At 36.9% G+C, this 70,691-nt stretch overlaps 6 protein-coding genes and 1 pseudogene across 19 annotated transcripts in view; 3 read left to right on the plus strand and 4 right to left on the minus strand.

Annotated features, from left to right (window-relative positions):
• Positions 1-7,893, minus strand: part of LOC103963120 (phosphatidylinositol 4-kinase alpha 1) — a 20,649-nt gene extending 12,756 nt beyond the window's left edge. The window contains exons 1-11 of the mRNA XM_048581130.1: positions 6,644-7,893; positions 6,198-6,539; positions 5,936-6,097; positions 5,367-5,537; positions 5,049-5,207; positions 4,844-4,971; positions 4,355-4,661; positions 1,834-2,002; positions 1,443-1,660; positions 1,155-1,313; positions 870-1,052 (exon numbers count right to left, since the gene is read on the minus strand). Coding sequence (XP_048437087.1) covers positions 870-1,052; positions 1,155-1,313; positions 1,443-1,660; positions 1,834-2,002; positions 4,355-4,661; positions 4,844-4,971; positions 5,049-5,207; positions 5,367-5,537; positions 5,936-6,097; positions 6,198-6,539; positions 6,644-7,621 — 2,976 coding nt within the window. The 5' untranslated portion in view covers positions 7,622-7,893. The remainder of the gene's footprint in view (positions 1-869; positions 1,053-1,154; positions 1,314-1,442; positions 1,661-1,833; positions 2,003-4,354; positions 4,662-4,843; positions 4,972-5,048; positions 5,208-5,366; positions 5,538-5,935; positions 6,098-6,197; positions 6,540-6,643) is intronic.
• Positions 7,894-20,985: 13,092 nt separating this feature from the next.
• Positions 20,986-22,403, plus strand: LOC103963140. Its single transcript, XM_009375918.2, has one exon. The coding sequence runs from the start codon at positions 21,444-21,446 to the stop codon at positions 22,401-22,403; it is 960 nt and encodes a 319-aa protein (XP_009374193.2). The 5' UTR covers positions 20,986-21,443.
• A 3,971-nt stretch (positions 22,404-26,374) lies between these two features.
• Positions 26,375-28,573, minus strand: LOC103963118 (DNA-directed RNA polymerases I and III subunit RPAC2). Of its 4 annotated transcripts, none has more exons than XM_048581143.1 (5): positions 28,432-28,521; positions 28,133-28,179; positions 27,870-27,983; positions 27,439-27,515; positions 26,375-26,703 (listed from the first exon to the last, which is right to left on the minus strand). In XM_048581143.1, the coding sequence occupies exons 3-5, from the start codon at positions 27,968-27,970 to the stop codon at positions 26,558-26,560; spliced, it is 324 nt and encodes a 107-aa protein (XP_048437100.1). In that variant the 5' UTR covers positions 27,971-27,983; positions 28,133-28,179; positions 28,432-28,521; the 3' UTR covers positions 26,375-26,557. The 4 variants fall into 4 exon arrangements, with proteins under 4 accessions (XP_048437100.1, XP_048437099.1, XP_009374168.1 ...); XM_048581142.1 differs by having other exon boundaries at positions 27,870-27,986; positions 28,432-28,501; XM_009375893.3 differs by lacking the exon at positions 28,133-28,179 and having other exon boundaries at positions 27,870-27,986; positions 28,432-28,573.
• Positions 28,574-28,582: 9 nt separating this feature from the next.
• On the plus strand, positions 28,583-43,705 carry LOC103964605 (adenylate kinase isoenzyme 6 homolog). Of its 6 annotated transcripts, none has more exons than XM_048581131.1 (9): positions 28,613-28,731; positions 40,693-40,744; positions 41,030-41,300; positions 41,413-41,474; positions 41,619-41,627; positions 41,821-42,013; positions 42,108-42,204; positions 43,171-43,253; positions 43,488-43,705. In XM_048581131.1, exons 1-9 carry the CDS (start codon positions 28,628-28,630, stop codon positions 43,493-43,495), a joined length of 879 nt encoding a protein of 292 aa, XP_048437088.1. In that variant the 5' UTR covers positions 28,613-28,627; the 3' UTR covers positions 43,496-43,705. The 6 variants fall into 6 exon arrangements, with proteins under 6 accessions (XP_009374170.2, XP_048437091.1, XP_048437088.1 ...); XM_048581133.1 differs by lacking the exon at positions 28,613-28,731 and adding an exon at positions 39,820-40,053; XM_048581132.1 differs by lacking the exon at positions 41,619-41,627.
• Positions 32,624-36,089, plus strand: LOC103964602 (mediator of RNA polymerase II transcription subunit 32-like). Of its 6 annotated transcripts, XM_048581136.1 has the most exons (4): positions 32,624-32,804; positions 33,829-33,922; positions 34,048-34,102; positions 34,450-35,403. In XM_048581136.1, exon 4 carries the CDS (start codon positions 34,467-34,469, stop codon positions 34,899-34,901), a length of 435 nt encoding a protein of 144 aa, XP_048437093.1. In that variant the 5' UTR covers positions 32,624-32,804; positions 33,829-33,922; positions 34,048-34,102; positions 34,450-34,466; the 3' UTR covers positions 34,902-35,403. The 6 variants fall into 6 exon arrangements, with proteins under 6 accessions (XP_048437093.1, XP_048437097.1, XP_048437096.1 ...); XM_048581140.1 differs by lacking the exons at positions 33,829-33,922; positions 34,048-34,102 and adding an exon at positions 35,566-36,089 and having other exon boundaries at positions 34,450-34,909; XM_048581139.1 differs by lacking the exons at positions 33,829-33,922; positions 34,048-34,102 and adding an exon at positions 35,624-36,089 and having other exon boundaries at positions 34,450-34,909.
• A 361-nt stretch (positions 43,706-44,066) lies between the features above and the next one.
• On the minus strand, positions 44,067-47,046 carry LOC103964606 (putative polyol transporter 1). Its single transcript, XM_009377547.3, has 3 exons — positions 46,646-47,046; positions 46,192-46,538; positions 44,067-46,096 (listed from the first exon to the last, which is right to left on the minus strand). Exons 1-3 carry the CDS (start codon positions 46,794-46,796, stop codon positions 45,032-45,034), a joined length of 1,563 nt encoding a protein of 520 aa, XP_009375822.2. The 5' UTR covers positions 46,797-47,046; the 3' UTR covers positions 44,067-45,031.
• Positions 47,047-61,761: 14,715 nt separating this feature from the next.
• Positions 61,762-64,989, minus strand: LOC103964607 (annotated as a pseudogene).
• Positions 64,990-70,691: the final 5,702 nt, after the last annotated feature.

The following is a 70,691-nucleotide window of genomic DNA, read 5'->3' on the forward strand; positions in this document are numbered from 1 at the left end:
TCTTAATACTTGGAGATATGTCATCACATGGTGTCATATCATCGTACATATTCATAAACATGGCCCTCAACCTAATAATTTAACTAAAAGAAATCTCATGTTGCTCAGCTACCAGCCTCAGTGTACATATCTTATACACCTCCACCTAAACATTGACCAATTAAACTTCATGGGTTGGATTTTAATTTGTTGTTTATTCACCAAATATAAAAGAAAATGAAATAAAAATGAATTAAGATTTCAAAAGTTTAATCATCACTCATCAAACAGGTTTGAATATACTTATTTCAGAATAAAAAACAACAGAAGTACAACGCAGTGGCCTAGAAGTCCAACACTATAAGTTTCAAATTGAGCATATTCAGCGCTTGTTTTCGGTTATAAGATGTGAGTATGTATGATTCAGTGATAAGTCTTCAGTACTTTATTTTAGTTTCAACAAACAGCACCTAAAACTGTGTATATACATTAACTGAACTTACAACTAAAACATGTACAAGTTGTATATTAACACAATTAAAAAAGGTATAACATCTTAAAAGCATAATACCCTAAAGGGTAAAAGATTTCTTGTAATAAGTAAGACCATAAGGTCATGATAACTGATATTGGGAGTCTGCAAATAAAAATACTCCGGAATATCATACTTAAAGATCCATTGATGTAAGTTAATGTCAGAAAAGACAAAAAAAAATGACTACCCAAAATCCAGAACCTTAAAGAAAAACCAATTGTCGTCAAGAGGAGGTTCTCGCTGTTTAAAATTATATTATTTACCACTATTGGACAGGCATACCACATGAATGCTCATAGATTAGATAATAAGAATGAACTTATACTGTACATAAATAGAAAGTATAGTAATCAACCTGGAGAAGACCCTGGCTAGAGCAAGGAGCATGTGAAAGTGATTTAACGATCCACTCTCGAACAATCTTTTGGTACAAAGAACGAACTGTCAGCACCCAAGCAGGATCATTGACAACAGTAGTAGGCGAATCATTATAAATTGAAAATAGCAGGGAATCAACACAAGAGGAATTCCACAAGACCTGCATCCATGTAGTTATGTTTCAACTTTACTAGGCAAGATTGATGACAATGAGAACTGGGAAATAATAGATATTAGAGTAACTTTACTGGTATAATCTTACCTGTGGAAACCTATCTTTAAGCTGACTCAGCAAGTTCACAGAAACTTCCCGGATATGTTCCTCTCTCTGTGACATGCTTTTTATCAGAAAGCAAGCATGGGTAGAAAGTGTTGATTCCCTAACCTCAGCTTCATTGCCTGTTTCGGATATTCGATCTTCCTGAAAAGCAATAAGAGCAGCAGACATGAGCACAAATGCACACACAAAAAAAGAGCACAGATTAAGTCAAGCCGATATAAAGGGGAAAAAGCATTATTTTAGAAGCTTTATGAAAGAACAAAACCATACCAGCCACGTCACTGCTGTTTCAAAAGCCCTATGCACGGTTGCCGTCAAGCATTGGAAGACAGCGGGCACAAGATTTGGAGTTTTTAGGTATTCAAAAACACAACTGAATGCACTTCTAGAAGAAGCTGAACTAGTGACACCATTGAGGATGCCACCATTGCTGCTGAATCGTATGATTTCCAAGAATGCTACCGCAAGAAGATAGGTAGCTTTCACACCTGCAAAGCAGTACTTTAATTTTTGTGAAAAGAGTAACTATTAACAAAATCCAAGGAGCCTATTTTTTCTAATACAAAAATCAAAGATCAAAATTGTAGACAGTTAACGAATACAGAGAATACATCTTTACATTAGCAGTAAATAAGCACTAAGGAGTAAGAAATATAATAACCTGATATAGTGTTCATTGCTGCAACCTCAACTCGCCCTCCTAGAGCAGTAGAAAGAGCAGCTCTTTGGGCTAGAGCAACTTTCTCATTCCCACTCCCTTGACGACTGCCAGGATTTTGAAGAGCATTAAGTTCCAATTCATCTTCAAGCCATTTCACTGAGCTAACAACCTGAAAGAGACATTATCATGTAAAATTTCTCAAACAATCAGTTTCAAGCACATAAATATTTTCACTCATCCTGAGTTGAACAGAAGTTGAGTTCAATAACTCAGTGCGAAGGAAACTAGTAAAGACTAGAGGTAAACAGCCCCAGCAGACACAGATTCACATGGAGTTATAGCTGTTTAAACACCCTAACGTATTTTTTACAGCAGAAATGAGATAAGATGCAAGAAGGAAGTATTTATTTGGTTGAGGTGAATTCCCCGGTACATTGAAGAGAGAATGTGTTGATTAGGAGTTAATACGTTGTATATACATTTAGAGATACAGAGATGTTGATTAAGAGCTAAAAGGATATTGTTGTGTGTGTGTGTGTGTCCCTCAAACAAAATCTTCAAAGATTTTATTGCAAAAAAATTATCCTTGCGAAGATCATCCTTGTAGGAACGGTCTAGTTTTTAGATCTTCCTGCAAAGACCATCCTCGCAAAAAATCACTAAAGCCTAAAACCATTTAAACACTCAAATAAATGGTTTTCATTTTGGCGTTTTCTTGCAATACCGTGTTCGTCTATTTTCTTCGCTACAATTTGATGTTTAATGATTTCCAACATGTCCAACTTTTTGTAAGGATGATCTCTGAACAATGGATTTAATAATATATAGTTCAGATCATTGATATAAAACGCGGATCGGTTCCCACAAGGTGTCCCTCAAATAAAGTTATTTGAGAAACTTCGCAATAGAAGGGGAATATATTTGCCTCGGTTGTGTTGTGTGTGGTTGGAACCATTCAAAAGAGTGATTTATGCATAGAGCATAAGGCATAAACAACATGAAGAGAAATGATTCACTATTTTACATTGTGTAGCATACTTCTTGGGTTTTGTAACTCCAGAATAGTAATTTGAAAAAGAAAAACTAAAATTTGGGAACATATCCTTGCAAAACTCCAAATCAAAGCAAGAAGAAAGGAAAAAATTGAAGTAACTATGTTTCCTCACAAACCAGATTGCATTCCCCCCAAACTAAGTGTCCACGTTAAAGAGACAACAGGGGAACATTCAATTTTAAATACATACACAGTACCAGCATCATCGACAAATAAGTTCCTGTTTACAACAGAATCAGACAACTAAGAAGCAAGGCAGTGCATGTGTAACAGAGAAAGAGAGATTACTTTTGTACTATCATCCCAACAACAGAAAAAGGAAGGATCGATGGCACCATATTTTGGGACACCAGTTTGAACACAAATTTTAGACCATTAGATTGACCCACAATCGATGGTTAAGATTTAGTCCGAAAGCTAATTACTTATTACAAATTTCCCTTCACAAGAAATTATTATTACCTTTTTTAATTATATACAAAACAACAATTAAATGCACAGTAATCAATTGAGCCTTGTACACTGTGCCAGTTTCAGTGTTCAATCAAATAAAGAAAAACTCTCAACGGCTCCCCATCCTCTTTCGTTCACCATTGCAGGCCAAGGATTCATGCATTTTTCTGCAACCAACACAGAAAGCGTATGCTCTCCTCCACGCAGGCACTCTGTCCTATTAGATTTTCAATTTGATCCGGGATTTTTCCTTTTCTTCACATATGGTGAAACAAAACCAATAATTTCTTTCATTTAAAAAAAAATTGATTATCTCCACAATCCAATAGATTCATTACTTCTTTGTTTCAGTTGTAATTTGTGTAAACTAATAGGGTTCCACTCTTTCAACACGAGTATCACGTTTTGAAACCCATACATGGTGTGCAGATCTTTTCAGTCTACTAAGACACAAAAACTGCAGAAAAAATTGCAACAAGAAGATGAAAACAAACCAGCAGCTAATGCTGCAGTAAACCAAAATATAAGAATACAAAAGGACCCAAAGAGGAAAAAAAAGCCTCCAAGAAATCACGAAGAGCTAGCAGGAATCTGGGTTTTCTTTCAAACTCAAGTGTGTTACAACATTGATTGGTCAGTGTGCTTTAATGGTCTGGGTGGAGAAATGGAGAAAGACTGTATTGTTTAAAGTCTTAATCCTTAATGCTCACTTAGATTGGTCAGTGTGCAATTAATTATTAATTGGTAATAATAATAATATTTTTTTGATAAAATTGATTGAAGAAAGTAATAACAATCAATTAGGTGCCAGATTAACTCCTAACCGTTGCTTGTGGGCTAATCTAATGGTTTAAAAATTTGTGTCTAAACTTGTGTCTAAAATATGGTGCCATAGATCCTTCCCCACATAAAAATTAAATAAATATAACATGTGACACTACAGATAGCAAGCCCATAGTCATTTTTACAGCACAAATCAAAAGAGAATGCAAAAATACTTCATTAAAATCTTACAAGTGGAGGTGTTCCTTGAGCAATTTGCTGGACAGCTGAAGACCACTGTGCACTCCACATGTATGGGCCACCCACAGCTTGAAGTGGAATAGTACCCATGCTTCCTACACTATTGAGTGACATGGAAAGTGGCTTTGCAGGTTGCTGAGCATTCTGTATGGGAGGTGCTAAGCCAAAAAGAGCAACATAGAACCACAGGTTGCGAAATAACTTTAAAAGTGAAGGCTCCACATCTACTGTAGGATCAAAATCAGAACATATCTCAGCTACAGCAGGAAGTAGTGGTCCCAAAAAATCTCCCCCACTCCTGCAATAGTTAGATATTAGAAAAAAATTTGAAACACAGGCAATGAGAAATGGAAATATTTTGAAAAAGTACAAGAAAACCAAAACCTGTGAGGTGCACAAGTTGTCATGAATTAAATGAGAATTATATGGAAAACACTACGGCATGCAATCAGCAGATATATTATTTGAAAGGAACTCTACCTTCCGCTTTTGGATTCAGCAGTGAGGCCTACATCTGAGCATAAAGACAGTAGACGGTGACGATAGTCTGAACGTAATTTAGCATTTGTAAGATCACTAGCAATCAGAAGAAATCCTGCAGGAAGAGTCTAGATTGTGATTGAACCAGTGAGAATCGGTTTATAGTATCAATCAAGCAATCAACAGTTTGCTTTAGTATACAGACCTCAAGGCGCTCTGTTGTGGCTTCTGGTGGCACAGTTTTGCTTTCAGCAGATCCTAAACTTGAAAGTTTACTTAAGTAACTCCTTGTCATTAGAACAACAGTCTCCCGGTAGGACTTCTCAAAACCTAAACTTGCCATGCGTGATACAGCATCAAGGAGCTGTTGTACGGTATGGTAAGGAAGTGAGAAACCAAATATTTAAGCACTATCTTACATTTTTACTGGATAATATTAAATTTAATCAAAGTCACTTGATAAAAATGTTTAAAGAAAAATCTATATCATAAAATACATGCCATAAAGACACAGATACCATACCTGGAGTCGCAATAAACTAGGACTCGAAGCATCGCCCTCTTCTAAGCTTTCAATAAATAGAGGTAATATCATGTCCACAACTTCAGACTTCTTCACAGCAACATTCAGATCGGCTAGCAAGCGTATAACATTAAGCTGCACAACAGGAAGTGCCTCTTTGTTTTTATCAACCTGAAATTAGCAAGATAATATAAGAATTAGATTAAGTCGAGATAGATAAACAGAAAAAAAAAATTGAAGATATTCATTACTTATATGGCATCACAGTTTGGTAGATAAGAAATGGCTTAGTGTGCCACTCTTTTGAATAGAACCGAAAACTTTGCATTAAGCAAAATTCTTTCTTGCAGGAAGTACATACAAGAAAGGAAGAAACAATAAATTTTGTTGAAAAGTATGTAGTACAAGCATAATCACAAACACAAAAGCATGTGTAAATCTAGCATGTAGAGAATCTAGAAATATAAATTAAAAGAAAGACAAAACAATACAGTCAGATGCAAGTAACTGTTCACATATGCATTACACGTGTAAATCTATTAATTAGTATCTTGTATTCAACAACAAACCTGTTCCTCATAGTCATTTCGTTCACGAATACTTGTCGCTAATCCCATTATGAATGTGTCAACCGGCGCACGCTCCTTAGTCCAACAAGATTCGATTATCTCACAACTCGTCTTCATCACACTCTCAAACATTGGTGCCTGGCTGGTTGCCCAAGTATCAGCCTGAAAAATCACATTGTAGAAAAGCAAAAGTAAATAAAGTAAAATTCCGTTCCACACTTCAGAATGATATCTGAAATTTAGCACCACTTAAAATATGTACCTGTGCGCATACAGTTAACACAACAGGTTTGAGGCGGATGAGCAAAATACGTAATGCCTGGCCCCCACGCTTGACAGCAATTTGAGCAAGCCCAGATAGCAAAGAAGCAAAGAGCTCTTCACAAACTCTCATTTTCCGCCACACGGAGAGTAAACAGGCTTCAGAAGCATCCATCAACAATGCCAGACTCTCATGTGCCAACTTCTTTGCTGATTTCACGTCAGTATCATAGCAAGCCAGGCAACTAAGAGTCAACTTGGCAGCAGCTTGATAAACTGACAGTTTCGTATTGATTCTTGCTTTCAAAAGTGCCCCATGTTCAGTCCAATCCCGCTTTCTAATCTGCCCACATGTAACAAATGACAAAAACAACAAACTCAATTCTAGGCTTTCAAATGAACAGCACTCTAAACCAGTAACTTTTCAAATAAACAATAAGACCTTACCTTCAGAAACACTGACGTAGACTGTAGCTGCCTCTTTGCGATTAATCTGACCCGATCCAAAAGCGCAGAATCGATACTGACTTTATCCAAAATATGAGCTACCAATTTGAAAGCAATCTCTTGCTTCTCCAAATTCTCAACAGACTCTTCCTCAAATGAAGAAACTTGCTGCCTAAGCATCACAGCTCCGCCTCCCTCACCAAGACCGAAATTCACACCCAGTTGATCAACACCACTCTTCCACACAATGCTGCTCCCATTCATCATCACCGACCCCCTTGACGATATACTACCCGATGAACCCGACACATTGCTCGCCTCATTTCTGGGGCTGGAGCTCTCATTCGCTTGGTAATGGTTTCCATTCATTGGCGAGCTCTGCGCAGACGAGGTCTCTGAGTTGGCCCCAATTCGTCTTGGCGTAATCGGGGACTGAACCACCGGTCCCGAAGCCGCAAACTGGTCAATAAGCATTGTAATCAACTTCTCCGCATCCGAAGGCAAAATTGGAAGGAAATGTTCTGATAGGGCCATGAGGAAAGCCCGACAAATACCTAAATCTTCACCGCCACTGGTAATTGCCAAAACTACGACCTCACCAGTGAACCCAGCAATCTCTGTAGCAAAATCGGGAGACAATTCGGTAGCTTTACACACGCACCCCAAAAAATCCGAGAAGAAAGAAGCAATCGAGTCGTTTCCAAACGATTGGGGCCAAAAGGACCGATTGAACGACGCGGGAACCGAGCGTAGGAACTCGAGAACCACCGATTTCGGGCGGAGATCAGCAGAATCGGGGCATTTGGAGATGAAGCGCGCGACGGCGAGGACAGCATTGAGCTGAATCCGCGAAACCCTAGGTGATCCGCCCAGAAAAAACTCGGGAGGCGGACACCGGCCACAAATCCACGAAAGCTTCTCGGTGAATTGCGCCGGGTGGTCCGCAATCAGGTCGCAGAGCTCCATCAACGCCTCCATTGCGAACGAATCCGATAACAAAAACCAAAATCCGAAGAAACTCAAACTCGGTGTCGATTTCGATTCCGCTTGAACAATGCGAAAAGCTCCTCAGGTTTCCCGCCTTGGAGCTGGATTGTAAGGTTCCATGGGCGTACAATGCAGGAGAGTGAAAGAGGAAATTAGGGTTTTTTGGCAGAAGAAAACAACATTTTTGTTGCAGTCGTCTTTGTCTTTGTCAACGTCTCCGGAAATGTCCACTTTTTTTGGCAATTGTGCTTCCCCGTTTTTGCTTTCTGTTTTTTTTCTGTAAATTCAAATCCTTTATTTTTCTTCAGATTATGTTTTTTGTTTCTTTTGGGGCTCGTCTCTCTCAAAATTTATCTCCGTCGTCACCAAAACTTAGGTCATCTCCAACCTTTGAACAGTATACGATTATATTTGCTTTCATCTCTAACAAAAAACAAAGGGTTACACGGCTCGCTCTAACCTTATCATAAAAAATTATCTTCAACTAAGGATCATAGAACCAAACTTAATTTATTATTTAAATTTAAAAATTACAACAACTTAAATTTAAAAACAATAATAACTTAAATTTAAAAACTACAACTTATATTTAAAAACTACAACTTAAATTTAAAAACGACAAATTAAATTTAAAAACAACATTAACTTAAATTTAAAAACTACAACAACTTAAATTTAATATCCATAATCAACATCATCTTCATCATCCGCCATTGTAGGAGTATAGTCAAAGGTAAACAACTGTCGTCAAGCCATAATTTCTTTTCTTTTTTTTCTTATCAAAATAGGTCTTACTCATTGGAGTGTAATTCGAAGTGTTCATTTTCATATTATTATCATCCATCTTTTGTTGTATTTGTTTGGCCCGTTCTTCATGTCTATGATTCCTTTCTTCCACCTCAAGGGCAGTTTGCTCCGCCATTAATCGCAATGAGGCCACCACTTCATGTTGAGCGGCGTAATCATCATTTGCCTTGTCCTTTTCCTTCAACCTTCGTGTCTTGTTTCGTCCCATATCCCTAGGTATGGAACCTTCACCCGAGGACAAATTTTCTACCTTTCTTTGTTGAATCATAGGAGATCCATCTTCATTCATATCTGCAGCTACGGGTGCAGTTTCGAACACCAGAGTAGGACCTACTCTATGTTGAGGTGGATCTTCAAATAACACCCACCCTTTACAAATTTCCCAACAACTGTGAAACTGAAAGGGTTTCGAGCTACCCTCCATATACAATTTCTGCTTGGCGTACCTAGAAAATATAATAACAAAAATTAAAGGAATTAATTTATGAAATTAAATGTACTATAAGTAAATGTATTTACAAAAATTAAAGGAAAGTAATTCGTGAAATTAAATGTAATATAATTAAATATTTAAAATAAATTGTGAAAACACTTATTTCGTCGTAGTAGTTAGCGCTGCTTCCATGTCTACTTGCGGTTGCTAACAATGATTGATGTTATTTGTTCAAACTTGGGTGAAGATGTTTCTTCCATCTTGAAGAACAACTCACGTGGTTTCGAACATTCAGTGGAGTGGTGTCTTCATAGAACCCTAAGTATTTTTTAGACACATGAGTCCAAACACCTTCACTTGTTTGAGAACTCCCCCTCACACTATCTTTCGACATCCATTTATAAGCCCTGCAAAAAGCTTCATCTTCTTTTCGGGTCCAAGCCCTACCTTTCATTGCAGACGAGGTCATTTGAAAATTATTGAAATAATTGAAGGAAATTTTTGAAAGAGGTAAGAAAATATGAGAATTGAAATGGTGTAGGAATGAAAAATTTGTGAGGAATGCTGAATGAATGGTTTAGGTATTTATAGAAAAAAAAATTAGAATTTTTAAGAATTTAAAATATAAAAAAAAGGCCCAAAAAACCAAAAATAAAATTTTGAATCCAATGGTAGCTGGCATCAGTTAGCCGTTGGATTCAAAAATTTGTTCAAGAATTCCTGTCGGATATAACCAACAGGATTAATAACAATGCTGTCAATTATATTCGATAGCAATTCTTAAATTCCTGGCCCAGCCCAGGGCTGGCTGGCTAGCCTTTTGGCCCTTTCAGATTCTGTGGGGCCCACGAGCCCTCTGGCCTAGCCATCTGTTGAAGACGGTTTTCGGGCTATTTTTGGCCCTCTAGACCCTTCGGTTAGGGATGGCCTTACGGTTGCTACACGAGTGAGTTGAGTTGGTGAGTTACAACTAGGCACATGATGTGGACTCTTGCTAATTTTTCCTTTATCAAACGATAAGAACATCTCCAAATGAGATATTAAAAAGTTTGTGTAAGTAATAATTGTGGAGCAAAAAATAATCGAGAAAAATATAGAGGCGACACGTGGATTCTTGGGTGAAAAAGACAAAATTACGCTCGGTAACTCCTACGGGTAAGCAGCAGACAATCATGACTCAATCAAGGTCAAAAGTGATCAAAATAGGTATTTATTTAAAACCTATTTCATCCATCTTCATCAAATCCTACCTACAAGGTAACCTCAAAAATATTTATTCAAAATAGGATTAATTACCTAAATTAATTGATTAATTTCCTAATTAATTAATTAATTATCTAATTAATTAATTAATTATCTAATTAATTTCCTAATTGATTGCAATATATTATTTTGACATAATATCTTACAATTACACCAAAAAACCAGCATATATGGCCAGTTCCCATCTCCCCAAAGGGGGTCGGCCACACCCTTATAAATACCACCTCATTTCTCCAAAAACCTAAGTCCATTCTCCTCCCAAAATTCTCTAAACACTTTCTCTCTCAAGTTCTAACTTTGGCATCAGAGGTTCTTCGGCCAAAGCCCCTCATTCATCATGGGCGTGTAAAGCTCTTAGCCTTAACCTTGTGTGTTAATTGTTTTGCAGGTGCATTTTCATCCAAGAAGAAGAAGGCGGAAATTTGCATCCAGAAATTGGTGCTTTCATTGAGATTTTGATTCACACACTCAAAGAAGACTTTCACATCCAAGGTTTTCCATTTTTTGTTCATTCGTAGATTTTTCGTACATTCTTATTCCTACAATTTTTTATAAAAATTCTTCGAATAAATGTAAAAGAAAAGTTCAATGACAAGAAATTCGGAAACCACGATGAACGGAACTTCCTATGTTCAAGTATTTGGACCACGGTAATCCACAAGTCTCAACACGACAACAAGTTGAGTGGCATGACCACCACGGGGCACCACCGTAGCAACCACCAAGATGGCCACCACGGCAACAACCATTGTGGCCACCCACGGTGAGCAGGCCACCTTGCAGCAATAGGCCCAAGCCTGTGCCACAAGGCAGCCAACCCATATTGAGTAGGCTATGACCTAAAAGGAGCAAGCCTTGAAGGCAGCCCAGATTGTTACCACTTCAGCAGCCCAGGCTCAGACGCCAGTAACAGAAGCCTGGCATGCCCAAGCCTACACCGCACAGCAGTCGGCCCAAGTCGCGCCGAGGATGAAGCAGGCCCAGCCCACGCTAGCTGCCCGACCCGATCCAACGATCCAACCCACTCATGCGGCCCAATTCGAAATCCAACCCACTTCCGTGGCCCAGCCCACTCCTGTGGTGTCCCAAGCAACCCAGACCAGTCCAAGACCGGTTCAACCGTCTCGGCTTTAAATTTGTAGGCCGATGATTGAACCAGGGCCATTTTCACCCTATTTTTCGACGGATTTGGCATTTCCCAACTCAAATTTCGCGCCCGAAGTGTACCACACTTTCACTACTCAAGGAAACGCATTCTGTCCAAGCTCTTCTAACCCGAATGACGAACAACACTTATCTCAACAAGTCATAGAGTTGACAAATGCCCTCGCACATCAAACAACCTTGGTGAATCAGCTCTTGCAGCGTACCGAGATGCAAAGTGCCCCAAACGAGGTGTCCCAAAGTAGGACAAAGGCAGACGATGAACCTCTCTAGTAGTGTCCTGACAAGCAACTACTCAACCAACCACGAACTGAGCGTTCAGGCAGTGTACACTATTGACTAGGCCCTTGAGATAACGTATACTCTCGTCTTAGCGGGCGGATGAGCGTGCATTCTCAGTTAGGGCCATGGACGAGCATGGGGTCACACTCCGATAATCAATATGAGCAACCTTCCAGGCAAAATGTTCATTCGCGGTTAGGCCCGCAAGGAGCATCTTCCACCTTACATCGGAGTAGGCAGCACGAAGAACGAAGAGAAACAGTCACTCAATCCGGCTCAAGTTCAACCAGTATCTTACGAGAAATTCGCTCGCCTGCTAAGAACGTACCACATGCACCGCAGCTGCGACATAGACGACTTGAACACATAGAATAGTAGCCTAGACTAGCAGGTCAAGACCGAGATAGTTGAAAGCTCCGCCACCCCCAACAAAAGCAAATTCAGGAAGAAGTAGAGAGGCTCTTGACCGAACAATTGCTCGATTTCTAGGGCAATAAAGTTACTGACGAAGTGCTCCGATGAAACATAACCATTTTAAGCAGGTCGCCTTTCATTGACAAGATTGAGCAGACGAGACTATCCCACATAAATTGTCGAATACAAAGATTACTTATGTTTCGACAAAGGTAACAGTTCAGCCTAATGGTGCGTCGGGGGTAGACGAGTATCAAAAGGGCACACCAGCCCAACTACCAAGAACTGGAGGCATGCCTTGTTCTCAACACTCCAGACAATTCAATACTGAGGCAGCACATCACCAATAGCTGAGCATTACAGACCTAGTGGTCCAATTATTGCAACCTGGCCTAAGCCAGCCCCAGCTTTGCGCTCATAGCCATGCTTATCTGCTCCACGGCTCCCAGCAACCCTAAATATATCAGCATGGCTCCTAATTGTGCCTACCTACTCCACGGCTCCCGGCAGCTTAAATTTATCACCATGGCTCCTAATTATGCCTACCTGCTCCACGGCTCCCAGCAGCCGTGATCTATCACCATGGCTCCTAACCGTGCTGATCTTGCACCACGGCTCCCAACCTTGCAGATCTCGCCCTGTGGCTCCTAATCGTGCCGACCAAGCCCATGGCACTCCAAACTTCAAAGCATTCAATGATGGAGCAGAAAATAAGGCTTTATTAGCAGCCCTTGCTAGTGAAAGACTTAGCGGTGAAGAAGCTTGCAATTCATTCAAATTCTCAACTAATCACCAACCAACCCTGCCTAGCAGCCTAGGCGCTAGGCGCTAACCCACCACCTGACTAGCGCCTGGCATTTTTTAGAACCTTGCTCTAGAGGCCTTGGGTGTTCTCGAGGCTTCTTTCTCTCCTAATTAATGTTTCGTTTCTCAAAAAAAAAAAAAAAAAGACTAGACATCCAATGAAATCATGTAAAAAGATTATAACGTCTACCGTTAAGAAAACCTAACTATAATTGAATTTGAATAGTTTTTTTTTATTTCAAATATAAGTAGTATTCTAACTCTATCTCAATAAATTTCAGTCTACATTCAAACTCAATTTTACTATTTCAACATTTTATTTCACTCGAGTTTCTCTCTTTTCTAATATTAGACTTTTTTCCCTAATGACAGAGAATGAGAAAGCTATGACGCAGTGTAGAATATGCATTATTACATTTTTAACCTATTTTTATTATCAGTTATCTATTAACTTTGTGTATGAAGTGAGAGTATTTTTTGGCATTTTGAATGTTCACCTGTTCATCATTCTCACTTTATATGGATAGATTAACTTTGTGTATGAAGTGAGGGTATTTTGTGGCATTTTGAATATTTCATCTTTTTATCCTTCTTATGTTTCACCTTCTTATCCTTTTGAATGTTTCACCTTTTTATCCTTCTTATGTTTCACCTTCTTATCTTTCTCATTCCTCCACGTTTTGCTTTGGCAGTTCACCAATATTATAATCATATCTATTCTTTTCTTCTTTATAGTATCTGTCCATTTGTTCGTTTCGTCTCCAAATTAGTCTCAATTCTAGTTACAAACGTCCAGTGAAGAAGCGAAAAACTTATCCATCTTCTGCCACACTCACATGGAAAAGATTTGAGTGCTCAATTGGCAAAGAAGTATACGGTCAGATTGGTGTATATGTTTTTTTTTTTTTTTGCCTCTAATATTGGCTATCCTTTATGAAATTTTAAGGTAACTGTATTACGTTTGTTGTTCTATCGATGTATGGTAAGATGATGACGTTTGGTTTGGGTTCTTCATGTTTAGTTGTTTCCTTTGGTGCATAGAATCTCCTTTCATTTTGTTCAACCTTCATATTTTTGTCTCTTTAATTTGAAACATGTTAAATACATTTTGCATATTGCAATTTTCTTAAAGTTTGATCTCAACGTGGCACAAAAACCATCTTCTTGCATACACTTGGAGCTAACATTTGACTGGTGTGTACATGAAAATTGATTGTCAAGCTATGTATTATTGTATAACGAAAGGTTCAAATGTATAAATTAGTTTAATTTTTTTTCTCAATCATAAAATTACAAGCTAAGAATTATGCATAAATTTATAATTTATGTACTCAAGAATATACCTAGTGCATAAATTATTTAATTTCATCATCACAAATATGTAATTACAAATTCAGTCGTTGTTCATATTGTTCTCCGTTTAACTCTTTTTATTTTTTTTAATGAAAACTTGATATATCTTATCTTTTACATATTGGGCTTTTGTGTGAAGGAATCCAAACTAATTTAATTTACTATTCGATTTTTTGGGTTTCAATATGGTTAAGGATTACACATCAAAATTGTTTCTCCATGGTTGCTGCTGAAAACATGAAAGTTCCTAATGGTCTAATCAAAATGTTTTTTTGGTTTTATTCCCTTATTTTTTTTATTTCAGCATTGTTTATGGTGAGCACTCAATTCAGTTTACAAACCTGTAGAGTTCCAGATGTCTACAATTGGAGTAGACTATTTCCTTACTTGCTTGACAATTGCTATTTTTTAGTTCTAAAGAATCGATACTTAATATGACTATGTCATAGATCTACACCACTTAATTTGAAAGAAATAAGAATGGAGATCCTTATGACTACATTGTGTATGTGTATGACATATACTCAAGGAAATTGTATAATACCATTTGACCCGAAATCGTGAAACCTTCAAAGCTAATTGGTAGCTTAAGGTGACTACAATCAAAGAGATTGGTTGACTTGGAAGAACTCATCTTTGACGTAGTCTTTGTTTCAATCAATTTGAAGACTGTTTGCTACAACTAAATCGTGATTTAATGTTTGGACATAATATGAGTTTCCGAAACCATTATCAAGGTAGTCTTGATAATATATATCTAAGACTAGGAATCACAATTGTGTAAGTTGTAGAGATTCATCCATCATGAATCTCAGCAAGCTAGTAGGAACTATAAGTGTCTTATGAAAAAAGTTCAAATCGTTTGATTTCTCGTAAAGATGTAAATGAATCTTTCATTTACTAGGTTTACAAAAGATTAAATCATTTTTCTAAATTTGAACATATATATGATATATTAATTTTGAAAATGAAAGGAATTCTTCTTCGATAAAGTTATGACTTTAAACGTTCTATAATGATAGAATGTACATGGAAGAATTAGTCTATATACTAATCTATAATGATAGATTTTGAAATATAATTGGATTATCTCAATCCCTATTGATAGACGATAGATGTAGGAAGTTTCTCAAATGATAAACTTTAAATGGAATGACAATTCCTGTCAGACTGGGAAGTTGTTCTTCTAAAAGGGAATGTACCATTTGACTCCCAAAGAAACATAATGCGTAAATAAAATCCTTTATGCATATGCAGAACGTTGATATGAGTTGTACCAAGATCGGTACAAGACGATATCAGTGCAAGCCCAAGATCAGAACCATGACAACTGTCAAGTGAATCCTTACGTATTTAATAAATACTAAAGGATAGATTCCTTAAGAATGAGGAAGAATTAGAGTAACGAATGGAAGTGTAAACGTATTAGATTATGAATCTAATATTGTATCTATCATTAGATATCTCTTCATTATGACAGAAAAGGTAATTGGATATCTCTTTATTATGACCAAAGAGATATTTAGGAGGAAACACTAAAAGTAATGACTCTACTGTGCTCCATCATGCATGCAAAATATATCGTCATATAGAAGCTTACAACAATGTTGTTTGGATGAGAAAGTTCATTTATGAACTCTGCATTTGGTTCCAACCAGAAAGTGTCACTAGTGTACCCACACTACGATACTAATGGGGCGATAGCTCAAGCCAGAGAATCAATGTCTCATCAAGATCCGTACACAATTGAGAAACTGAACCACGTGATTGAGAATCATGTACAATGGTGATGTCGTTAATCTCAAGGTTGCTTCTATGGATGACATATAGATATCCACTATCTAGGCCTATTACTCAGCTAATTTTGAAATGAATTCAGAAGAGGTACTATCACTGATGACAAGCTGATTGGCTCTCGTGCAAGTGAGAGATTGTTGGAAATGTGCCTAAAGCCAATCTTATGATGATATTTTACAAACTTTTCACATGTTAAACTACTCTAGTTTAATATAAGGGCAAAGATTATTGTTTAAAGTCGTCTCATATACATATTATATGCTTGAATAATAAGTCTAAGGAATATGTAATTAAGAGAATGTGATCTAAAGAAGTTAGATTCATGAGACCATTCTCTTTCGTATACATATCCTAAACGTTCCTGACCATATGATTGTCAATTGGGTATTAACGGTCCATTAAGATCAGCACATGCTATGTCTTCTCTCAAGAAGAGTGATTGGTCTTGAGTCAATGGTGTGACTGACACCAAGACAAGTATGTAGGTGCTCAATAGAGAATGAGTCCACTGAACACGATCAACAAGGAGTTCTCATACTCATGTCACATGAGAACTCAAGGTCGGGATAATGCAAAGTAGTCCTTTGACATGAGACATCATAGTTAGGTCCTTGATCTTTGACTATGTCAAAGGCACTCTATCAGAGGGTGTCCACAACATAGTTGGGGTTAAGCCACTTAATTATACAAGCAAGTGAATGCATAAACAAGGGGTATCTAACCTTTAAACCGTTGAAGGAAAATACTCTATGATATGATTAAGAATATATGGCCAAATTATGAATGAGATTTAAGAAGTCGTTCCAAATCACATTCAAGGTAATCATATAAGTAAGAGGATCACATTGGATAGTAGGCATGAATAAACTATCAAACCAAACAATGTGGTCGAGAGTATTGTATTAGAGAAAGACCATATTGCATTTGCAGTCCCAAACTGAATAGGTTCTCCAACCTCTTCTGATTAGCTTGGATAACCATAACATACTGATAGGTGTCACTCATGACTTGTGAAAATCTTGAAGATGTATAATTACGAAAGGGAGAATTGAAAGTAAATTTCAATTCACAATCGATTAGTAATAGTTCTTCTATTCGCACATTGCCTCGCTAAAAGGAACCTAATGGATCGCACACCATGTAAGGTAATGATTGAATGATATAACAAGGATGAATAAGGACAATTAAATGGTTTAATTGTATATGGCAAGGATTAATTAAAAAGTTAATTAATGAAGAACGAAAGGTTCGTTTTAGGCCTTAAGTTAGTTTCGGGTTACAGGACTCAAAAGGGTTTTGGTTCACAAGGCACATAAGGTTTAAGTTGCGTGACAATTAAAACAAAATGGGCAATTAACTCACTAACAATAGGGAGGCGGGCTTTGCTTAGAGATGGAGTGGTTTTGAACTTATTACAAGTTTGCCACTCCATTGAAGGGAGGTATAAAAGTATCTTTATATCTTTTTCTTCATTTAGGGTTTCTGAGAGAACACAAGCTCTCTCTTTCTCTCTAGAGAGGCCGACCACCATGGGAGACATTGCTAGCATTTTGTCTTCCATGGTCACTCATCTTCTTCCTTCACCATCCTTGGTGTCGGAACTTAATTAGAGGTCTCTAACTTTGGAGACTTTTGGAGAATCCATTCACCCATCATTCTCCAAGAAATCATGGAGGAATGAAGCAAGAAATGAAGGCCCTCTCTCTTGGATGATTAGCCTTTCCTCATGCAAAGAGGATTCATCAAAGGTATACTATTTCTCAACTCACTTTGTTCTTGAGTTGAATCTTGGTTCACCATAATTACTAGGCTTTGAGTTTCATGGTTTAAGTTTTGTTTTAAAGTGCATAGAAACATGCTTTTGACATTTAATCGTTAAATGCATGCATTATGTTGCTTAATGAACTTAGTTTTTCACAATTTTTCCTTCAGAAGAATTCTTGGTGTTCTCTAATTTTTTTAATACATTCTTTGTAGGTCATAATGAATTTTTGGTATTTTAAATTTGTTTTCTTAAGTTTTAGAATGAAAACTATTTACTACTGTATCGAATACAACTTACTAAATTTTTATTTGATTGTACTTTGGAGAGAGTTGTCAATTGACATACAAAAGCAAGAAGAAAAGTAAGAGCCTCACTAACCTTCATGGCCACTTCAAAGTTTAAAGTACTATGTGATCAACTAATCATTCTAATTTTCTTTTCTAATATGTTGTTCTATTATTGCAACACTTAAAAACCTCTCACACATTCCAAACTCAAGCGAAATAAGAAATAAGTAAAACAATCTGCTATATAAGTGAATCAAGGGTTTGTAAGTCACATGATTAAAGAAAGGTCTTTTGCACTTGCAGAAGTAGGTGAATAAAGACTAGTTATTTTTAATTTGCTAAATAAAAAAATGTGGACATGGTCTAATGCACCAAAACACCTTGATCAAAATTCTTAAGGCATGGATATTTGATAAAAAAAAAATAGTTATATCTTATTTGTAAGATACTTATAAGATATATAACATATAATTTGGGCCTCATCGTTTACTCGGTTATCCTCAGGGTCGGCCCTATAGACTCCAAAACTGAATCAAATTGTTGAATTGGACTAGTTGGTTTGGTCCGTTGCAGTTTTTGTTATTTTTTTCTTCTTACAATTAAAGATAAAGTTAGTAAGTTAAATTGTTTGTTGTTAGGGGGAGGGGCATCAATGGGGTCGAATCGCACTAGGGTGTATAGGCATGATTACTTTATGTCACTGCGATAAAGCGTCATTTGTAGTTTTTGTTATTACCCATTAAGTGATGATGTGGCAAATATGAGATCTATATTTGTGCTGACGTGGCTACCACATTTGTGCCACGTGGCAAAAAAAATTTTATACAATTAAATATAATAATATTTACTCTATTAAAAAAAAAAAAAAAAAACCCAAACAAACCCAGAAACCCTCTGACCCACTTCTCCATCTCCTCGCTATTCACCTCCAATCCCTTATCTCTTCCCAGACCCACTCCTCCCTCTTCACCTACCGACCCTAACGAACTCGACCAACCATCACCTTAGCCCAACCGGAAAAAAAATTCACTCTTTTCTTCCCACCGTAAATCCACCACCATGAACTCGAGCCGAGCTCTCCGACCTCATGCACTTGAAGCTCGCCCAAGCAAATGGCTACCATTGTTGTCGCCGTTTGAAAACTCTGAACCGGCGAACCCAAGACTGCATCTTTTGAAACCCCTTCCTCTCGATCTGGTCACGGCCTCCAACCCACTACTCCTAATTGACTGGAGCTCGCAGGCCCCGCTCGAAATCGACTGCGTTCCCGATCTGGTCACCGCCTCCAACAAGTCAGCAGTGTCGATTACATATCGCAACGATGCCATTCCGAGGCGTTGTCTTCCTTGATTACTTCGCCTCTTTCAGTCGCGCTTGAAGCACTATCTCACTATTTTTCGGTGAGATCGATAAGATTTAGAGATTCTGGCTTGGGTTTAATTGGGGTTTCTGAATTTTGTGTAAAGATGTGAAATTAGTGTTGCTTTTGCTTTGTTTGATGGATTTGGATAAATAAAGCAGATTGCCTTCATATTCTGAAAAATTGCTTTGTTTGGGATTTTTGTTTTTATTGCTTCAGTATGTTTGAGCTAAGGAGGAAGAGGAGTATGACGACGTCATTAGGTAGTAGTGGTGGTGGTTGCTGATGGGAGTTTGAGGAGGAAGATGGCGGCGGCGGGACGTGGGTGAACTGGAGAAGAAGGGTGAGGGTGATGGTTTGTAAGGGATGGGAGGTGAAGAGGGAGGAGATGGAGAAGTGGGTCGGGGGGTTTCTGGGTTTGTTTGTTTTTTTTTATTTTTTTATTTTATTTTTAATAGGGTAAATATTATTATATTTTAAATGTATAATTTTTTTTTTTGCCACGTGGTACAAATGTGGCAGCCACGTCAGCACAAATGTGGATCTTATATTTGTCATGTCATCACTTAACGGTTTACTTAACAGATTTTCTAACAGAGATATGAAATTGAAATAAAATGATAAGTAAATGTATGAAATTGAATATTTTAAAGATATTGTAAGGTATTGAAATCAACCCCAAACCTAAGGGGGTAAAATGTAATTTATCCTTATTTATATGATATCCATAACAATATCTATAATAATGTTCATATGTGTATCTATATATTGTTAACATTGTACACCCAGAGATTATGATGATTACCTTGCACCCATAATGAATGGGTGATTGTAAGTAACACAATTCATAACTAAAGTTACAAACCTCTACGAAAAAACTCATCGTCTGCACTTACAGTCTAAATACACACTACACTCTCACTTTATCATTGCCGATATGCGTTAGCCATGTCCTGCTTCAGTGCTAACTTCTTCCTTCCTTTCTTGCCTTATTTTTTAAGGGGATGAAAAATTATATAAAATTATCCATTTAAGATGTGGGCTGGTTGGAAATTTTTACTAGAATATTGTTGTATGGTATAACCAGTTTATAACTTTATATGTCAAAAAAGAGTATTTCTGCTGTTAGGTTATGGCACTGATTCTAATATATATTCGTTCATATTCATGATCTGATTCTAAAATAATATCCGTTTGAATTTTGCCCTTGATTATTAAGTATGACAATTGTTTGCGTTATTTATTTTTTCGTAGGAGCCTTTTATCAATGATTTATTAGTCCTAACATCGTATTTCAGGATAAGTTTTTTGAAAAATTAGTCAAACCCAATCAAACTTTAATTAATAAGTTTTCGAACCAAATGAAAAAAATTAATAAGTTTCATGCTCAAAATAGACAGGATATAAGGAAAATTAGTCAAACTTACATATCATTATTGACGAAAACTTTTAATTGTTCATACCCAAAGAGGATGCATGTTTCAACAAACCCTGTGTAATCAATGTTAATCATCAATTAGGTCCAAGATTCATAGGATTTGAACAATAGTTAAAACATAATCTTTGAATCGTAACTAAAACCAACAGGAATTTTATTTCATTTTCTTTTAAAAATACCAACGAAAATTTAGTCCCCTTGTACTGTACAATGTCACAATATTTGGCTTTAGACAAACTTTGAAATTCAACCGCACGCAGAATAGTTTATAAAATCTCTCTTCCAAAATATTAAGGGTTTTACTTACTAAATAACTCTTCCAAGGACAGCAGACGTGTATCTATAAAATAAGCTAAAAATTATCTTGAAACAAAAATAAATAAATAAAGTAGTTTCCAAAAAAAAATAAAGATAAAAAAGACTAGGCATCGGATAAAATCATGTAAAAAGATTAAGGAAACATAACCATAATCGAATTTGAATAGTTTTTTAATTTCAAAATTTGAATAGCATTCTAACTCTATCTCAATTCCTCTTTTTAATTCTATCTCAATAAATTTGAGTACACGTTCAAACTCAATTTTACTATTTCAACATTTTCTTTTACTCGAGTTTCTCTCTTTTCAAATATTAGACTTTTTTCTCCATGAAAGAGATTGAGAAAGCTATGACGAAGAACATGGACAAAGATATCAAGAACAACAACAATGAAAAAGAAAACAACAAGAAGAGAAAGAACAACAACAAGGATGTTGGCCCCGATTTCGAAGCAGAAGAAAACGATATGCTCGCTCTCTCGCTCAACTCTAATCGTCCTCAATCAAAACCTCGTCTAATGCCACCAGTAGATACACAGCTAACAGCATCGTTGCCACTGCCGGTGCCACCACGATCATCCTCGTCACTGTCAGTGCAGCCAACACCCTTGTTCATACAAACCCTAATGCCTCAAAAACATTCATCTCATCCTCTCCAACTCTCATCCTCACACCCACTTTACATGACTACACTACAATCTTCCTCCTCCCCGTCCATGCCCTTGCCCAATCCCGGAGTTCCCACATCTCGTCATTTGCGTGCACGGCGGAACCCTACCCAAGGTCCGAGGGAGGGAAAGAGCGAGACTGTCCCGGCTCCCTTTCCGTGGGCTACCACAAGGCGGGCCATGGTGCACAGTCTGGAATACTTGTATTCAAGGCAAATCGTTACCATCACAGGTGAAGTGCAGTGCAAGCGTTGTGAACGACAATATAAGATGGAGTATAATCTGAAGGAAAAGTTTCTTGAGGTTGGGAGTTTTATTGCTGGTAACAAGAGCACGATGCGCGATAGGGCACCGAGTGTGTGGATGAACCCAGTTCTTCCTCCATGCAAGTTTTGCGAACAAGAGAACAGCGCGAAACCGATCATAGGGGAGAAGAAGAAGGTGATTAACTGGCTGTTTTTGCTGTTGGGGCAGATGCTTGGTTGCTGCACGCTTGAGCAGTTGAAATATTTCTGTAAGCACACCAAAAATCATCGAACCGGTGCCAAGGATCGAGTTCTTTATCTTACCTATCTGGGTTTGTGTAAACAACTCGATCCCAAAGGACCTTTTGATCGATAAATGATGAGAGAGGTAAGAGTCTACTGGGCGTGAGTGCTCTATCTATGAATCTATCAGTTGCTTCCTTTGTTAGCCTGATTTAGTTGCAGAGGTTTGTATTAATTAGTTTGTGGTTACATATTTCTTTCTTTTATTTTGTGTGTTTTTAATTTCATTCAAGTTTGCTTTCTTGTTTTTTAATTTTCTGGACTGAATAAAAATTTCACTTCTCAGTATAGCTGTTGGATTGCCGGTTAGTTTTTTAATTTCCATTTTCGCTAACTTCCAATACTTTGATGTACATAAGAAAATTTAGCGTCCAATTTTATTTCTCGAATTCCTGCATCTGGCTTTAGAACCTTGTGATGATTTAATTCAGTAATTTATTTTGGTACGAAAAAATTGTATTCTTTGTTGCAATAAACTTAGCTATGGTTGGTGACTTAATTATGAGTAAATCAGATTAGGGTATGAAGATGGAGAGAAATGGAACACAGGGAGCAGAAACAAAGATTCAGGGGTGTATTGGAAAAGAATTCAATTTGATTGTAAAACCGTATTTAATTATGTTTTTTAAATGAATTTTTCAAATGCAACTGGTATTCAATTCAGATTTTTATCCAATTATGATTTTAAATGAGTTTTTCAAATGTTATTCAATTCAGATTTTTAAGGATTCAATCCAAGTTTGGTGATATATGAATGGCTTTGAAAGTGTTTTTAGTGTTAGAGTGTATTCAAAACAGTGAATTTGTAAGATTCAATGAATTAGACGATTTTGATGTATTCTAGTCATATGCATCTATCCACTTATATGCGAATATTTAAAATACATAAATTTTGTGGGAGTTTATAATTACAGCCTTAGATTCCTAATTGAATACAACCCCCTAAATGAGGATATACTTCAACACACGCACACGCGCACACATATATATATATATATAAACCACCGGAACTATAGATTCCAGTGACTCGTGTACTCGACCTAACTTATGGGACTAAGATCCGCTTATGGGAGGAAGGGATAGCTGGTGTGCATACACTCTAAAAGATTAGAGAAGGAAACGAACTTGAAACTTTGCTACGTGTAAAGAAGGTGGTTTCGTTATTTCCTTTTAACTCGATCGGGCTTTTATGTTAATCTATTGCAACGTTGAGAAACTTGAGGTTTTAGGCTATACAGATTCAGATTTTGCTCGCTACGTTGACGATAAAAAATTGACTTGTGGGCACCATTTTTTAAAGGTTGGAGGTGCAATATATATCATGGAGTAATGCCAAGGGGTACAATTGCCACCTCTATCACAAAAGCAGAATTTATACGATGTAATGAGCTCACAAACCAAGATCTGTGATGAAAACAATCATAAGCAACATCATATATATAGTAGTGAACTCAATAGTAAGACCTTCAAAAAGTTCCTGTGATGACAAGGCTGCAATGTTATTCAGCACGTAAGAATAACAAGAAGATTGCAGCCTCCAGATTAATGGATGTTAAGCATCTTTTTGTACCATCTGTAAGAGTTAGGTTCGGTTACTTTTAATTTCTTCCAAACTTTCGTTCAATTTTAGTTTTTATTTGTTTATTGAGTGTTGTGGTTTAGAAATTCATTCTGTTATAAATAAGCTAATCTCATTTGATTAGATTGGCCATTTTAAAGTGGTTGTGTTCTCTTATCTTCTGAAGCAATTTCTCTCAGTTTGTTTGAGTGAGTTTCATAGCTTACTTAGGCAAATGACACATGAGATGCATGTGATGGTGGGAGTTAAAAAATGAGTCATTTGTAAAAACTGTAATGTAAGAGTGTGAAAGAGCGGAAAAATGAGTCATATTTACTAAAGAGAAATTTTATTTGAACCAAATATTTATTTCGCTACACCTAACTTGAAAATTAGATGTGCCTTGTCCAACCCAAAAACAATTGGGATAAAACACATTTTGTAAAAATACCTATATGCAAATCTTACTTGAAACCTAAACAAACCCAGATCGAGACCTTTCTGCAAGTCCTAATCGAGAACTTGCTTCCCGGATTGAAGAAGCCAACATGATCACTTGCTGACAATGGCATTTCAGTTTACTCTCTCTCACTACGAGAAAGTACGGCTTGCCCTACCAAATTTTGAGGGACGAAAGAAATTTCGTCGGTTAACAGCTTCTTCCCCGATAAAATCCCTCGTTTGTAGGGTTAGTATAGTCAACATTGTAGGTTAACTAAAAAGTCTTCTGAGACGGGACAATTTCGTAGGGTAAACCATATTTTGTTGGGAAAAATTTGGCGCTAAAGAAAAAATTTGGCGCGTACTTAATGAGATTTTTATGGGGCGGAAAACTTGTTCGACGCGTAAATTGTAGTTAACCGACGGACCTTTCCGTCGTGTAATATTTTTTGGTCGTCTAGAAAAGTCTACAGGTGATGTGTAAAAAAAGGGGAATATATAGTTAGGAGACGAAGTATTTGAATTCTCGCGACGACTGCTTCTGTCGGTAAGGTGTAGGTTACCTTTTAGCTCAGAGTCTGCTGCCTTCTTCCCCCATTTCCCCCTCATCTTTTTTCATTGATGTGCTTTCTGCAGCCCCGCGGCCGTCCCCCACTGCTTCTCTCTCTCGCTCTCTCTCTCCCTCCCTCCCTCCCTCCCTCCCTCCCTCCCTCCATCCCCCGTTGTATCTCACTCCATCTCTTCCTCTTCGAAATATTTGAAGGTTAGTTTATTTTGAGTTTGTCATTATTTTTTCCTTCAAATGTGTTATTTATGATTAGTTTTTAGTAGGAAGAATGAATTTATTTAGTTGTGATAACTGTATATGTTGAATTATATAGGATGTGAAATTTGTAGTTGTTTTTGAAATACATGTGGAGTAGGAAAACTTAATTTGTGCAGCATTAGTGTAGGAATTCGGGGTGTGGAACTTGTTATAACTTCATTCCATTTATACAAAGTTAATTATGTTGATTAAATTCGTATAATAAAATCGAAATATACCTTAGACTTGTTTGAGATTTTGTTGGACACGCGTGCAGGCGCAATATGCGGCTCCACGATCTAACTTAATCTTGAATTGTCCAGTTTGGACAGTTTGGGAGTGCACTAGTATGTATTTAGGGTTTGCGATGAACTTGGCTAAGTTTCGGTTGTGGAAAATTTGATTGTATCCTCCTATTGTTCTTCAAGTGCATAGTGGATATTTGTCCGTAATATCCACATAGTGCGCTTGGAGAACCCTGGGGAGATGCTACCGAACTTTTTACGATCAGAAATAGTCGGGTGATATGCAAACCGCAACACAGAAAGTGCACTTTTGAATGGGATAGGATCTTAACCGGAGGCATAATCAATCTTGTGAACAACTTTATAGCCACTTCCAACCTTAGAATCATCCAAATAGAAAATTTGTTCACCATCCTTGGGCAACAAAATATTGTTCGTCGCCTAAAATTTTGTTGCGCAAGTAGTTTTTTCTACAAGTGACAACCTACTCTTACCATCCTTTTTCCCCATCCAATTTGAAAACTCAACCATAATATATAAATATTTTTGCTCACCACACTCATCACCCTATTTATTAAGTTTAAATTTTGAAATTTGTATAGCTGCAGTAATGCTCACCACCCTCTTGCTCTCCATCCTATTTATTTGGATGAATTGTATGTACAGTACACATTCTCGTAGATGTGCTACGAAATGTGAGATCACAATTTGTTTTAATTTGAGGCTGAACAATTTGTATGTTTTTGGTACGTGTTCGGATTTCTTGGAGCCATTGATATATTTGGCGACAATGAAGGAGCGTCCTGCCACAAAACTTAACTATGACAAAAGCGCCATACAAGTGAAATATGCAGAAAAGTGGAAGGAGAGTGGCCAGATTGATGTTCTTATAGACGGCCAGTTTGCTGGAAGTCCGCATCTCTGCTTCCAAAACTGTAGTCCATCATTCAATGACGGAAAAGACCATGGAAATGTGAAATCCGATGGAAGCTGACTTCAGAAAGCATGCCAACCTATTTTACCAGAAATAGACAAGGAAAAGGGTACGAAAATATTATGTATCATCATATGCAACACCGTCATAAAATTTAAAGACACAAAAATCCTGCAACACCCAAAGTTTCGTTCTCAATCTGGTCCGACCATTGGGTTTGGCAACTTTAATCCGATGTCGAGGTTTAGTTATTTGAGTCGATATCCATGCCATTTACGGATTTACTCATTCGAAAATCAACAACAGCCTTGTCAAAAGTGCTCCTCACGTGTTGGCACATCACCATGAGATCCTGACATGAATCTGTGAATACGGTTTTTGCTGCATCACCTGTAAAATTTCATCAAACACCAAATGTTTTATGCATTAGAAACTCCAAGACTGATTCCAAAACACTAATTCCTTGAAGAAACACCAAGCGAGATCCTTCAATTTTTATGGAGTGATATGGGGAAGTAATTTTGTTTTGCATTATAACTACCTGGAAGAGACAACGGCTACAGTTTGATAAATTGGTTGGGCTCGAACCCATAACCTAAACTAGTTGGAAACCCTCTTTCTCAATCCCACATCACCACCACCGTTAGACCCAAGGCTAGATGGTGATGCTTACCCACCAAAGCACTTATATCACTCTTGCGATGGAAATAGGGCGATTCACATACACATTCAAGTAAGAACTCCATGAAAAATTAACAGAGAGTTGACGACGCTAAGATGACCAAATTAAACACCTGTTTCTATAGGAACTAAAGTTGCTCCAGTTAATTATTTGGTTCAGACTCCACAACTTGGCTCCAATACACAGATATGATTAGGCATTTGGCAAAGTATCAAAGGCACAACAAATTGAGTATTTTGGAGGCTGCTTAAGTGAAAACATTGTTGTCACATTGCTAATATAAGCAAAAAACAAATGCATACAGCCATCAGTATGACATCTCTATCTTAAAAGAAGGAAAAAAAAAAAACCAGAAATACATGCAAGGTTGCAATTATGGGAAAAAATGGTTGATGAAGAAAAAAATCATTGTAATAGTCCATGACAAGGTTTGGATGTGTTACCTGTTGTCTGGATTCTAATATTAACTCGGTTATCCGATGGATGAGGAATGCTGTACCCACAAAATTTTGTCCTTGGACTGCAACAGAACATTACAGCTTGGTGAGCATATCGTCGTTACACCATTTTTACCACCATTACTGCTTATTACTACATGATCCCTTTCAACTTAAACCTATCTTATGGCAAGATTTATATACTAACTCGGAAGATTTGTTCCAATAAACTTTCAAAGCATTTTCCACTGTGCTCATTCTACTTAAAAAGTCGACCAATAAAGCAAATTCGATTTCAGAGGGAAAAAAAAATTGATAAGGATTCAGTACATTTGATGTTTAGACAAGTAAAATTAGAGCTAAAACATCAAAGAAGCAGATTATTGATCCCAAAAGAAATAGTCAGATGTTTATTAAAACAATTAGAAAGCACTTACTCCTGGTTCAAAGTGAACCTGACGGCATTTGCAAATGTGTGATCCTCGTCAACCAAAGAAAATGTGGATTGGCTGGGATCAGTCAACGACCCGTGTTCCATTTCTTACAAAATCCTACTGCCAAACAGCAAAAAAAAAAAGAAAAAGAAAGCAGAAGCCAGAACAACAAATTCAGATTAAACCATTTACCATTAATAACATTCTGAATGACAGCCCGATTCAACACTCTCCGACATCGTATAATTTTGCTTCTACATTTTTACCTCTAAAGAAATATCAAACCCTCAAGGTGGAAGGTGCAAATTTCTTACTTTTGAAGCAATTAAATGCAAATGTCCGGAAAAAAAAAAATTAAAATTACCAACTTGTTACAATTAGGCAGAAAGTTTGGAAATTTATTAATTTATTTTAAAATTTCTGGGGTATAGAACTACTACGAACGCCACAAACGCAAAATTGAAATCAAAATCCCAAATGTATAACCCTAATAGTAGCAGAAAGCTAAATTGAAATTAAAACAACCCTAATTCAAAACTAAAATCCGAAAAAGAGTACAACTTACAGAGAGTTTAGGCGAAAAGCCGGGAACAAAGGATGCTGCTTGTGCGCTGTTCGTCTCTCGCTATGTCGACTGGAGAAAGAAGAAAGGGGCCGACGTGAGGGTTTAGGGTTTATAGAGCTTTTTTTGACGAATTTACCCTTTCTTTCCATCGGAAGATTACCAATTTACCCTTACTTCCGTGCTCTCACTTTTCTCTATGTATCTTGTTTTTCCAAGCTTGATAAATCATCACCGATTCTGTAAATTGGGATTTAGGGTTCGTAGCTTCCTCCTCAAAGCTTCACTCCCCTACTCCTTCAGGTATCGTTAATCTACCTATTCTTCTTTGATATTTTGTTTTTATTTATTTATTTATTTTTTCTTATCCGTAATTAGGGGTTTCGTTAAGATTCAATTTTAGGTTTGATTGGTGGCTTAATTGGGGTTTATTAAGCTTAATCGTGATAAGCATGAAAACAATTTCCCCCTTTCATTTGTTTTACATATTCCCTTGTATATTTGTTGCTCAGAAGCATGAATTTTGGAATCTTTTTTATTTGTTCAAATTTTGGGTTTCTTCCGGAAGTTTGAATTTAAATTCAAGGAAATTTTAACGAAAAACTCCGGTACTGTTTACTTTAACGAAAAACTACATTTTTATACAAAAAAGTCAATTATGTTATTATTCACTTTACCCTTTATTTTGCCCTTATTAAAACTTAGTCATTTTCATTAGTTTTTCTTAAATTTAACTGTTTGTGGGTTTCTTTTTTGTTTAGGTTTCAAGTTCTGACTATTACACCACTGGCTATAGCTCTGCTATGTTTAGTAACAAATGGGTTTCTCGTTGAGTTGGTGTGCTGAGACTATAAGATTGCTTGTGTTGGTTTTTGAAGATCTGGAAGTGCTATTATGAATTATTTGCAGCTTTATGATTTTGTCAACTAGATTGTTGTTGTGTTGCGAATCTTGTTACTGTATTTATCTATAGGACTAAAAAATGTTATCGTTAATTATGTATTAGGTTATCCGCCTCTAATCTAGGCTTCATGGTGAGGACAAGGCCAAACATATTGGTGACGGGCACGCCAGGAACAGGGAAGACAACAACATCAGCCGCCTTAGCAGAGGCAACGCAGCTCCGCCACATCAATGTGGGTGATTTGGTGAAAGCGAAGAATCTTCATGACGGCTGGGATGATGAGCTAGACTGTTACGTCATCAATGAAGACCTGGTATGCGATGAGCTTGAGGATACAATGGAAGAAGGAGGGAACATAGTGGACTACCATGGTTGCGATTTCTTCCCCGAGAGATGGTTTGATCTTGTGGTTGTGCTTCAGACTGACAACACTGTCTTGTATGACCGTTTGACTCGAAGGTAGGTTTTTGGTTCACTCTTTCTTTTCTGTTTGATTTCCTTCATGTTGACAACCGTGTGTTTACGAGTGTCCCGTTTTGTGGATTTTTGGATGTGACAGAGGGTATTCGAATTCGAAGCTCTCCAACAATATTGAATGTGAAATATTTCAAACTCTGCTCGAGGAGGCAAAAGAGAGCTACCCTCAAGATATCGTGATTCCTTTGAAGAGTGATAGCATTCAAGACATTTCGACAAATCTGTCTACTTTGACGGACTGGGTCAGGAGGTGGCAACCATCATCAACTTAGTTTCCCATATCGTAGTTTTTCCTTGAAACTGCTTGCTGCGTCAAGATTTTGATATGCATTTTCCTTGTACCATCTTCCTTGTCAGTTTTACCATTATGTGATGTGAGATTCTCCGCATTTCCCGCTGACCATTTTCACATTGTGTTGGACTGCCCTTGTTCTATCAAAACCATATCCTAACTTGGATTACCTTAGGGCCGCGATTGTGTGGCTGGAATCCATGATTACCTTAGGGCCGCAATTGTATGGCCGGAATCCATGATTACCTTGGGGCCGCGATTGTTCGGCCGGAACCCATGACTGGAGTGGGAGTTGGTTTGTCATTCTACAGCGCCGAAGTGTAATGTTTGTTTAAATATAACAGGAACTGGTGTCGGTTTCCCGTTCCGGTAAAGTGCGATTCGCCATTTGGAGTTTGCAGGCCTCAAAGCTGGAAAGTGAAAGTGAAAACTCAATGGGGGATTTTCCCAATGCATGGTTCAATTGAACTGCCGCGATGTGATCCGGAAGGACCAAAATTGCTCCACGAATACTGTGATCTGGCTGTACGTAGTTTGGATTAGGGTGATTTCCTATGTCATGTAGGTAGTTAACAAAAGCGAGATTTCCTATATGTTGAGGACCCTTTCGAAATTTTTGAAAAAATTAAAGACTAATTTGAAATCACACCAAAATATTAAGGAATTTTGGATACTTAATTCTTAGAAGGAAAAAAAAAAAAAAAAAAAAACCCACCTATATGGCCCAAAAAAATAAAATTCTTATAGTTTCTCATAAGAAAGTCGCATATTTTGCCAAATAGCTTGGGTTGTCCAATTATAAAAGCAGAGCCTTATTTTTAAGAGAATTTTAACGAAAAGCTTTCAGTACTGTTTATTTTAACGAAAAATCATATTTTTACACTAAAAAGTTAATCCTGGTACTATTTAGTTTATAATTTATTTTGTCATTTTCATTAAAACTCAAAGTTTCAAGCCCTTTTTATTAGTTTTCCTTATTTTTAATCACCATGAATTTGATTTTAATCTCATTTTATTTTTTAAAATTTAAAATTCGCCACTTTATTTCACGAAATTCAAAATTCGCTATACGATGTCGTATAAGTGAGAGGTTAAGTCTACCCTTTTCTTTTTAATGTAAATAATATCGTTTAATTGTTAAAAAAAAAGAGTCAAATATATTGACGTGGATTAGAAAATGGACATATGACCTTCATATGAAAAAGGCTTTTTAGCCAAAATGGTCCCTGAGATTTGCATAACTCCTCACTTTGGTCCCTGATATTTCAAATCAATAGAAGTAGTCCTTGAGATTGTCCACCATCCATCATTTTGGTCTTTCCGTTAAAAACTCGGTTAAGTGTCCCGGACCTCTTGACCGGAAGTTTGGGCAAATTTCAAAGCTTTATAACTCAATCGTTTCTTAACCAAATTCGAATCATAATATATCAAAATGAAGATAGGAAAGTATAGAATAAGATTATATCTATTTGGAAGCCTAATGATTGCCAGAGATGGTCGGAAAATAGCCTTAAAGTTGACCGGTCCGAGGGAAAACTGGAAAACTAGCTAGAAACTGGGCAAACTTTAAACGTTCATGACTTCTTCAATACTCAACGAAATCAAGTGATTCAAAAACGAAAATCATACTTAATACTCAACGAAATCAAGTGATTCAAAAATGAAAATCATACTTCTCGACGAGACGAAGAGAATAGTACATTTTTCAGTAGCTAAATCGTCGTGGTTTGGCCGGAAAACGGCTCAAAATTGGCTAACTCAAGACCAAGACAACCATTTTCGAGCCATTTTCCGGCCAAACCACGGCGAGTTAACCACTGAAAAAGGTACCATTCTCTTCATCTCATTGAGAAGTATGGTTTTTGTTTTTGAATCACTTCATTTCGTTGAGTATTGAAGAAATTATAAATGTTTAAAATTTGCCCAGTTTCTGGCGAGGTTTTCAGTTTTCCTTAGGACCAGCCAACTTTGAGGCTATTTTCCGACAATCTCCGGAAACCATTGGGCTTCTAAATAGTAAAATCTTATTCTACACTTTCCTATCTTCATTTTGATATATTATGGGTCAAATTTGATTAAGAAACGATTGAGTTACGAAGCTTTGAAAATTACCCAAACTTCCGGCCTAGAGCTCCTGGACACTTAATAGAGTTTTTAACAGAATGGCCAAAATGATGGATGGTGGACAATTTCAGGGACCACTTTTATTGATTTGAAATCTTAGAGACCAAAGTGAGGAGTTATGCAAATCTCAGAAACTATTTTAACTAAAAAGCCTATGAAAAATCAGAAATAAAGCAGATCTGAGCAAATTTTGAGTTTCGAAAATAATACGTGGCTTTTATTAAGTTTCAAGGGCAAGAGTAGGAGAAATTTTTCCAAGTGCCGGGAACACCATGACACATGGTGTTCCCTCATCCATTAGCATTTGACATCTTGGATATCCTTCAATTTTATATTTCAATAAATAAATAAAACTAAATGCTAATGGGTGAGGGAACCGGCACAAAATTTCTCAAGAGTAGGATTAAAAACGAGTTTTATGTTTGAAAGCTAAAAATAAGTTCGTCTCTCCCTATAGCCCATCGAATCCAAGCCCTCTTCATATCTTCTGAATTTCTTTGTTTCTTCTTCTCAGTTGTAAATATTTCCGCTTCTTCGAATTTCTGAATCTTCAATAACAATCGGCAGCTTACTCACCAGGTAATGTCATTTCCTTCAATTTCGTTGTTCAGGGTTTAGTATGTTTTGTTTTTTTGCCGAGATTGTATGATAGTTTACTTTTCCCAGCTTTTGTGTTGAATCATATCCACTTTATTATCGTTTAATCCGTTGAAAGCTCTATGATTTTCTCGTATCTAATTTTTGTGAGTATTTGTGCACATTAGTATAATGGCAGTAGCAGCACAACTCATTGATGATCAAAGTCTCTGATCCCGTTGTTTGAACAAGTTTTTGGTTTTTGCTTAATTTTTTTCGATCCATTTGAAATGGAAAAATTGGGATTTTTCAAACACAGAATTAAAAGTAAGAAAATGGGGTTTTTCGATTTTTGTGTATTTCTCTTCCAAATACAAATGATAAAGAGGTCTTCTTTCAGATATAAATAATTGCACTTTCGCTTAAACACCAATTAATAATGTCTTCAATTCTTAATCCCACCCCCTAGAGATATCAAAATAGCATTTCGAATTTACTGGTAATTATTAACATTTGAGTTTAAATTCTTCTTAGATCTCTATGGGACTTGCTTTGTATTTTTGTCGAAGAAGGGATTGAATTTGTATTTTTGTTTGGAGGAAATGGGGAAGCTCTGAGGTGAGGATGAATAAGGAAGTCAGGAGTATTGAGCTGTAGTGTATTTGCGCGGAAATTGTTGCGTTTATAAAATAGTTTTTTGACCCTTATATCCAGGGTTTGGATACGAAATACCTTGTTGCTGTATATTTTCACAAACTTATTGACATGTTGGTATGTCATATGTCAAAGTATAGGCACACGAGGATGATTCGTTGGTCTGTATGTAAAATAGTTGTGATTAGGTTAAACTTTGGCTTCTGATGTTCCTTTACTTTTTTAAAGGTGTTCTTTGTTACTCTATTGGTAGGACTCTGATTCGGTGATCTAATTACTCAATTCCTTGCTATTCTATTCATTGATCTGTATGCGCAATAGCCTGTATTCATTTTATGTAGTTAATGGTGTACTAACCATGCTTGGTACATAGCTCGGAACATAAAATCGGGGATCTTATAACAGATCTGGTGGCATAAAAGAAAGCTGCTATTACTTTAGCCTTTTCCTTGTTGAGTCCTGCTTGGGTAAGGTTGTCTGAATATTGTGTCATGTTATACGTTTTGACGATAAGACTGTAAATGTAAGACATGTAACATGAAACATTATTGACTGTCGTTGGTTTTGCTGAATAATGTGTCATTTCTCGAAGTATGTGTGGAAACCCCCATAAAAGGAAGCATCATTGACTATCCTCCTTTTATTAGGTTGCTTTTCTGTTTAATTTTATGAGATTTGTGAATGTTGATTGGTCTTTGTATGTTACCATCATATTGTAAAATGTTTTCCTTTTTGAATTTAGTTTCTGCATTTAATGGACTTTGTTATTTGAATGTATGCAATGTAAACCCAGGTTTGAAGTGACATAGGATTTGTGATTTAACACGAAATTCTTGTTCAAATTATATAGATAAAAAGAGATTAAATTAAAGATTTTTTTTTTTTTTTTCTCATTCATTGTATTGTTGTTTCAGCATGAGTATACAGTGATAAGTAAATTATTAGCTTCCCTCAGTAGTTCATAATTTCCTAACATTTGTACTATATTCATTAGGAAGTACGAGCCTCAAAATGGACAGCATTGTAGATTCCCTAAATAGTGCATACCAAGAGTTCGTTGTTGCAGCAGCTAATGTGCTCGAATCCAAGGAAACTTCTGGTGGCCAGAAAACAGCAGCCACGGATGCTGCTCTTGAGAATTTTAAGCAGAAGTGGGAACTTTTCAGAGTCACTTGTGATCAAGCGGAGGAGTTTGTGGAGTCTGTGAAGCAAAGGATTGGCTCAGAGTGCCTGGTGGATGAGGCAACTGGCTTGGTGGCTGGGAAGTCTGGGCACAGCACAACTGGTCTGCCACCCATTAGTGCGGTTCGGTTGGAACAGATGAGTAAAGCAGTTCGATGGCTTGTTATAGAACTTCAACATGGCTCTGGAACTGCTGCTGGTACGGCACATTCTCATCCGTCAACTCCTTTTGATGGTAGATTCTCTGAAGATTCAGCTCAATAGGTATGAAGGTGATTTGATTTCTTACCCTGTATTGAGAGAAGATAATAGGATTCATTGGATGCATTTTTCCGAGCACAATATTGACCATCCCTTCCAAATGATTTTGAATGTAGCTTTTAGGTTTTGCTACTTCCTAATTTCCTTGTGTAATTAGGTTGTACTGCATTGGCTCTTTTAATAAACTTAGTACTTAAGTAATGGTGGGGAAGACACAAGAATTGGTCATTGAAAGTTATGCGTATCAGATGTGCAGACATTAGCTCACCTAAATCATCATGATATTTGTTCTCGTTTTTGTATGTAAACATGTAGGCATGCAATCTCTCTGAAGTAGGTGCCTCACTATTTATTGTATTGGCGGCTGCTGTAGATCTATTTCTATATCTACACAACCTGAAAATTGTTGTTTCTAAATGAATCTGTTGTATATTTGTGTTTCAAATTCTTTCATCAAAGACAACTGTTGGGCGTACAATTTCGAATGGAAAGTCGAAAATTTATATATCTGGTATTTCTTAGTCAGTTCAAACCTCTTGTATGCTTAAATCTTTCTATCAATCCATTTTCTTTGTTATGCATACAATTGTAAATGATTGAGGATTTCAAAAACTGCTAAAACTCGGTTTATCTTAAAATGTCTGTTCTTTTGTGCTCTGACGTTTAGTTGAGTAATACTATATACTAGAAGGATTGGTACTGAGTGTTTTGTTTTGCGACATTAGAGCAAAGGAGAACTGATATACTAAAGCTAGCAAGAGACTGTTCTGTCTATGGGCATGGCCGTTAGCAATGCGAATATTGTAATACATTAAAGCAAGCTGAGAAAACAAGCTTCCGTGTCCAGCGTTTGGATGATGTGCAGTGTCATGAATTCGGCAGTGATATGAGGTTCCTTGTCCATGTTTTTCTGCCTTCTGCTATTCGGTTGATAAAGGCTTTCCTTAGAGTCATAGAGCTGCCATTTCTTGCCTAATGTATTGTTACACACCGACAGGGAGTATTTGTTGTGGGAGTTTTCTTTTTGTAACAGTCGGGCAAGAGCCGCGAACAGCAACTAATGCTTTGTTTATAGCACATTTTCCCTTTTATGTCATTTGTTTTCTTTGTAATTTTTGTGGGTTTAGCTACATGGAGTTTCAGATCAACCAGATGCTGAAGTTGATGCATTATGCTTTGTGATTTGTTTCATCAGTGGGGGCTTTTGGGGAGTCAAACTTGAATTTTATTTTTAACGTTAGGAGGAGAAGTATCATTAGATCGAAAGGCGGATTAATAGTTTTTAAAGTCGAATTGCACCAATCACCAAATTTGAAGTATGGTGGGTGATGAGTCGATATTATACTATATATTACCCTAATTTTAGTATTAATTTATTAGTTAGGTAGAATTTTGATACTTTGTTATATATTTTCAATGTAGGATATTGGACTTCCTCTCGAGCAAAAAGTGATCAAAATGATGAATTTTGGAGTGATTCTAATTGGAGGATGTTCGTGTGCTTTTCAAGATGATTGTATCAAAATTCCAAATTTTTCTACTAAGTCGTTTGACCGTGGCGATCAAGGGCAGAGCCAGGATTTTTTCTTGGGTGGGCTAGTTGAAAATAATACCATAAAATTATAAGTTTATTTTTTTTGCTTATATAAAATTATATATTAATCAATATAAAAGAACAACAATATAATATAAACTATTTTCAAAATTATAATCCTAACCGATAAATTCAAGGACCATATAAATAATTGACCTACTAATTAAATCAAGAATAATTAAATAAAGAGATTAAGAACGTACCAAAGGTGACATTCATAGGAAAATTGCAACGGAAAGTCAAGAATTGAGGAGATAGGGATTTAATTGAATTGTGTATTTAAAGAACTTTATTAGTCTTTTCTTGAGTAAGAAGCACAAAAACTAAATTACATAGGGTAAATGGTCTTTTTCTTTAAAGAATAGAATAAAAGGGGACTGAAGATAGAACTAATTTATAATTTTTATTAGAAAATGTATTATTTACTACCTCTCCTCTACTAAATATACATTAAATAATGATCTGTATTGAAATTGAGTAGGCTATAAGCATGAGTTTACAAAAGAATAGTTCTATTCACAAACCCATTTTACTTCCAACACAGCCTTATTAATATTTTGTTAGTGATCATGTTCAATTCATTCGATCTGAATAACCGGCAATTAAGAGATGTGTGTAAGAAGTAAAAATGAGTGTATGGATAGCATTACCCTTACAGAAAACATTCTTGGGCTACAGCCCACCTTAGCCTTGTGGGTGGCTACGCCATTGGTGGCGATGAAATAAAGGCCCAGTGCGCAGCTTTTCTAGATTGACGTTTTTGGACGTTTTGAGTATTTTGGAAGTCAAGATGACGTATTTTGAGGAAAATTCATTCTGAGAATTTGTAGGGGATGTCTTTAGCTTTCTAAAGAGACCTTTTGAGACCAAATCGGAGTTGATTTGATTAGTCAAAAGTGTGATTTTCTAAGAACTCCGAATTCTAGTTCAAATAGGAAACCTTTTATTTTCTGTTTTATCATTTAATTATGTTTCCTAGTTTTATTCTAAGACCTTTTCAAGGTAGGGTTTTATTTTCTAGTAGTATAAATAAGGCTTGTTAGCCCATTAGGGTTCTCTAGGCAACATTGGAGGAGAACACGCACACTACTCTAGAGGGTTTTTGAAGTTTATTTTCTAAGTGTTTTCTATCTTTTTTCTATCTCAATAAAATTCCTTTTGTTTTATGGTTGTTTGTAACTAATTTCCGTTTGCTAGGGCGATGCCTTAAGCCTTAGCATGAATATGTAGTTTTTATTTAATTGCTTATGATATTATGCATGCATGCTTTGAATTGTTAATCACTGTGCATTAAACTTTCTCTATATCTTAATTCTTAGCTACTATTAGAATGTTTAGATAAGTAATCAGATTCAGTTCGATCGGAATACCACCGGGGGATTGAGTATTGCCTCTTGTGATTGATAGTTGTAATTTCACCTAGGATGAATATCACGTCTTACGGGTTGCATGGTTTTTCAAAGGGTTTTCACAAAGCTTAATGAGTCATGCATGTTTATATTTGATATGAATACCACAGACGGATTGCATGTTTGATATACGTTCTAACTTGAATACCACGAGTAGAATATGCATTAGGAAAACCTAGCCTTCAAAGTTGCATGGGTAATTCATAAGTAATTGATAAATCTACATAGGATTGTTAAGGGACGGTGGAACCCTAGGGTTTTACAATTTGGTTTTCAAAACTATTTCCTTTTGTTTTCTTTACTTTGTCAAGTTATTTATTTGTTTTAATTTAAAATTCGTTTTTAATATTCTAGGTCATAAAATCAACTTTTTCCAAACTTTGTTTTCAATAATTAATTAAGAGTTGGTTTTAAACATAAATGATTCATTCAATCCCTGCGAAAGCAACCTTGCTTGAGCTGTTTATACTACAACTACCTTGTTCTTTTGCAAGTATTTTGTGTGTTTTTATTCCTATTTTTGAAGGTGGTAAAAATACCTATTAGTGTGGAAGAAATGAAAAACTTAAAGTCCTCGGATTATAGTGAAACTTATCCATTTTAATTCTCTCAAATGGTAGAATTAGAAGGAATGAGTTTCTTTCCCGTCTAATCTACTAATCAGTTATTTACCGGATTGAAGAAGAATACTTTAGTCACTAGTGCACACTTTCGTACTTGTTCTTGCACTTAATTTTTTTTTTCTTTAACAACCAATATTATCTAAGGGAGAGGTGGTTGATTTAGTCTCATAATGCACTAGTAATAATGTGGTTCAAATTCATCTTTGGCGAGAATCAAACCTAATACCTCTCACTTACAAGTAAAGAGGAATACTACTAAACCGTAATATGACATTTTCCTAGTCTCTTTAACCAAAGAACTATTCACTTTCATCTCCAATATACACTGAAATTAAAAAATTATTTTTTTCAATCCAATTCAAAATACTAAACAAGGATGTAGGCGGTATCATAATAAGAACTCTTATGTTCTAGCAAAAGTACATATAATTGTGCCACGTACCATATGAAAGATTATGGGGCCGTGTCTTATTGTTGTTTTTCTAGACGATTCTAGCAACACGTTTCCATGAGCGTAATCAGAATAAAAAACAGAATTAAATTTAATTACCGAATATTTCGATCTTTCTCAAATATTAGGGAATAAAAAAATTGGTAAAACTCACACAAATTTTGAAATTTAACTCCAAAATTTGGAGCAATTAAACTCCCAGTTTGGTAGTATTTGAATTTCAGATTGTTGAGGTAATCCAGAATGTACCCTAATTTATTTCTAAAATTTCAAGATTGCCTTTCATATTAACCCATCAAAACCCTTTGGATATCATAAGTTTTTCATGCCTGTCACACTTTTTCTTAGTGTGTTTGTGAAACAAAAAAGCAATTTGAGTTTCTTTATACTTTGATATTATATATAAAATTGTATTACAAAAAGTAGCATATAAATTATTTGATTCGATACAAGAGCATTTTAATAATCATATTGATTTATATTTCAAATAGTTTTGTGAAATCTTTACTATTTGTATTCCAATTTCAAAACATTTTTAATAATTACATTTTATGAAAATTTGAATTTGAATTCTCGTAAATTTAACTCTTTTTCAATCCAATTATTTCAATTTAGAAATCTTCGTTGCCTTTCATTCTCTGAAGCAGATATTCATTAATTAATATATATTTTAATTCCACTTATATTTTAAAAAAATTATCATCTCAAAAGCTGTTGGACGGCACAAAATACCTGAACAGAAAAAAAGCCGGAATTTACGTGAACCAAAAAAAAAATCATGTACAAGTGTGAAACATGACAATCCACAAATTCCACATCAAAACCCAGCAACCACAAATCGTCTACCCAAAATCCCAGCGCGCGCGCGCGCGCGCACACACACACACATCCTCTGGGTTCGGTTCTCCGATCATCCTCTATATATTGATGAAGCTTCAGTTTGCTTCCACACAGCAGCTTCTCACTTTCCTCTCTGAGTCTTGTTTTTTCCAAGCTTGATAAATCATCACCGATTCTGTAAATTGGGATTTAGGGTTCGTAGCTTCCTCCTCAAAGCTTCACCCTCCTACTCCTTCAGGTATCGTTAATCTACCTATTCTTCTTTCCTATTTTGTTTTTATTCATTTATTTTTTCTAATTGGGAATTCGGGGTTTAGTTAAGATTCATTTTTAGGTTTGATTTGTAGCTTAATCCTGATAAGCATGAATTTTAGATTTTTTTATCTGTTCAAATTTTGGGTTTCTTCCCGAAGTTTGAACTTGCTTGAATGTATTGTTATATCGAAATGACGGCAAAACAATAAAATTCTGCCCAAAGTTTATCAGGATTTTTAGTTTAGAAAGATGTTAGCTTCGAGATTGAGCCCGCTATTCATCCAAAACATGAACGCGGGAGTTAAGGGAGCACATAATCACGGAAACCCATCTTAGTCAAATTCAAGGTCAACTTGATTAGGGTTTCAACCCTTCTAAAATTTTTATGTCATTAAAACTCACATTTCCAATATGAATTTGTAACTCAGTTTGTCAGGCGACATAACCTATTACACAATTTTATAATAGCAATTGATATCGTATTTCAGATAATTAAAGCCATTTTCTTATCCGGAAGCAGATGTTATGGATTTCAGATTAGTCTCTGATTAGATTTATAATAATATTTGGGTTGTTGGGTTTAAGTGGGTTTGAATTGATTTTTGTTTTTCTTTTTTTTCAGAGTTATGGATTTTCAAATGGAAATGCAGAGGGTGTCCTTTTGTGCTGCTCAAGTAAGTCCATATAAGTTTCTTTTGTTTGAAGCTTTATTTTTGGATGACAACTTTGTGTAATTAATATTGTTGCTCTGTCATGTAATTGTAATGTTAATGAGTTTTAATTTAGTTAATAATCTTATGGGATGATTATGAGCGTAAAAAGGACGTGTTCTTTTTCAGAGTGGAATTAATTGTTGTTTTTGGGGGGAACTTTACATGAATATGGCTGATTCATATGCATATTTAAATGCTTACTTTGATGTTAAAGTCAACGTTAATCCTGGGTTGCGGCTGCTGCAGATTGGCAATCTTGGGCTTGTGCTCCTATGGCATATTCTACATCTTTTTGTTAGCATATGGTACTTTCTATTAGATTTAGCTTTTGTGTTCGAAAGCTATCTTATTTCTGGTGGAGTACTCAAGAACTACAAAACCCTTGATTTGGGAAAGCTAAAGTACCTGGCTATTGTGATAGAAAGTGAAGAAGCTTACCAAACTTCAAAAGTTATTGAGCTTCTGCAGTGGCTAGAAGCTATTGGCGTGAAGCGTGTGTGCCTTTATGATACGGAAGGTAATGGTGCTTTCTTATTCTGATTGATGACAGATGCCTTCTACTATTGGTAGGCAACAATGTGATATATGTATTCCAACCTTGGCTAATTCTTCTTCTTTTTTGATCCTAGGAGTTTTGAAGAAATCAAAAGGAGCCATCTTGAATAAACTGAAGAATGCAACAGAATTTGAGGTGCTGTATTCTGTCCCTAAATTACTTCTTGTTCTACATTTTGCCACTTAAATTGTTGAAGTAATTAGCATTCTAAGTGTACCAAGAACCAATCAATTATTTTAATTGTAATATCTCATTTTATTTTTGTACTATATTTTTTAGGTGATGCTTGTATGAACCTGCCACCTTAGTAATTCGTAATTGGTTTATGATGTAGTCCCAGGGGGTTAACTTTATGCAAAGCAGTCTTCTTTTGTGTTTCTTTAATATTATATGATGAGTACTTTGTGTCTTTCACAATGAACATATATTGCATTATGACAAGACCAAAGTTTATAACCAACTTAGCATCCATTATGTGCAGGATGGTGATGAAGGGTTACTTGACCAAAAGCGCATGGCTCTGGAATTTTCGTCGTTCTCTGATGGAAAAGAAGCTGTGACCAAAGCAGCTAACTTACTTTTTGCAAAGTATTTGAAATTGGCCAACTTAGTTGGAGATCACGAAGAGAAAATCTTTACAGAACCTAACATGGACGAGGCACTAAAAGCTATTGGTATGTTTTATTGTCAGTTTCATCAACAGTCAAATTCATGATTACTGAAAAATTTAATTTGACCTTCTGGGTGTTTATGGTATTCTGCTTTCAGGTTGCAGGGGGCCAGACCCTGACCTGCTATTAGTTTATGGACCTGCAAGATGCCACCTTGGTTTCCCTGCATGGAGAATCCGATATACTGAGATCATGTGAGTATTTCTAAGCAAATTGGCGAGATGCATTTAGTTATGTAATTTCCTGTATATGTGCACTTGATATTTACTGAAACTTAAACATGAAGCGATGGTAAGGGAAGGATGGAGTAACCCTTTAACCACACAATAGGCCAGAGCTGAAGAGAATACCTAGTTTTAAGCCTGCTTTTTTGTGTATAATAGATACATATCCATGTGTGTGTGTGTGCGCGCGCAAACGTATTATAGTAATAATAATTTTGTTATAGTCTGTCTATTGGGATTTCCAAGATTTTCGTCTGGTCGACTCTTAACAAAATGTTTGCCCTGTTTAATGAGCATACGAAACTTATGTCAAGGGTTCTTTTCTGCAGTATGTCCTAATTTAAATATCCCAAAAGATTTGTCTGCAAGAGCTACGTAGCTGTAAGTTAGCAGTGGATCTAATTTTATCTCCTGTTTGGTAGGAAATGATTTTTTAAAGAACGAAAAGGGACCTTAAGGAAATTTCTTATCAGATTCATTGTTAGTGCTTGTCTCTTGCCAGTTTTTTCCTATACCCTGATTAGGAGACCTTTCCATGAGTTTTGTGGGGAGGTGGGTGTCCCATTTGTTTGGTTCCAGGATTTTAACGAGACTAAAGGGCTAGACCCTCCGTTTGCATAATTGGATGCGGAAAGTATTTTTTTTAATTATTTTCTTGGTCTGAAATAACTATTCTAAATAGGGCTGGCAATCACGCTGTCAGTTGTTTCTCAATAGCAATCCTTAACTTAATTTTTCTTATTTTGGGCTGGGTAATCTTTGTCTCTAGGTCATCCATATACAGGCACAGCTGCATGTTAGACTTGCATTTGATTTTATCGTAGACTCAGAAACTTATCTCCTTTGTCTTGTGTGATTCCTTTTTTTTCCCTACATGTATTGACTATTTGCACACATTTTGTTTCTTGAACTGATTGTCCCATATTCGCTTTACAGACACATGGGAGAATTGAAGTGGATGAAATATGGCTCCCTTATTAAAGCCATCTATAGGTTCACTACCGTGCGCCAAAACTATGGTAAGTGGCGTTTGTCTGGATTGTCTAATTAATTATCATCTCTTCTAATAGTTTGAAAATAAACTAATGATTTCATGAGATACTGGACAAGTTTGCAATGGTGCGCTATAACTTCTTGCTGGTTAAAGAAATTGATTTGATTTAGTCGTATGGTTAAATGATAAACACCGAGATCTGACATTGAAATCTTTTAGTATTTGGTTGACATATTGTGTATTGTTGTTGTTCCAACAGGTAAATGACACTGCATTTGGAAGCTCATAGCTCGGATAACCGATCCAAACACGTATGCGTCATACAAGAATTCCACAAGTCCCAGCCTGTTTGCGGTCATAGTTATTTACGTTGAATGTATGTTTTAACGATTGATATGTAAACAGTACTCTCGTTTATGTATAAGATATGCAGTGCGTTATGATCAGTAAATTATTTAGTGATGCCAAGTTCCTACATCCGTCGTCGATATCGAGTTCATTAGTCGCAGTGAGTAACCTGAGTTCATTAACGGATCATCGTAGATTAACGACCATAAACATCGCCTCACAGCATTCACTCTCCAGTTATTTGAGCTTTATTGCTTGCTTTTCAAGCGAGTATTTGCATCTTTTGCGGTATTTCTTATCGGCTGCAAGCATAACCGATGTAAGAAATATAACTAGAGCAAGTACAACTGTACAAGTAATGCCGCTCGTGAATTTTACACCTGAACTCGAGCCCGTACTCAATATGATACGCTACTTGTGCACCCTCTCTCTAAAGAATATGGTACCAAATAACAACCTCCATTAATCAAACAATTTTTTCAATTGTTAGTGCTTAAAACTTGGAAGTTCATGCGTCAAGGTAATTTTTTTTGGCTAAAGTTTAGGGTAGATGCTGGACGAAAGGGAAAGATGAAGGATAAAGGGGATCTATGAAAAAAGAAATCAGCCTCGCACTCTTTTGCATGTCCGTCCGCACTTTAACTGAAAAAAGGTGCAAGTAATAATCGTCAATGGGGAAAACGAATTAGAAGAAGGAACTATAGTAGGGCTAAAGTGATGATTCTTTTATACAAACTACATTGAGGGGGAATTGGAATAGTAGACAATAAATAATTATTTAGATCATGTTCTTAACTACTCGAGTTATAAACTACAGGAAGGAGAATCAAAAACTAAATCTCGATGCAAGGGTACTACAAGCCTCGTGTTTACAAGAAGAACAATCCTTGTATAAACATGCATGTCTAGTTCATTTCATCTTAAATTTATTTCTTTGTTCCATATAAGATCTTTTTATTTAACAAATTAAGAAGATAAGGTGAAGAGTGAGTTTGAGCTACATATCACCGAAACACCAATAAAATTTTGAAAGTAAAAACTTTTATAATGATAAACAGCCATCATTAAGTACATTCAGTAATTAAGCACTGCACTTTTTTGTGTGTATTTTGTTGAAACAATAGAGCTTTTATTAAGTACGGATTGAAACGTTGACATCCGAAACGAAGTACATTGAAAAGCTAAATAGGAGCAATCAAGTCCCAACGACGAACGCCTCCTTTATTGAACACAAAGGGAGGCGACGGAATGAGCAGCCCCGTTGCAAGAACGTTGGGGCATAAGAGAAAACTTAGAACAAAAACTTAGGGCATTCACTTACCAAAATTTTCACACGACACTTGTACTACCTCTCTAATAGAGGAAGGGCCATCAACATGTGTGTCCCATCTCTATTAGAGAGTCGTACAAACGTAAATATGAAAAATATGGTAAGCGTTTTTTGCCCTATTATTCTTAAGCGCTTTGGCTTTTCTCAGCAGCTTCCTTCTTCTTGAGCATGGCATTCGCTTGTCTCCACTTATGGTATTTGCCAAACAAGAGTTCCATATCTTCGAGGCTTCGGCCTTGTGTTTCTGGCAGCATTGTGTAAAAGAACATAAAAGCAATCGAAGACGTTCCGGCATAAAGGAAGAAGGCACCACCGATCGTGATGGCCTTGTACAATGAAAGAAACGTCATGGAGATGACTCCGCTCATCAACCTATTCATGGCCACTCCCATAGCGCACCCTTGCGCGCGCAGCTGCAACGGGTAGATCTCTGAGCTGTAGACCCAGGTGATGGGTCCAAGCCCGATGGAGAAAAACGCAACGTTGGACATTACCATTGCAATGCACAGAGCGATGGCCCATTGGACCTTGCTGTGGGAATGATCGACGACTGTAAGACCCACACCGAGCAACAAGAGAGAGAAGATCATTCCACCCACACTGGTCAAAAGCAAAGGACGACGTCCGAACTTGTCAAGCATAAAGGTGGCGACAAGGATGAAAATGGTCTTGACAATTCCAACGGCTACGGTTGCAAGTAGTTTGTCATTGTAGGAAGTGATTCCAGCCTTCTCGAAGATCCTGGGGCTGTACAACACGACGGAGTCAATACCGGAGGCTTGCTGGAAGAAGTGGATACCAACTCCCACGATCAAAATATGGCGGACAGCTGGGGTGGGCCGAAGGAACAAGTCTTTCCATACGCCTTCACCTTTGCTTTTCTTCGAAACCTGAACGATATCCTCGTTGGACTCTTTTGGGATTCCAGCGGCCTCTTTGATCTCGTCTAGTCTGAGCTCAGCCTCCTCATGGGTAGAAGAAGTTTTGTTCAGGACTTTCCTGGCGTCTCCGAGTCGCCCCTGCATGACGAGCCAGCGTGGTGACTCAGGCATGGCTAGGACGCCGACGGCGAGGAAAAGAGAGGGAACTGCGCCAATGCCGAGCATGATCCTCCAGTTCAAGTGGATCGGGAGCTTGGCCAAGGCATAGTTGGATACGTACCCAAGTAATATACCAACATTAACAAACACCTGCATATTTTGAAACAAATCAAATTTATTGATTATTCATATTTCCTAAAAGTGGATTAATGTATACAATGAGATAACCAAGCAAAAAAACAAACCTCAGGGAAAGATGTGAGGAAGCCACGGAATGAGGCTGGAGAGATTTCGGCTGTATAGACAGGAGCTATCATAAGAGCGTAACCAACTCCAACTCCAGCAATAAATCGGCCGAACATGAGGAAGGCGTAGTTGGGGGCAAATCCCATAAGGAGGGCTCCAGCAAAGAAGATGGCTCCAGAGAGGACAATGGTGTATCGTCGGCCAATCCAATCGGATGTTCTTCCTGCCAAGGCGGAACCGATGAGAGAGTACAGGTTCAGAGTACCGTTGAGGACTTCAACTTGTACGTCGGTGATTTTCAGGTTTTCTTTGATGAAGAGTGACGCTCCACTCATCACACCAATATCTGTATGTAAAAATGAAATCAAGAAAACGTAATAACACACATAAAAAGGAAAAAAAATACCAAAAGAAAAATCCACATGCATGAAGTAAATGGACAATTAAATTTACCATAGCCCAGCAAGATTGAAGTCATTGAAGCCAAAATGGCACAGGCAACAGCGAACTTCTTTGTCTTCGCGGCCTTGGGGGGATCAAAGTCTGCAATAGTCTTCTGGCCTGAGGCTTCAGTATTTTGAGGTTTTTGGTCAGCCATCTCCATTGTTAGAGCTAGCTAGAGATCGATAGACAAATAGACAGACAGAAAACAGAGAGATCACTTGTCAATGAAAGAATTTGCTATTACTCGAGAATTTTATTCATTCACCAAGGTGCTGTTTTTTGTTTTGGGAATAGGATTTGGATCTTTTGTTTTCAGAACACAAGTTCTCAAGTGCTTAACAATTCGCCAGTACTCTGCTAACTTGCGTTTATTTGGATTTGTGATGATTTGTATCTTACGAAGGAAGGTGGGTAAGAACAAAGCTTGCTGATGATATGTCTGCATGCAGGCTCCCCTTATAAACATTCCGAAACGAGTAAGTTACGGACTAAAGCAAAACAAATTCCAACTTTGTGTCGCGAGATCCGTTTTTACAGTTCCGCTGTTGTATGAAGACCAATTGATTTTTTCTTTAACTTACCAAGAAATAGTTTTAATTTTAATGTTTTCTTATATTTTTAATCCAACACCGATTCAAAGGTTACTATTTTGGCAATTAATCATTGATTTACTCATGTAGTGCCAGCGAGGGTTAATTTTGTGCAGAGTATTCTTAATTTTGTGTTTCTTTAATCACATAGATAGATAGCTTTGTGTTTGGGTTAATATTTGAACATTGGGTTTAAGTGAAAGAAAGCCTAAAGATGCCAATTAAAAGGGAATTTGCCCGAAGCCTAGCATCGAGCCCAGAAGTAAATTGAGGCTTTCTCAGCCAAGAGACACAAGTCATGTGTCTACAAGTAAAGCAACAAGTGATAGAGACTAACCTACTATCAGCCAAAGAATACTTTTTAGTGGCATTGCAAGTAAGAAAGGTGATGACTCACTACCCTCCAAATGCTTTCAGACAAGCAAAAGTTACAATAGTCGGGCTAGTTTGCCTATAAAAGGAAGAAGAAGCCCCAGAGACAAGGACACTCAATCAATCAAACAAACAAACATACATAATCTGGAACCACAATAACAACTTAAAGGGCTCTGGACTCTCTTCATTTGTATGTACAAGACCATGAACTAAAAGTCCTTGTTTACAAGGCAAGAAAAAGAATTTAACATGGACTTAACCCATCCACGACAATCCTTTGATAACAAGAAGTTTGACTAACTTGGGGCACAAGTAATCAATTTAAAACACACTTGTTCTACATTTGCTATACTGAGATAGCAGTGGCATGCCTAGCACTTAGTTAGTTTTGATTGTGAGCCTCAAGGCCTACACCTAAGGCCCCACAAAGGCACTTTTCAGAACTAACTTTGTCCTCTTCTTGTAGCACATCAACAAGTAAAAGCCCGACTACACATCCAAAGTGCCGAGGTATGAGGCTCCTTTTCCAGAGAAATCTTTGATAGAACATAGTTTTGGCACACTTAGTGGGACCCAACATACTAGTCTTGTATGCCAAGAAGAAAGAAGAAGGAGAAAACCTTCAGGTGGAACACAGAATACGGACTACCCTAGTGTCTACCAAGATCAAGCTTGACAGCTCATCCAGAAGATTTCCCTTCCCTACGAGGACCATCTATGCCAAAAAGCTCGACTCTATCTGAGAAGTCAGGAGAAAAGGTGACCAATGAAGTCTTGCAAGCCACCATGATACAAGTAATGAAAACTATGGCAAATATCACTCTGGAAACCAGAGGAGAAGTGCGTAGACTCTATTCCCTAATAGGGAGTCTACAAAGAAGATTAGATCTGGAATACTTTACTCTAAAAAATTGTTATGCCAGGAAAATGATGAGAAAGGCAAGCTCTGAGAAAGAACCAGTTATCCCCCTATTTCCTTTGCTTGAGGAAAAAAAGAATAAAGGAAAAAACAAGGAAGGATTTAGAATTAGTCAGCCAGTGTTAGAGGAGATCCTGGAAGCGGAGTTGCCCGACCCCTTATTATTCTCACTAGATATTAGGGGGTATAGTGAGAGAGAAAGAAAGAAGTATGGGATGCCCTAAGTAATCAGAGAATCCAGTGGGAAAGTTGAGTTTACAACCATGGACAAACCTCCTCCTTATAGACCACCACCATTGGTTAATAAAGGAGTAGGGGCCAAGTGGAGAAAGCCCGACCCAAACAAAGAAACTTTCTCGGGCAATGATAGTAGCCCGAAGTGGGAATTCCCTCATACCCCGCCTAATAATACAGCCAATCAGCAACTTAGAGATGAGTTAGCTGAGTTAAGGATGATGGTGGTCCAGAATGCTCAACCTCATGTTCGTCCGTTGTTCAGGATCACCTATCAGAAGCCATATCTTGAGTATATTGATGAGCATAATCCTTTTCCCCTCAACTTCAAGATGCCCGTGTTTCCAAATTTCAGTGGAGAAGATGGTAGTGTATCATCTAGAGATCATATTTTCAAGTTCGCCAATCATTGCATGGCATTTGAAGACAATCCTAATTATAAGTTAAGACTGTTTGGGAATTCGTTGGTTGGCTTAGCATCTTAGTGGTATTCTCTGATGCCCCCCAATTCTATTGCTAACTGGGGGCAAATAAAGATGGCTTTTCATGAACAATTCTACAAAATGGAGCCCAAGATGACTATTAACGATCTAGTCGAGGTGAAGTAATACGAACATGAGTCTACTGAGAACTTCATGATGAGGTTCAGGAAGGCAAGGATGAGATGCCAATTCCCTATCAATCATGCCTAGCTTATTTCCATCGCTCAGAAGGCATTGAGATTACCTTTAAGAAAAATGTTTTATGATGTACAGTTCAATGATATGCAAGAGTTGGTGATTGCTGCTACTAAGTATGAGAAATTATTGATCGAGGAGCAGCAAGTGAAGCACTCCTCTAAAGCACCACCATTCTACAAAAACAAAGTTGCCATTCATCAACTAGAGTTTGAAGGAGGGGAGCCAGAAGGAAGTGATGATCATGAAGGAGAAAGAATTGACATGTGTGATGTGTTATAAACTAGCACTTAAATTAAACCCTCTTATTGACAATTGTAGTAAAGATGAAAGTAGGGATCGTTCTAGGCCAGGGATTAGAAGGGATGCTAATCTACACAATTTAAACTCTAAAACACTAAACTAGACTCAAAAACAGAAAACTAGACTCTAATAACTCAAAACAAACTAGAATGACTGAAAATAGCACAAAACAAGGAAATTGACTCAAAACAGACACTAAGGTTGGATTTCGACGAATTCTAACTTAACTTCGACTCAAAACACTAAAGGAAACAAATCTAAACAGGTTCTAACTAAGTAAACAAGAAATATTAAAGGGGGGAGTTGGTTTTGACGAATTTAAAGTAAAAGCAAACAAATTGCAGAAACAAAGTAAACTGACACAAATTTGGGTGAATTGATGGGTGATAAGCTAGTTAGAGGGTTCTTCTCCACACATGACACATATGCATACAAATTGATTTCCAATTATTATTCCAATAAACCATGAACCTCAACGCCCCAGATTAACTATGAACAACACTAATTAACCTTCAGATTTTCCTTAAGTCATTGAATTGGTGGAATACGCATCGGCAATCCCTACATGAACAGCATAATAGAGATACAATCAAAGATCATTAAGCTTTGTGAAAATCATAAGCTTTGACAAGACATTCGTAACTATGAAAAACATGATACTCTTGCCAGGAATTTACTTAACACGATTGTGACTAGCAACCTCCACTACTTGCAAATTTAAGTTCATAACGATTAGGTGAAAATCCCTTATATTTTAGCATCAAATTCATGCATGCAAACTTAGTAGGCCTCCTTAATTAACATACAAGAATAAGTTATCAATCAAGCAGTTAAGCAAATTGCATTCACGATTTATGAAACAATAATTGGATGAAATCAATTCATATCACATATATGTTCATGGCTTTGAATTCTCCTCTAGCCAAAATGAAATTAGTTCCTCATGTTCGCACTTAAACAAAGAAAATTTAAATTAAACATTGAAAACAAAAGATAGAATACACCTAAGAACGTTCCAACAATCCAAAACTTGAATGGCAAGCACGGCTCCAAAGGTCTTCTCTCATTTCTCCTTGAAAAGTTACGGCACAAGGTGTGTGTGTGTATGAAATTGGGTGATGGTGTGAGATGGATAGGTGGTGCGGCTTGTGTGTGTGAGGGATGGATGGCTGAATGAATGAATGAATGGTGAATGGTTCCTTGTATGGTGTGGCACAATGTTATATTTAAAAGGGAAAGATAGCTAAAACCCTAATTAATTTTAGAGACAGATTTGTACACCAAATCCTCAAAGAAAAAGGGTAATTAAATGTCAGAATCCAAGAGGAAAAGGGAAAGGGGTATGCGGCAAGGAAAATGAAGGAAAATGATATGCCTTGGACGGCAAGGGAAGGGAAGGAAAGGGATAGGTGTAGCAACCCCTCTTGGAATAGGATTAGGCCTTCTAGAACATATATTTAAGTGTCCTAAATTAATTAGGAACCGTCTTGGCAGCTGGAACATAAGTAGGAAAAGATTAAGATTAACTAAGTCAAAATAAGGTAGTTTGACTCATGTTTCCTTCTTTGTAGCTGATTCCTTGTCTTCCAAGTCTTGAATTAATTTCTTCTAACTCTTTAGCATATTCCTAGCCCTTCTTGAATTTCAATTTCGTACATCCACCTTGCTCCATGCATGCGCTATCCATTCCAAGCCCAAAACTGCTCCAAAATGCTCCAAATTGCACTTTCTTGCCACTTTAGCCAATTGGACCTACAAACACACGAAAATAACTTAAATCACTATAATAAATAGAAACTAACTCACTAAATGCAAGGAATTAAACTAACAAAATCGCATAAATATGCTCCTATCAAATTCCCCCACACTTAGCTTTTGCTAGTCCTTAAGCAAAATAAAACAAAAAAAACACACTCTAGACCTTCCAACAATTGCCTCAGGGATTTCCAATGCAACATGACATGCCAAAGATCACCACTCTATAGATTTTAGTCATCCTTACCCTCGAACACGTACTTAATCATAGTCACCATTCACTAGCTCACATTTAATCAATTAAAACAATGTTTTGAATGTAGTAACATGCCTTAGAGAATTCACTCAATTCCTCACCGGTTATACTCTCTATTTTCACACATATTTTCTGACTACACTCCCTACACTAAGTATATGTGAGAAGATTGATGTAAACATGTAGACTAGCACTCACATATGTTATAACAAAGAAAGCAATTTCTGGAATTATTAATATGTGTATGTATATGATCTCATGAATGGAACGCTACTACTTAGAAGTGAGAACCAGGGATTCCATATGCTCATACCAATTTCAAACTCCACATATTGAAACACATAACAATCAAGATAGAAGTCTAAGGGTTGTAATGGGGCTAAGGTATCGGCTAACAAAGAAAGGTTAAGGATAAACAAAGGTTCTTAAAGCAATAGTAAGCAAAGTAATGAAATAAACACTTAGAATTCACTTTTGAATGCAGAAATCAACTTAAAACACCCATGGAAGATTCACACAACACTTAGGGCCATATTCAAACTTTTGGACCCTTTCTTCAACAACCAATACTTGTGAGTTCATTCTCACTTATGTCTCAACTCTTCTTTTTTCTTTTTCACGTTTTTTTTTTTTTTTTTTTTTAGATTTCAGATTTCCAACAAAAACCTCCCCCACACTTGTTTTTCTGCATAATGTAGATCGAAAGGAATTCCCTTTAAGTCATGCTTCACTATCCTTTAAGAACAAGGGTATGGATAGTCCTATTCTAGGCTAGGTAAGGATAATGTGGCTAACAAAGAAAATAGGCTAAACAAGGCTCAAAGGGGTTACACCTACAATACATATTGAAACACATCTTATTGTATGTTATGCACTCAATATCATGCTTTGAATTAAACGGGCATGATTTCTAGTATTTGGAACTATAATGATGAAAACGCATTCTAAGTAGTAACCAAGCAAAGAAATAATGAGATCATGCAACGATCATAGAAAACAAGAAATCACAAATTATTAACTCTCCAAATAAAGTTTAGGCTCAAGTCTCTCAAGGTTGTAGCGTTAGTTTGAGTTCCTTCAAGCATGTTACAAAAACTAATTTTTTATCTTTTTGTGATTACATGTGAATTCATAAACAACTACAACTAAGCATAAACCAAAGAGCATATCAAACTTCCATCCATGTTTGTAACTTTCTTTAACAGTCATGCAATTAAAAATAAAATCCTCATCATTGTGTTGGAAGGTACCCTAAGACACAAACAAACACACAAATACGACTCTTTTTGGGTTTTTCAAAACTTTTTTGAATATTTTTTTCAAATTTTTGTATTTTCTGTTTAAGACACATTAAAACACTTCAAAACACACTAAAAACACTTAAAAACAGTGAGTAACAACTTTAGAAATGATAGGTGATAAAATCTGACAAAATTCATGAAACACACTTTGTTTACCCCTTACACTTAAATCAAACATTGTCCTCAATGTTTCAAACATAGACTCACACACAAACAATCAAACAACAACTAACAAATATGACATGTATGGCAAAGTAAAAGCAATAAAGAGTAGGGTTAAGGAACGCAAATGTGGTTGTGGATTGTTGGAGATTGCTAGGTCTTCTTTATTCAAATGCATGGGTTGCCTCCCAAGAAGCGCTTGCTTTAACATCTTCCAGCCAGACGATACCTCTCTTTTAAGCTCCATTAATGCCCATGGCATGGAGGGGTATTTCCTCCATGACATGCTCCTCAAAGTACTCATAATAAGGCTCAATGAATGGAAGGGGATAGTGATCCTTCCTGATTGTGGTGTTGAACTTCCTAAAGTCAATGTAAACTTTCTCATCACCTTGGATTCGATTGGGTACCTACACCAAAGAAGGTAACAACCTATTAGTTGAAATGAGAATTGGAATTAGAATAGGTGGCTTCCTAATGTATTACAATGAAGACTCAAAAGTAGTAGCATGATCAACAAAATCACTAGGGATGCTTTCGGCCAGATTGGGTGTTTTGAGGGTAGTGGCGTGTTCCTTGTGCTCTACTCCAATTTCTTCTTCGATGGTGGTTCGAAATACATCCTTCTTAATAGGTATTGAACGTTCCTGCCCTATATTTGTATTCATATCAATGGCAAAACAAGGACAAACATCATTAGGATTCTTAACAGATTCAGAAACATTGAATTTAATCATATCACCACCAAACTCCATTGTTAATGCTCCATTGGCCACATCAATCTTTGTTTGGGCTGTTTTCATGAATGGTCTTCCAAGTAGGATCGGCAATGGTGGAGAATGGGCCGAATCCTCCATTTCAAGCACATAGAAATCAGCCGGAAAGATTAAATGATTAACTTGCACCAAAACATCTTCCAAAACTCCTTTTGGATATGCATTAGAACGATAAGCTAATTGAATAATAACTCCATCATTTTTAAGCTCTCCTAAGTTCATAGAAGCATAAATAGAATATGACATGACATTAATGGATTCACCTAGGTCTAACATAGCATGTTCAAACCTTGTATTACCAATTACACAAGGGATAATGAAACTACCTGGATCTTTGCATTTAGGTGGCAGCTTTCTTTGCAACATTGCAGAGACATTTTCACTTAAATGTACCACCTCTTTCTCCCGAATTCATTTCTTTGTTGTACAAAGCTCCTCATGTTCGCACTTAAACAAAGAAAATTTAAATTAAACATTGAAAACAAAAGATAGAATACACCTAAAAACGTTCCAACAATCCAAAACTTGAATGGCAAGCACGGCTCCAAGGGTATTCTCTCCTTTCTCCTTGAAAAGTTGCAGCACAAGGTATGTGTGTATGAAATTGGGTGATGGTGTGAGATAGATAGGTGGTACGGCTTGTGTGTGTGAGGGATGGATGGCTGAATGAATGAATGGTGAATGGTTCCTTGTATGGTGCGGCACAATGTTATATTTAAAGGGAAAGATAGCTAAAACCCTAATTAATTTTGGATACAGATTTGTACACCAAATCCTCAAAGAAAAAGGGTAATTAAATGTCAGAATCCAAGAGGAAAAGGGAAAGGGGTATGCGGCCAGGAAAAGGAAGGAAAGTGATATGCCTTGCACGGCAAGGGAAAGGAAGGAAAGGGATAGGTGCGACAACCCCTCTTGGAATAGGATTAGGCCTTCTAGAACATATATTTAAGTGTCCTAAATTAATTAGGAACCCTCTTAGCAGCTGGAACATAAGTAGGAAAAGATTAGGATTGACTAAGTCAAAATAAGGTAGTTTGACTCATGTTTCCTTCTTTGTAGCTGATTCCTTGTCTTCCAAGTCTTGAATTAATTTCTTCAACTCTTTAGCATATTCCTAGCCCTTCTTGAACTTTAATTTCGTCCATCCACCTTGCTCCATGCATGTGCTATCCATTCCAAGCCCAAAACTGCTCCAAAATACTCCAAATTGCACTTTCTTGCCACTTTAGCCAATTGGACCTACAAACACATGAAAATAACTTATATCACTATAATAAATAGAAACTAACTCACTAAATGCAAGGAATTAAACTAACAAAGTGACATAAATATGCTCCTATCAATGTGTGCAGTAGAGATGACTACGCCTTTCAAACCATTAATAGTAAAGGGTTTAGTCCAGTTAGTTAAGGATTAGAAGATGGTGATGAATGATGGTGGATTTGTCCCCATAAAGCCCCCTAAGTACCAGAGTTATCCTTTGATTTGGCCAAGGCCTCAGAAATCTATGAAGAGCTAGTGCGGGCAAGAGTAATTGTGCCCGACATCACTAAGAAAATGCCTAAGCCTGAAGAATTAAGAGGAAAAAAATATTGCAAGTTGCAGTATACCTTCAACCATTCTATAACTAATTGTGTCCAGTTCAGAGACTGGATTCAAGACCTTATAGGGAAAAAAAGTTGCTGCAGGAGAAACCACATGCCAATATGATGATTGACATGGATCCCTTCCCAGAAGCCCCAAGAAACATGATCAACTTGACTTGGGATGGGAAAGGAAAGGGAAAAGCCACTTGGGAAGTGAAGGAAGAGAGGAAGCAGGTTGATAGACTGATAGAAGGAACTATCAAGTTGCCCGAGAAACCCAAAGCAGCCATGGTTAAATGGCTGGTGTTATGTAGCAAGTGCCAGTGTGAATGTGAGCTAGAAGTACCAGTATTAGGAGCCATTATTAATCAAGAATTGATTATAAGAAGAGAGAAAAAAAAAAAAAAAACAAAAAGCCCATAGAAGCATCATGTGGGTAGCTGAGAAAGAGACATCCACAAATGTTTCCCAAAGGTTGGGAGGGGATTCTCAACCAAAAGGCTTGTCAGAGGTGTTTAGAAATTAAGAAGCCTCTGAAGAAGTAGTAGACGAATAAGCTAAAATACCAAAACGGGTGGAAGTTAGGCATTTCCAGCCAAATATAAAGGTGGTGATGTAAGGATGAAGGGAAGAACAAAGAGCATTATATCCCCATTCACCAAGAAGGATTCTACCTGACTCGAGCGAAAATGTTATGTAGTTGGGAAGGATGGGAGACCTGTCAAGGAAATGAGAGCCTCTATGATTAGGAGAGTCCAAAGATATCACAAAGCTCATATAAACTCACTCAAAGTTTCTGTTACATCATAAATCTTTGAAAATGTGAAATTTGGGAAGGTACCTCACAGGGGAAGAAATCAACTTCACTGAAGAAGGAAAATAGAGGTAGAAAGAGCTAATAGCAAGACTAAAGGAGAAGGAGATCATGTGCCACAAAGCCCTCATCCAGGAAAGTACAAAATCTTGAGGAAGGCTCAAGAGGATATAATGATGATGCCAACACCAAGATGAAGCCTGGAGTCAATATGTTTTGGAACTATCTTGCTTGAAAGGAGAATGCCTTAACCTTTGTTGGTTGATACTCTTTGCAAAGTTCCAGAGCAACTGCCAGACTTTGATATAACCTGGGAGGAAAAGTTGCCCGAGCTAATGTTGTTAAAAGAAGCACAGTCTTGGTTAGATGAATTCATAGACCACATTGAGGGCAAGAAAAAGGATTTACTTGAACCTAGCAACTTCTACGTAAACATAACATCTGTTTTATCTGCCATATTTTGTGTCGAGCCTGATCAACCTGCCATTATGGAGGGTGATTACTTGGCAATATAATCTATGATGTCACATGTTAGTATTGAAGAAGCTAGAAGAAGAGAATTGGGCAAAATAGGCTTGCCCAAGCTCGCCAAGAAAGAGCTCGAGAGGGTATATTTAGATAAAATAGTCTTTAGTCGCTCGAGTATGACCCTAGGTAACCATCTTAAGCCTATATATGTAACTGCTCATTTGGAGGGTGTACCCTTCAAGAAGGTTTTGATTGATGGTGGAGCTACGGTTAATGTGTTGCCATATAAGCAGATGAAAATGATGTGTAGAAGTGAAGAAGATCTCATCCCCACAGATCTAATAGTATCCAGTTTCTCTGGAGCCATCACTAGAACTCATGGGATATTGCCATTGGAGGTTGACTTGGGGTCCAAGCAAATCATGCTAGCCTTCTTCGTTGTGGACTATACTTCCACTTATGAAGCCTTGCTAGGCCGAGGTTGGATTTATCAGAGTTTTTCTGTACCTTCCACCTTACATCAACATGTAGCAGTTTACCATGAGGAAGGGGTCATGAAACCAGGATTTTGGGAGATAGTGAAGGCTGAGTCATGGCCATTCCTTCCTATAGCCAATGTGGCAGAAGCCAGATTTTACAATCCTAGTGTTAGGATTCTTCAGTGTTTATGAGCAAATGAACGGTTGTCCGACCAAGGTGACAGCCCAAAAACTACTAGAACAAAGGAGGAATGAGATAGACCCCATATTGTCCCAACTCCCTAACACCAGTAATGTTAGAACAAAGAAGAAATGACCAAGTAGTTGTAGTTAGGTCCTTAATCAAAAGACTGTTGGTGTATGAGAAAGAGAGAAAACAAGAAAAAGAGAGCTCGGCCAAAGATCAAGAGAAATGGAAGGAATAAGCATTAAGTAGCCAGAACAGGGATGAAGAAGAGTTTTTTGGGAAGAAGTTGGAAGCAGCCATTCAAATGGCTGAATGTATATATAACCTGGATGGGCTAGAAGACTTGCTCGAGAATCCAGAGTTGGTTGAATTTTTGTGTGCAGAACCTAACAAGCCACCACCAGAAGTGCAAGACCCCTTATAAACCATTGATTTAGGGACTAAGGAGGATCCAAGGCCTATACAGATCAGTGGCCTGTTAGAAGTGAAAGATCGGGCAAAGATAGTTAGCCTTTTGCATGAATTCAAAAACTGTTTTGCTTAGCATTACACTGAGATGCCAGGTTTAGATTCAACCTTAGTAGAGCATATGATGCCTATTAAGGATGGATATAAACTTGTAAAGCAAACACCACAAAAGATGTCAAAAGAGATCGAAGAAAAAGTCAAAGAAGAGATTGAGAGTCTGGTGAAGGCTGGATTTATTAGGCCTGCCAAACATATCGAGTGGTTGGCCATCATTGTACCTGTATTCAAACCTATAACTAATCGAGTTCGATGTTGTGTTGACTATTGAAACATTAATGGAGCCACGCCTAAAGATAAATATTCTATGCCCATGGCTGACCTATCCATAGATGCAGTTGCAAAACATAAAGTCTTATCTTTTATGGACGGGAATGCTGGTTATAATCAAATAAAAATGGCTAAAGAAGATATACATAAAACAACTTTTAGGTGCCCAGGACATGTTGGAGCATATGAGTACTTAGTCATGCCATTCGGGCTCAAAAATGTTGGTGCAGTATATCAGAGAGCTATGGACACCATTTTTCATGACTTAATCGGCCATAGCATGGAAGTATACATTGATGACTTAATCGACCATTTTTCATTGACTAACGGTTTCAGTTAGTTTTAACAAAGGACCAGGCCGATGTGTTAAAAAATGAGCAGAAACACGTTTGCTCGATGACTGAGTGAAGGTGCCTGTTGAGGATTTCCGTTAGGCAAACACTACTTCACCAATTAGGTATGTGCGTTCTTTTTCATTCCGATTCTCTTTTCCTTGGTCCCCTTGGTAGTTGTTGTTTCTCCCTACATCTCTCTTTGTCTCTATCTCTGTCTCTGTCTCTCTCTTATACACAAACACCCTAAACTCTTTTCCATCTATTCCACTCCTAATTGATTGAAGATTAGTTTATTTTTATTTGTTGATTAATTTTTTCTTCAAATGTATGATTAATTAATTTAGTAGCTATTAAAAAGGAATCATGCAAGGAGCCTAACGAGGAAGGACGCTCTACTTACCATTTGATGTATATTATAATATAATATAATATATTATATTATGTTTTTGAGTAGTCTTTGAGGAGACTTAAATCTAGTTAAACTTGAATGATATCTTAAGACTATTGGTGATTCATTTTCACCAAATGGTCATCATACATATTGTATAGCTAGCTACGACATTAGGTTTATTGCAGGTACTGATATTTCTAGTAAAATCTAGATTCGTTAATAGACGCTAGTCATTGATTAGGTAAATGCCACTTCACCAGCTTGCTATACACTTGGATTACTTTGATAGTGTGAATGGAATTTGCATTCTTTGATATGACGAGCGATGTGATATAAACTTGATTATTGTTATGGTAGTGTTATATGTATATAGTTTTTGACTATATATATGATTTCAAAATGAGGGTTATTATATTCAAATGATTTTAACTAGATAAACTTGATCCACTCACACTTTATTTTGTCGACCCTTCAGGATATACTGAGAATAAGGATAACCCATGAAGCGAAGAGTAGGCTTGGCAATGAGACCTTCACCTTCGTATTTTGGTGATGAGTCCCTTACTACAGTTTATTCTAGTATATAATAATTGCATGATTGTACTCTGGATTATGTATGACACTACATTGTTTTGTATTAATTGTTGTGTGAGGCTACTATCAGCTTTGGAGTAATGAGATAAGGATGAGATTACATCCTCGAACATGTGTTCCGAAGTGGGGAGGTTGATGAGGTTTGATTAGTAGACTATTTTGATTATTAATAAAGAACAGTTTGGTTCAAATTCATTCACATCATAATTATCTTATGATCGCTTTCATCACTAAGTCGGCTTGTGATGTCATCTTATGATGGGTTCATGTGGTCAATTTAGCGGCGACCAGCATATTATGGCCTCGTAACTTGTGTTGTTGGAGTCAGAATGTGTCACTGAATTTTCATGCCTAGCACGTGGACAACACAAAGGGTAATGCTAGGGAGACCAAATTTCAAGACTAAATTTATAAACTAAATGATGTGTCACCAATAAGAATAAGCACGTTTATCAACCTATATGTGATAAACCAATCATTATCTTTCATGTCCTCTAGTTTTCAAACCTTTGTCCACAAATTTAGTCTTCCTGGCCTTACTCCAGCACAAATAAGGGGATGTAGAGCACATGTGGCCATTGAGCTTAATACATGGAGCAACCTGCTTTGATACCATATAGAAATATGATTCCCTAAATTGTTAGATACAATGTGTATAATATATGTATATATAGGGTTTGACAAAACCCATAAGAGATGAATTCCTAAAATAATTACTATAAAAATTTACCTTCTTGCAATTACGGAGAAGATTCTAAATTAGCTAAATGCTCTAACGAGAACAAACAATTATATATTAAACACATCGACCAAACATATCAATCGAACATCTTGTTACTTAACAAAGAAAATAAGATGTTTGAGACTCTGAACCTTCCCAAAAGGTGAGAGGGGGCACAGAACTTGTGTGCTTGATCGATCTTGATGATGAAGATTTTGTAAGGGTTTTGAGACTTTTGGTGTCCCACATTGGGAAACACTAAAGGTTCATTGCCCTTTATATAGATTTAGTGCTTTAGAAATGGATTGAAGGCTTGGGCCTTATGATTGTGTGGATTAGGCTTGTATAATATAGCCTAAATGCAATTAATATTAATTAATCAAGACAAGGGCCTTGGGCCTCAGGGCCTTGGAATTTAAAATTAATCTGATTCATTAATTTTAATTTTCGGATTGAATTTTTAATTAATTTATTAATTAAAAATGTTTTGATTAAAAGACACAGCTCTTAGAAAGAGTTGTGTACTTTCAAATACGCTGAACATGTATTTGAAAAGGTGTGAAACAACCTATATATTTGCAATCACAGTATCCAAGTGAGATCATCCTTTCTTCCTCTCATTCTTCCGTACGAAATTTTCAGAGAGTAAGCACACAAAGCAAATTCACTAGAATTCTAGAATCCAGTGCGGGTTGTAGAATTAGGTAGTTGAATCCTGGTCGAGCAGATGTTGTAGAACCACAAGCACAAGAGTGGGACGAAAATATTGTTCGAAGGACAAAGTTTTTACACTAGCCTCTACCTTCTATAATCAAATTAGTACCATTGTTATTCTTATATTCATTTCTATATTTATTGTGTAATTTCATTCTGCACAGCAAGTATTTTTGGTTAATAAATATTATAATTTCAAATTTTGTTTATTTCTGTTAATTTTGTTTATTTTTGAATTGTTCTCCATCAGATTTTGTGTCCACTAGAAAATGTTAGAAAGAACGCTAGGATCAGAAAGAAGAATAAAGGGAGAGTCGATAAGTGAGGGTGAAGGTTTACAGGTAAGTCAATGGATGTCTAGGTAGACTGGGGTTTTCATGTGCCATGTTTAGTGATTCTTACAGTAGGTAGCAAAATTTTAAACCAAATTTTGCAAACCAAATGATGTATCATCAATAGGAGTTAAGCATGTTAATCAACACTTAATCCAACCATAAACAACCGTATCATTTGGTTTACAAAATTTGGTTTGAAAATTTGGTTCCTTGGCATTATTCTTCTTAAAAGTTTAGAATTTAATATAATGGCTGGAGCAATTGCTTGAGATCTATGTCTCACTAAAGATGAAAACCAAAAGTTTTCAAAATTTTGAAACTTCACTACGTACCAAACAAGTTTTTGGGTTTTAACGATAATTATTCTTATAGATGTAAGTACAGTTGCATCTAACTAAAATATATGAGCTAAAGGAATTGATCATCGTCATAAAGTGCAGTAAACATTGATTAAGCATTGCCCTTTATTCCTAATGGATTTGAGCCTTGTTCTCGTCACCAAAACCATGATCAACTTGCTTAGTCTTGTTAAGCATGGCATTGGCTTCTCTCCACTTGTGGTATTTACCAAACAAGACCTCCATATCTTCAAGGGATCGACCCTGCGTTTCTGGATACAACGTATAAAAGAAGACCCAACTAAGCGCAGCAATTCCCGCGTAAAGAAAGAAGGCCCCACCAATCGTGATGGCCTTATACAATGAAATAAAAGTCATGGAGATGACCCCGCTCGTCACCCTGTTTACGGCCACCCCCATAGTGCACCCTTGCGCGCGCAACTGCAACGGAAAGATCTCAGAGCTATAGACCCACGTGATGGGTCCCAACCCAACGGAAAGATCTCAGATCTCAGAGCTATAGTACCATGGCGATGCACAACCCGACGGCCCACGGGACCTTGCTGTGGGATTGATCAACGACTGTAAGACCCACACCGAGTAGTATAAAAGAAACTACCATTCCAACCACGCTGCTTAAAAGCAAAATACGGCGTCCAAACCGATCAACTTGAAATGTTGCCACCAAGATTGCAATGGTCTTGACAAATCCAATAGCCACGGTTGTAAGTAGCTTGTCATTGTAAGAAGTAATTCCTGCCTTCTCGAAGATCCTGGGGCTGTACAAAACCACAGAGTCTGTACCTGACAATTGTTGAAAGAAGTGGATACCAAGGGCTGCTATTAAAATGTGGCGAACGGCCGACGTGGGGCGGAGGAGCAATTCCTTCCATATACCTTCACCTTGGCTGCGTTTAGAAACTTGAACAACCTCATCCTTTGAGTCTTTGGGGATTCCTACAGCTTCGTTAATCTCGTCTAGTCTAAGCTGTGATTCCTCTTCAGAAGATGATGTTCTATTCAGCACTCGCTTGGCGTCTCCGAGTCTTCCTTGCATGACGAGCCAGCGTGGTGACTCGGGCATGGCTAAAATGCTGTGGGCTAGAAAAACTGAGGGAATTGCGCTGATGCCGAGCATGATCCTCCGGTTCAAGTGGATTGGGAGCTTGGCTAAAGAAAGTTGGATACATACCCTAGTAATATACCAACGTTAACAAACACCTACATATTTTCAAAATGATCAATTCTATTAATATAAACTCCACGTGCATGCATGTGAGAGGTTTACGAAACTATAAATAGGGTGGTGCTATCTACACATCCATTAGTATTTTTCAAACACCTCTTGTTAATTTCTGTCTTTTGATATTCTTTAGTTCATTTGATCTTGCGGTCGGAAATTCAGAGGGTGTATGGAAAGTAAAACATGGTGTGGATAGTGCCACCCAGTAGATATTTCAGGAAAATTCTAGGGTGAGCACATTTTTATATGACATTTGTGCACTATCTAATGTGCCAAGTGATGTGTACATGTCACATTAATTAGTGAATTTATCTCATTGAATGTTGGTTGCATATATCACTTGCCACATAAGATGATACACTAATGTGCTATAAATATATAGTGTCCCTAGCATTATTTTTTGGGTGGTGCTATTCACACTCTTTTTTACTATCTCACACATTCTCTCAATTTTTGGCCGTTGGATTGAATGAATTGAAGAAGACCATTGGACAAAAATTAACAAGAGTGTGTGGGAGGTAAAAAGGGGTGTGTGAATAGCACTCCCTTACTTTTTTACAAGGAAATTGTTAGAATATCACATTTTTTAACATATTTTTATACCATCGGACGTGGCAAGTGATAGTTTAAATGCCACATCAATTAATGAATTTATCTTATTGAATGTTCATTGTATGTCCCACGTGTCAAATGAGATGATATAGAAATGTGATATAAATATATGGTCTCGCAAGCATGACTTTTTTCAAATACTTAGATGCTTATATTTACGTAAACATATCAACCTGGCTAATAACAAAAATAGTTAGTATATTATATGATAATATAATGTGGTAATGAAACAAACCTCGGGGAAAGATGTGAGGAAGCCACGAAACGAGGCCGGAGGGATCTCGATAGTGTAGACATGAGCTATCATAAGAGCATAGCCAACTCCAACTCTGGCAATGAATCTACCGAACATGAGGAAGGCGTAGTTCGGGGCAAAACCCATGAGGAGAGATCCAATAAAGAAGATTGTTCCGGCAAGTACTATGGTGTACCGACGTCCAATCTAGTAAGAGGTTTTACCGGCCAAGGTGGAGCCAATAAGAGTGTACATGTTCAAGGTACCGTTAAGAACTTCAACTTAAACGTCGCTGATATTGAGGTTTTCTTTGATGAAGAGGGACACACCACTCATTACACCAATATCTGTAAATAAATTTGAAATAAGCATGCGTCGCAGATTGAGAAGTTTCTTCCAAAACAAAAAGAGCAGGAACGGAGAATGGTGGATTGCAATAGTAAGATAATATTTTTAATCAAATAAGAACATGAGTGGAGAATGAGTGTATCATTAGAGAACCACAACCACTAACAATATCCATGAGTTTTAAGGAACAATAACCATAACCCAGTAAGATAGACGTCATTGAAGCCAAAACGGCACAGGCAACAGCGAACTTCTTTGTCTTGGGTTTCTTTGGGGGATCAAAGTCTGCAATACTATTCTTGGGTTGGTCGGAGACAACATTAGTTTCTACTCTCTGGTCAGCCATCTCTATATCTATAGAGCTAGATAAATGAATTGATAGATAGATAGAGAGAGGGGCTAACAGATAACTTATCAAAGAGAAATGAAGAGATCACTTGACAGAGAGAGAGAGAATTACATATAAGGATTGAGCTATTAATCAAGTACCATTTATACAAATTATATCCATTTGTCTGAAATGTTGTAGTTTATGGAAACAAACACCGTCATCCAGTACTATCATCAATCAATGAACAGATTTGAATTATCTTAATTCTAGAACACAATTTAGTTAATTAGTTCTTATATACCAAAGCAATAAAATAAAAAAACTGAAATATGGTTCCATATTTAGTGTCATTTCAGGCATGCAACTATATATGCGCAAAAACTGTGTGATATCGTTCCATATATGTTACAAGCTCACCCGCCACCAGAAAATCGGGGTTGCCCTACGAAACCTTGCCCTTAGGAAATAACTAGTTCGTAGGGCGAATTTGGTCAACATTCACTTCTACATTTTATATTTTTCGTGACGAAGGACCCTTGGTTGCAGAAAGTAAAATTCCGTCACATAAGATATTAGGCGAAGAAATCTTTGTTGCACAAAGTTGATAAAGAAAAAAATTGTGAGACAAAATAATGAAATTTGTTGTGCAACAAATGACTGTGCGTTGAAAGAAATGATTCATCGCATTAAATGTAACAGAACAAAGAGTTTAATTTGTCGTGTGAATTACAACGAGGCAAAAGCATTGCGCGACGAAACGTTTTGTCTAGTAAACATTCATGCAACAAATTGGAGTAATTTTAACTTTACTTAATTGTCACAAGTTTGTCGTATGTATATTACTGTTACGCGACGAATATGGTTGTGGCATTTACTGTTACGGGACAAAAGGTTTCGTTGCGTAAAGTTTAATATACTTATTTAATTTCTTTTAGGTTGTGAAAACATTTTTTAAATTAAAACAACAATTTTTTTAAAAAATTAAATTGTAACAATAATTTATAACAAAGGTAATTACATTTTTTTATAATTAAATTGTAAAAATAATTAATAAATTTGTTTTATTTATAATATAAAGAAAAATGTACGTACAATTTCAAAAGTTTTAAAAGTAAGGGAAACAGAAAATCTACAATAAAAAGGTTTGGCAAGTCTACTACGTTGATGGTGGCATGTTGTCGGAAAGGCTTAGAGGTCGACTGGTCGAGGTGCTAGCCCTGTTCCGAGTAGAAAGGCTTAGAGGTGGATGGGGCAACACCTAGTGGTACAAGCTGATGGCTTGTAGGATCAACGACATCAAACTCTAGGTGTACACGAGTTCACTCCTTGGGTTGCCCACTTTTTGCGTCAATGCTGTGACTTCGCCCCTTTAAATGTGTTGATGAAAAGTTCCAGTGTCTCGCTCCCAGGCATTCCCCATCTCCTGGTTATACTTCCCCGGCCTTCGATCAAGGGTTTGATCCAAGGTCTCGGTCAGGATTCGAAACCCTACATCCTCGGGCGGATCCACGACCTATATCGTGGTGTCCAGGGGAAGCTGGGAGGCGGTCTCATGAAGAACAAACTAGCTCTTCTTTACCATTGCCGCTTGTGATAAAAAGAAATGAAATATTATAAATATTTAATATTTAATTTAATTTTTAAAATAGTTGTAAGTGTAAGAGAGTAATAAGAATTTAGCTATACTAACATGTAGCTGCTTGGTCAACTCATCCCTGAGTTGAACATCAATGTCACTGAAGACGTCGATCTTGGGGAGTTTTGAAGGGCCCTGAAACAGACGTACTCATCCTGAAAATGGTAGCAGAGCCATGCCCAGTCCTCTACGCATTCCTCTAACTCCAGCGAGACACCCTTTAGGGAGCGACACCCGGATCATTAAACAGTTCAAATCGTTCATGGAGTTCGCTCTTACACTACTTGTAGCGATCAGTGAGGAGCCTCTTTAGGTGGGTGGCCATGGATTCGTTAATGTTGTTGAAATTGTAGTATGTCTATAATTTAACAAACATAAACATAGTATTAAATATTACGTAATTTATCAGTATAATATATATATATATATATATATATATATATATATAACAAATATAAAATAGTTGGATGCTTACCGATAAACAATTGCGAACCTCTGCCTTCTGACACTCCGGCATGACCTGCCAAGATTTCCACTGTACAGGGCAAAAGGTTCAAATGACGTGCCCAATGTTGTGGACCAAAGTGCTATGCCACTAGTCTTATCCGATCATGATACAATCGTTGATCATCGTGGTGACCTTCACTGTCTTCACCGATTGGCAAGGACATTAGGTGTTTTTCTTAGTTGGAAAAAAAAAATTAAAGTTAGCCAAACATACTATAAAATTCTATCAAAATTTCGGCAGAACCTCCCCTATAATTATAGTGTTTCCCAAACCCTGCAAACAATAATAACCAATATTTCATATCCACATTCCGGAATGCACATTTCCGTGATGTTGTTTACAGCTCCATCAGATTAGATTTCGACGTGAGACAATTCTGGTAGATCTCTCTACAATTCTTCAAGTGCATGACGTAGATATAAAATACATATCAGGCACACGACGAATGTAAAAAACTGTGACCAAAATTCCCATGACAAAAACCTAATCCGTGAATCGTAAACTACGCCCTATAACTGTGCTTTCCCAAACTGTCCAAATAATGGGACAATTCAAGAATCAATTGGACTACTATCATATGCTTTCACAGTCATGTGTGAAATCCAACTAATCCTTGAATGGGAAACTAAGTTTATTTTGAAAAAACACGCACGAAGTTAGTTAATATTAACTCTATACAACACAAAACAATTTTGTTTGTGACGTAAACAATAGTTTATATACAAACAATTTAACACACCATAATTTTAAAATAAATTAAATAATTTAAAATTTAAAAACCAAAGAACATTCCTCCAATTTCATTTTTCACCAATCGATAATTGTATACAATAGCTCTATAGAAAACAAATTTAATGGCGTTAGTACGAATTCACAATGAAATTTTCAAATACAAAACAAAAATGCAAACCGAATAGAGTAGGATAGATCGAGTTAGGGAAAGATGATGAAGATTGAGATGACGGGAGTATTAGAGGATGAATTTGATAGTAATGGAAGGAGGAAGGCTGCATTTTTCCAATGGCAGATGCAGTTGCTACAAAATTTGCAGTTTTTGCCTCTACAGTTGAGCAATCTAATTATAAACACAAACTCTTTGTGTGACGAAACCTCCATTGTGCAAAACATATACCGTCAAATATTGGCGCAAAATCCACCTGAATTTTTTGGCCACTTTGCGCGACGAATATTTTTGTGCGATGACAGGTTCGCCGCCTAAATGCTGAAGCGACAGAGGACATTAAATTTAAATATTTATTTGAAAATTTGAAGTTTATGTAAACAAAGAGTTTATTGTCACATCCCAGCCTGGACCTCCACCACATCCCGGGCTCGACTCTATCGTAGCACGATATTGTCCGCTTTGGGCCCCTACCACACCCTCACGGTTTTGTTTATGAGAACTCACATGAGAACTTCCCAGTCCATCCTGGGAATGCTCTCGTGCGAACTCGCTTAACTTCGAAGTTCCGATGAACTCTGAAGCTTGTGACCTCCCAAAAGGCCTTGTGTTAGGTAGAGATGAGAATATACATATAAGGCTTACAGGATCCACTCTGTTGGGCGATGTGGGATCTTACATTTATTGTCTAATTGATTTAGTAAAAATAAAAAACTTAAATCAGATTAAGTTAAATCAAATTAACCAACTAATCAATTAAACTAAAAATTTAATTCAAATACATATTAAAGAAATAATTAAAAACATCGTCCTCAAATAGATAAATATAAACATATGTTATTCGTCCACAACACTTAATTATCACTTTTACTCCACTAGTCCATCAGGATTTCCCTGTAATTCTAGGTGTCGCTAGAGGTTAGGCCACCACTGCCGGTAATGCGCCCTGAACATCTCATCGATCAACTTCATCAAGCGTTGGTCCGTAACATTAATAATATAGTTACATTGTGACACAAAAAATAATTACAAATTAATTGTTATAATATACTATTTAACAAAAATAATTATTATTTTACTAATTTACACTTACTGATAATTCATCCAACATAGACTTCTTCAAGTCCTCGGGCAAATTGTTCCAAGACGCCCGCTTCGTCAAACAGTTGATCCGCACTAGTACCCAAATGTCGTGCATAAGCTCCGCATTCATCGTCGTATTCAATCCCCTCATATCATCATAAATGATTCGTATACGCTGCGCACTTTCCTCCTTTTGAGCCTGCATCGATCTCTGGGTTTTTTCTCTGCAGTATCTGTGAAAACAAAACATGAATTTCAAAATCACAGTAAGTGATTCACCCAAAATTGTTTTTCCAAAAATATAAGTATTACATCCACAAAAACTTAATTATTACCTTTCCCAAATCCTTCTCCCTTACATTGCTTAGTTGTAAGAGTAGCGGAATCGGCCATCTCACCAAAATTAAAACATGACCTTAGGATATTTTAAATACAACGAGTTCAATGTGCACTGACCATTTCAGAGCCCTTTACCTGATAAAATCTCTCACGTAATGTTTACTCGGGAAATTCTTTGTCAGGAGACTTAAATCTAGTTAAACTTAAATGATATCTTAAGACTATTGGTGATTCATTTTCACCAAATGGTCATCATACATATTGTATAGCTAGCTACGACCGTAGGTTTATTACAGGTACTGATATTTCCAGTAAAATCTAGATTTGTTAATAGACTCTAGTCATCGATCAGGTAAATGCCACTTGACCAGCTTACTATACACTTGGATTACTTTGATAGTGTGAATGGAATTTACATTCTTTGATATGATGAGCGATGTGATATAAACTTGATTACTATTATGGTAGTGTTATATGTATATAGTTTTTGACTATACATATGATTTCAAAATGAGGGTTGTTACATTCAAATGATTTTAACTAGATAAACTTGATCCACTCACACTTTATTTTGTCAACCCTTCAGGATATAGTGAGAATAAGGATAACCCATGAAGTGAAGAGTAGGCTTGGCAATGAGACCTTCACCTTTGTATTTTGGTGATGGTCCCTTACTACAGTTTATTCTAGTATATAATAATTGCATGATTGTACTCTGGATTATGTATGACACTACATTGTTTTGTGTTAATTGTTGTGTAAAGCTACTATCAGCTTTGGTGTAATGCGATAAGGATGAGATTACATCCTCGAACATGTGTTCGTTACTGGGGAGGTTGATGATGTTTGCTTAGTAGACTGTTTGATTATTAATAAAGAACATATTGGTTTAAATTCATTCACATCATAATTATCTTGCGATGACTTTCATTACTAAGTCGGCTTGTGACGTCAGCTCATGATGGGATCATGTGGTCAATTTAGTGGCGGTTAGCATATTACGACCTCGTAACTTGTGTTATTGGGGTCAGAGTGTGTCACTGAATTTTCATGCCTAGCACGTGGACAACACTAAGGGTAATGTTAGGGAGACCAAATTTGGAGACTAAATTTATAAACTAAATGATGTGTCACCAATAAGAATAAGCACCTTTATCAACGTGTAAGTAATAAACCAACCATCAACTTTCATGTCCTCTAGTTTTCAAAACTTTGTCCATAAATTTAGTCTCCCTAGCCTGACTCCGACACAAATAAGGTGACGTAGAGCACGTGTGGTCGTCGAGCTTCATACATGGAGCAACCTGCTATGATACCATATAGAAATATGATTCCCTGATTTGTCTGATACAATGTGTATAATATATGTATATATAGGGTTTGACAATACCCATATGAGACGAATTCCTAAAATAATTACTATAAAAATTTACCTTCTTGCAATTACGGAGAAGATTCTAAATTAACTAAATGTTCTAACAGGAACAAACAATTATAAACACATCTACCAAACATATCGATAGAACGTCTTGTTACTTAACAAAGAAAATAAGATGTCTGAGACTCTGAACCTTGCCAAAAGGTGAGAGTGAGCACATAACTTGTGTACTCGATCGGTCTTGATGATGAAGATTTTGTAAGGGTTTTGAGACTTTTGGTGTCCCACATCGGGAAACACTAAAGGTTCATTGCCCTTTATATAGATTTAGGGGGC

This window comes from the organism of the source record quoted next, unplaced genomic scaffold (genome assembly GCF_019419815.1).
Source record: "Pyrus x bretschneideri cultivar Hongxiangsu unplaced genomic scaffold, Pyrus_bretschneideri_v1 Contig16, whole genome shotgun sequence".
NCBI classification, from domain to species: Eukaryota; Viridiplantae; Streptophyta; class Magnoliopsida; order Rosales; family Rosaceae; genus Pyrus; species Pyrus x bretschneideri.

What these genes read in the sequence shown, in the direction of transcription:
- LOC103963140 (XM_009375918.2), top strand. Translation starts at nt 21,444, where the DNA reads ATGAAAGAGATTGAGAAAGCTATGACGAAGAACATGGACAAAGATATC.
- LOC103963118 (XM_009375893.3), bottom strand. Translation starts at nt 27,970, where the DNA reads ATGGAACACGGGTCGTTGACTGATCCCAGCCAATCCACATTTTCTTTG. An exon ending in AGGTTCACTTTGAACCAGGA is followed by an intron (nt 27,516 to 27,869) that starts GTAAGTGCTTTC and finishes GTTCTGTTGCAG; the next exon opens with TCCAAGGACAAAATTTTGTG. An exon ending in TATTAGAATCCAGACAACAG is followed by an intron (nt 26,704 to 27,438) that starts GTAACACATCCA and finishes GAAATTTTACAG; the next exon opens with GTGATGCAGCAAAAACCGTA.
- LOC103964605 (XM_048581131.1), top strand. Translation starts at nt 28,628, where the DNA reads ATGTATCTTGTTTTTCCAAGCTTGATAAATCATCACCGATTCTGTAAA. An exon ending in TGTCCTTTTGTGCTGCTCAA is followed by an intron (nt 40,745 to 41,029) that starts GTAAGTCCATAT and finishes CGGCTGCTGCAG; the next exon opens with ATTGGCAATCTTGGGCTTGT. An exon ending in CGAGGCACTAAAAGCTATTG is followed by an intron (nt 42,014 to 42,107) that starts GTATGTTTTATT and finishes TTCTGCTTTCAG; the next exon opens with GTTGCAGGGGGCCAGACCCT.
- LOC103964602 (XM_048581140.1), top strand. Translation starts at nt 34,467, where the DNA reads ATGGACAGCATTGTAGATTCCCTAAATAGTGCATACCAAGAGTTCGTT.
- LOC103964606 (XM_009377547.3), bottom strand. Translation starts at nt 46,796, where the DNA reads ATGGAGATGGCTGACCAAAAACCTCAAAATACTGAAGCCTCAGGCCAG. An exon ending in TTCAATCTTGCTGGGCTATG is followed by an intron (nt 46,539 to 46,645) that starts GTAAATTTAATT and finishes TTTTACATACAG; the next exon opens with ATATTGGTGTGATGAGTGGA. An exon ending in TCCTCACATCTTTCCCTGAG is followed by an intron (nt 46,097 to 46,191) that starts GTTTGTTTTTTT and finishes CAAAATATGCAG; the next exon opens with GTGTTTGTTAATGTTGGTAT.